General features: G+C 37.7%; 1 protein-coding gene and 1 pseudogene across 1 annotated transcript; both read left to right on the top strand.

Annotated features, from left to right (window-relative positions):
• Positions 1-35,275: 35,275 nt before the first annotated feature.
• On the top strand, positions 35,276-36,630 carry LOC149194721 (uncharacterized; annotated as a pseudogene).
• Positions 36,631-40,644: 4,014 nt separating this feature from the next.
• Positions 40,645-42,363, top strand: LOC149194720 (U3 small nucleolar RNA-associated protein 22-like). The gene is made up of 2 exons (XM_089407772.1): positions 40,645-41,071; positions 41,102-42,363. Exons 1-2 carry the CDS (start codon positions 40,645-40,647, stop codon positions 42,361-42,363), a joined length of 1,689 nt encoding a protein of 562 aa, XP_089263898.1.
• Positions 42,364-72,089: the final 29,726 nt, after the last annotated feature.

Raw genomic sequence — 72,089 nt, 5'->3', positions numbered from 1 at the left:
TTTCATACCCTTCACACACAGTTGGGTATCAAATATTATGAGCTGCATCTAGTACTCAAATACCATGGATGCATACATAGGTACATCCAGGAAGAGATGGAGTTTGTGAACATCTCCTCGCTCGGCATGATGTACCAATATGCTCTCAAAATTGAGCAGAAGTTGAAACAAAATAAGCGAGACTTTGGATCTACAAATCCAAAGACCAAAGGAAAAAGCCAAGGCGAGGTGACCCAAGACAATCCGTTGAAGCCACAAAAAAAGAACAACACCACAAAGTCAAAGAAGGACACTAGAAAGTGGTGCGAGTTCCATAAGAGCCCCACTCACAACACAAGTGAGTGTTGGACCAGGCAGTCGCTGGTGGCTGAGTTGAAGGCTTCAGAATCAGATACATGTTCTGACCCTGAGTCAGAACCCGACAAGGGGAATGCCAAAGGGAAGCAGATCATTAATGTAGAGCCTAGTGCCACTGTTGCCACCGCCAAGATCAACAAGAATGAGCCCGAAGATCCATAGGATGGGGACTGTCTTTTCCACTCACAGATGTGGATGAAGGGTTCGCCACTACAATTCATTCTTGATAGTGGCAGCCAAAATAGCCTCATTTCAGCAGAGGTCATGAAGCAGTTGGGCCTACCGACTATACCACACCCACAACCATATAGTATCTGGTGGCTTCACCAAGGACGATATCTTCAATTTCACCAGCAGTGCCGCCTTCCTACAACATCAAACCCTTCACAGATGAGGTATTGTGTGATGTTACACCTCTGGATGTTTGTGATGTATTAATAGGCCAACCATACTTGTGGAGGCAACATATTGTGTATGAGTCAAGGCCTTGCTCTGTCATTATTTCTTTGGGTAATTCCTTATACAGGATACTAGAGATAGCCCCACCTACCGCCACCTCTTTGATAACTCCTAAGAAAAGTAGCAAGCTCATCTCCCAGATTAGCAAATTCATTTTCTGTTTGATCCACTCCCAAAGTAAGGGGAAGATCATCACCACATCGATGACCCCCACAAAGGGTTCCTCCACGCAGCAGCAACAACAGAAGGATACGGTCAAGAAAGAACACAGGAACAACTTCTCCTCACCCACAGGGGTACCACACAAGTTTAAGGTGGGCAACAAAGTCTGGTTGCATCTATAGAAAGAAAGCTTGACAAGAGCCCAGCAGAAGCTCAGACCACTCTGACATGGTCTTTACACCATTACCAAGGCCGTGGGAAATAATGCTTTGGAGCACAACATTCCTCCATTCCTTCGCCTACACCAAGTGTTCAATGTGTACCACCCTCGACCATGCTTCCCACCATTATTAGACACATCCGAGATTGCAGAACAGCTCACCATGGACCAAGTTTAGCAGATGGAGGAACTCAATGCAATGGGGACCATTGATTCCTAAGGGGGGAGGAATGATCCAGGTGGATGTTGGTGGCCACCCACCTATCCCACTTGGGCCCCCACAACTGTCTCTTTCAGTTTTTCAGTTTTCGCAATTGTAGCACAATTTACTATTTTTAGCAGTTTTTTGGGTCCTAAACATCTAGATCCGTTTTGAGGCCCTAAACAACGTTTTTTGGGAAATTTGGGAGAGACATGGAACTTTGGATTGATGTTTCTCTCCCCAAAGTTATATTTCTCGGATAGATCTTTCTAACAAGCTATTGTACATGTCAAACCAAGATCGGGTGCCAAAGTTACAACCCTGGGAAGTTGATGTACCAACTTACCCAAAACGGGGCCCACAATTTGGTGTTTCATCTTCTAGGGTTAGGTTTTGGGATGTTAAGGGTTTTCCATTGTTTCTTAACAACAAATAGGTCTTCGAGCGTCATTGTAACATAGTTTAGAGGCATGTAACCGCCACATCTCTTCTCAAAGATAAGCTACCATCGCCCTACCTGGTTTATTTCCATTTCTATTTGTAAGAATATTTCAGTATTTTACATTAATGAAATGAAGTATTATTCCAGCCGAATCTCTGTGTTTATGGTTATCTTTGTAATTTGTTGCGTTCCTATTTAAATATGGATCAACATCACTTGAAACTTGCAAATAAAATGTCGCCCACCAGATAAGACCCTCAAAACTGACTCTATTTTTTTTAAAGGCATGCAACAAGGGCTAGGGTGGCTAGTGTTCCAGCATTCCCAACCCCCAATCCAATGGAGGAGGCAGGAAAACTTATGGAAAACCAACAATGGAGGTGTTGGACTACAAAGCAAGGCCAGGGTTCTATGATCCTACGCTGCCTAATATATCAAACTATATCATTGTCATGTATCACATTTTTATATTGAGAAATATTTTTTTTTATAGTGATATGCTTAGGATAGCCACTCAACCATTTCCATTTCATAACCTTTTTATATTATCCAATCTAAGGGACTAGTGCTTCATTAATTTTTATTTTATATTATCAAAAGTTTCCATTGATTTTCCCCATTGGAAACTCTTGATAGTAGTTATTATGACATGGAGTGATGTATCCATAATTAAGAAGGATGCTATAAACATTGCTAGGTATTATGCTACCCAGACAAAGCTCATAAATTAAATGAAATTAGTAGGAGTTGGCCATGTTGGATTGATGGGCCCTGACCCAGGTTCAGCGTTAATTAGCCAAGCAAATCCATACACTACTGGCCCTTTTGGCATCAATCTGCAGAGCACAAACTAAACTCTCACCCAAAGCACTATGGACGGGGGTGCAAGAACCAAGTTTCTGCACCCTGAGATAGTTGTGATGTCGTTTTATACCCTAACCCTTCCTTCACAGAGACTGATAGGCCCTTTAGGGCTTATCAATATACTTCTCTTAGTTGGCTTCGAGACCTTTGTGAAGGTCTGCAATTGTCCTTTGCATACCCCGAAGAGGAAATTCAGACACTTACACACCTCTGTAATCACCCTTACTTCTGTCTCTACCCAAATTAGCTTAAGTATTAGATAACTTCAACATGCATTATGATTATCTTCACGTAAACATATATTCTTACTTGCATTCATATGACAAAGTAAAAACATAGATTCGTTCATCAATACAACATTAAATCATAAACCCAGTATACAACATAACATAACTACATACATTCATAACAGAAGTAAAATATCTCATACATAGGTATCTCTAGAATAATTCTCTTGATTGATGTTTCAGATCTTCAGTATAGACTCTAACTTCCATATGCACACAGCTGCAGGGGTCCGTGCACTCAGTTGCGGACTTCTACCCTAGGTCTCTGCGCACTCAGCTGCAGAGCCTCTTCCTATGCTAAGAATCTTCTCTCTTAGCCCTCACAGACCCAATACATCCATTAATTGCCCAAAAACTTAGTAAGAACTGTTTAGACTCTTCTAATGCTCTCCCTTTTTATACATTCCCATGGTCCGCGGACCAAGGGTGGATCTCATTAAGCCGACACAGTTACCTAAACTAAAGGGGGAAACCCTTTTTGAATCTTTACATCTTCACGCTCCGCGACCACAAAATGCGGAGACTTTACATTCTTTATACAAAACTTGGGCCTTTAGCCCCAAAGTTTGGACTTTTAACCCCAAAATTGATCCTAGGGGACCCGTTCCCAACAGGCCCCCAACACAAATATGGTGACTCGCCCCAAATCACTCAGCCGATGCAGAGATCTTGTCGTGAAGACCTCCCAGCTCTGCATGAACTACCGCAACCTCAGCGGTACACTGTCCACCTATATTTTATGTTGTGTTTGCTGCAGACTAGCCAATTTGCCTTGAATGGTGGTTGTGAGCACATATTATTCATCTAGCCAAGGCCCCAACCTTGCCTTCAATATTGTCTCCTTGCGATGTGTTGTGTCCACCTGTTCCTTGAGTGCCTTTGCTTCCTACAGCTTCTCCAACCTTTGCATGATGGCGATGGTGCACGCCGTCTCTTTAACCTTGTCGTACCTCTACTGTAGTTCTCGTGCCTCAGTTTCTAGCCTTTGCAGGTTGTGATCTTCCTACAGACTGGTAACTACTTTGAGCGCCTGTTTGAAGAGCGCAGTACAATCCTCCACTGCAGTATTGACAGCTGCAAAAACATCTTTGACAAAGGCCTCGTGCTGCTCTCTGACTTTTGGTGGAGTCAAAGGCTGGGCCCTCAACTCAAGTTCTGTGATCTTAAGGTTCAACTCAAACTGAACCTTAGCCAGCTCTGTCTGTGCGTTGCATACACCTGCAACGAGCTTCTAAATTCTTGTGTCAACTGGCGCATCTTCTAGGACGTTCAGCTCTGGAACAGTTCGACATGCCTCCGACACCACAGTTGTTGTGTGCTCGTTCTTATCTATGATCTTCTCAATCACGGACATCTTTTCTTCAAACATATGGGAATTGTTCACCTTTTCCTGGTTGATAACATTCAAGGCGCGATGTTCCCAAGCCCGAAGTTCCGCGATCACACCGTCTTGCAAGGTTTGAAGGCTTCACTTGGAAGCATGACCAAGTTTAACCTAAATTTTTTGAGAACGGTTACAGTGGCCATGTCAGCTTCTATTTCTGTGGTCAACGCTCCATCTGGCAGCGCGATGACCTGAGGATCCATTGAGTGGACCATCTCTACTGCATCTGAGGTTCCAGGCGCCAAACTGCTCGATGCCACGCTGCCTCGCCCTACACTGGTCTGCACCTGAATAGCCTAGATCTATAGCTTGGGTAGACCCGTTTGAATGGCTACTAAGCCTATTTCTGTTGCTGCTCGAAATATTGTAGTAGTTCCACGGTCACGTCCCTCACTATATCGCCAATTTCATTAAAATCACTCTCTGTCATGGTGATTGGGTCAAGGAATGATTTGTTGGCCTTGGACTTCTTTTGCAGCCCTACTTTCTCCTGATCCCTTGTGCACTTAACCCAGAATGCAGTAGTCTCCAATCTAGTCCTCCTCCTCTATTTACGAAAGTGACTTCTAACTCCTATTCAAGTCACGCTCTTCCTCTTATTCCTCCCATTGTGTGTGCTTTTTGGTAGTGTGCTCTGCTTTGGCTTTGTCCTCTGCTTCCTTCCTCCTTCTTTTGGCCAACTGCTCCATATTTAACCTGGCCTCTTCCTTCTTTTGCTCCATGGCAGACTTACTAGACCCAGCTAATAAGTCTGACGTCATGCACCACTCTGCTAGCCAACTCTCCAGAACCATGGTGATTGCATCATCCATTGCCAGGTATGGAAAATCATGACATTTTTTTCTAGGGTCCTTCCACGCTTTGATGGAAACACAGTCCACATATTCGGACAATTACCATGGCTTATAGTTGATTGCAGCACAGATGCTTGATTCCATGAGGATCCAAAATATCTTATTGTCCTTGACCCTTTGGGGGTCCTTTGTGGCCTAGAGCGAAGCGAACTTCGCTGCTTCTGGCAGCTCTGTTGGAATTGGAGGAAACTGATTGTCCTCCGATAAATCCCACACAACCAGTACAATTGATAGCAGCAACCATGTATAATGGAAGTTCTTTCTTTGGTCTTGCAATTCTCTACCTTTCGAGAGTAAATCACTACAAAGGTAGTGCACCCAGTTAAATTTTACGCCCTCCGCACACTAGACCGCTAAAGACACAATCGGTGTCATCACTTCATCTTCGCGACACTTCCTCATTATTTTCCCCGGAAGGATCGGGGTGGCTACCTTAACCGTGGGGCCAGCTATTTTGGAAATGGAGTATCTATGCGGCTTCTTGGCAAGCTTGAACTTGTCCTTCATTCGTTCGATGAGGTCATGCTCACCTGTCTTTCCGCCAAATTCCGTGGCTGGATTCAAGCCTGAGTGCGGGAGCAAAGTGATCCTATGGATCATCATGTCAGTGATTGGTATCAGTTCTCCTAACCACAGGCACCCATCGTGCACCAAGCACAACAACTGTTTGATCACTATTAAAGTTAAGGGCGCGCGGTTGTAATGCGACACTCATAGTAGGTTCAACAGTGCTGCCTTGTCCACCCCTTTTATCCACTGTCTCGGCTCCAGCGTAGTCACACCAAAGTCTTTATAGAAGACGCGGTGCACGAATGTATCGGTCACCAAGTGGGGAAAGAACTCTCTATAATCCAAATCCCAATCCTCCAGCTTTAAATGGGGGACACATGCCAGGCGCTGGCCTTCAAAAGTGATCTTGTTTGGCAGCAACAGTGTGTTAGGTGTGATTTTGCTCTCATCAAGGTCTTTTGGGACCTTCACCTTGCCTCGACATGGAGGGATGTATTATGGTAGCTTGGAGATAGGGTCTGCCCCCTCAACTTCAATGTCTTCTGCTCCCATATCAACGTCTTCCATGCTAATATCAACTTCTTCTATGTTCCCTTCAGGTTCTAGGTCTACTACCTTGCCCTTCTCCTGTGCAGTGGGATTTTCTTTCTGCTAGTGCTTTCTAAGCGACACATGCACCAGCTATGCCGCTTTCTGCTTATCCTTCTTTGGCTTTGGACACTCTCTGGTCGGTGTAGGCCTTGGCTTGGTACTTCTGCAGGTACCTCTACACTCGCTCCCTCCGGGGTAGCTCCCTCAACTACCATCGCTTCTCCAACACTTGCAATCTCCATAGGTGTCGATATGATGCTAGCTAAGAGCTCTTGAGTTTTCTTCGGCAATTTCTCAGACACTGAACTCACTACTAAACCCTCAAAATAGTCAAGGTTCATGCGCGCCTGATAACTCAACACCTCAATTCTCAAAACGCCAAATGTTTTTCATTGGGCGGCCATCTATAATTTATAGGCAATTTTGAATTTGAATCCGATTGTTCCTCCCAAAATCTATTCATAAATGCTAGATCGACGATATATTTTCCAAGATTTTTCTCTTAAATTTCGACTTAAATGTTGGCCCTCCACTCCATTTAGCTATTTTCCCATCATTAAATCATGAAAGATGACCATAACGGTCAATTTTTGGCTGTCCTGCGTGGTCTCTCCTTCAATAGCATAGCTCCCCTTGTGCTTCTGCTGACATTATGACAATCCTCCATTCCACACAATTCCCCAATCGCGCAGCTTTACAACCCAGGTCATGTAGTTTATAGTCCCACGCCTCCTTTCAATTGCGTGGAGCGCTAAGACTGTGCTTCCACCATATAGTCATTTGGCCAGATCCTCGGTGTATGGCTTCAATTGGCTACCATTCACCTTTCCTAGAAATGGATCTCCATTCAACTTCATCAACTGAACTGCTCCACCATTAGTAATCTCCTTGATGACATAGGGCCCCAGCCAATGCATTTGAAATTTTCCACGAAATTTATCAAACATGTTGTCATATAATAACACTAAATCATTTACCTTGAAGGTACACAGTTTGATATGTCGATCATGCCATGCCTTTTTTTTTGAACTTGCTGATGGAATCCTGCCAAAAACCTATCTTCTTCCAATTCTGTCAGTTGTGCAAGCCTTTCTTCTAGGGCTCGGTGATCCACCATTCCTGTAAATTCCACTATGCGCAGACTAGGTACAATGTACTCCATTGGCATCAAAACTTCTACGCCATAAACTAGCCTGAAAGGCATTTGTCCAGTCAACTTCTTACAAGTTCTGTAAGCCCATAGCACCACGGGTACACGCACATCCTAGTCATTTCTTTGTGCATTGTAAACCTTCATGAGCGCGCATTCCCATATCTTATTAAATGCTTCTACCATTTAGCCTGCAGATGATATGGCGTACTCTTCTGATGGTAAACCTGAAATTCCTCCATCGACATGCCAATCGTTTCATTAAGAAAATGCATACTGTGATCGATCATCAAAATTTTCAGAGAACCAAACCTTGTTAGCACATACTCAAAGATGAATTTGGCTAATGTTGCACTTGTATAGTCCTTCATAGGCTACGCCTCTACCCATCTGGTTAAATACTCAGTCATGGTGATGATCTACCACACACCCGTCTTCTTTCTTGGAGGCTGAATTGGTCCTACAATGTCAATCGCCTACTTCTTGAATGGTTGTAACGATATCTATGGTTTCAGAGGAATTTCATCCCTCTGCGATGATCTGCCAGTCCTTTGGCACGCATCGCATGCCCTACAATATGCTTTTGAATCCTTATGCAGTGTCGGCCACCACAACCCATCCCGTAGAATTTTTTGCGATGTTTCTTTTCCCGCATAATTTCCTCTTGCGGATCCTTCATGAGCCTTAATGAGGATGTTGTTTCGTTCAAATTTTGGCACAAAACATCACAGTATTTCATCTAATCCCATTTTATATAAGTACCCTGCAATGACAGAAAAGTCCATCATGCGCACCACCAATTCCTTCTTTTGTTGGCTAGTATATCCTTCTAGAGTCAATCATGTCGTCAGGAAGTGTATAATATCTTCAAAGTGATTGTTTACAATGCACACCACAAAAAGATGCACTTCAGGTAGTCCTTCCTCCAAATTAGTAGGCTCCTCTCCTGTTTCAATGCGCGACAGATGATCCAGTCTGGAATTCAGTCCTCCTAGTTTCACAATAACCTCAAAATCATATTCTTGAAACAACAAGAGCTATCTGCATATTGTCCCCTCCCAAAACACTGGCCTGTTCACCAAGTACTTCAATGCAGAATGGTCTGTATACATCTTAAAATTTCCACCTAGCAAGTAGTGCCTAAACTTTTGGAGCACGTATACCATAGCCAGACCTTCGCGCTCTATCCTTGAATAATTATTCTCAGGTTTAGATAACTTCCTACTTGTGCATGCTAGAGGATGATCCAATTCTCCCTCACCGGCCTGTGTCAGTACTGCTCCTAGTGCAATACATGACATGTCCACATGCACATGAAATTCCATCTTCCAATCTGGGATGACTAGGATTGGCGCGGTGACCATTTTCTCTTTTAGCACATCTAAGCTCCTCTGATAGCATTCATTCCAGCAGAATGTAGCATCCTTTTTTAACAGTTTCTCCATCGCTGCGGTAATTTGGGCATAGCTTTTGATGAACTTTCTATAGTACCCTGTATGCCCCAAAGTTGCGTGTAACTATTTCACACTTCTTGGTGCCTCCAAATTGATTATAATCGCGATCTTTGTAGGGTCTACCATCAAGCTTTGTTTGCATACCATATGACTCAACAAGATCCCAAAAGGGACACAGAACAAACATTTCTTCAGATTGAGTGCGATCCGGTACCTCCGGCATGTATCCAGCATCAAACGTAGACTTGCTACATGGTGCTTTACTAGCCACAACACTGTCTAATCATCAAAGTATACCTTCATAAATTTGTGAATGAAATCTTTGAACGTTGCGATGACTATGTGCAAGAAGATCGCTGGTGTGTTCTTCAGCCCAAAAGGCATCACAATATACTAGAAGCATCCCAATTTAGTCGTGACGGTTGTCTTAATTCTATCTTCCAGCGTGATCTTGATCTGATGGTACCCCGAAAACCCATCAGTAAATGAATATGCTTCCTGGATGCCAACATTATACAACACCTCATCGGTGAACAGAGTTAGAAAAGTATCATGCACACAAGCGTCATTCAACTTCCTGAGATCTACGCATATTTGTATCTCATCCTTTGATTTCTTTTCCTGGATGACTATTGGGCTTACCCAATTAGATTCTTCTACTATCTCAATAATGACCGCTGCAAGAATTTTATCCAACTCCAAGCAAACCCTTTCTTTATACTTCGGGTTGAGGCGATAAGGCCTTTGCTTAACTAGCTTCGTGTCTGGTTTTAGAGTGATCTTCATGACACCCGAGTCCCCTATAATCCCTTTCAGATATGAAAACTTTGTAGGGAACAGATCCTGATATTCGTGGAGAAATTCGGTGACCTTATCTATTGTTGCATCATCTCAGTAGTCCCTGGTTTTTGCAAATTTCATCTCTGCTTCCATGCCAATGTTCACCTGTCTAGTTTAGAGCTGCGCGGTGATGTCTAGATTCTCTAGTTGTGGTCCTTCAACTTCGCAGTGACCTTCGGTCTCTAGAATATTAATCTTCCTCAGGTCTTCGTCTTCTTCTTTCGTTGTCACATTGTAGCACACCAACATGTGGCTTAGTTGGGTAGTCCAATCTGGTTGAATGAAATCTAGAAGATCCTATGATATCCTGAAGATCATTGCCTTGACCTCCTACAAAGCTTCATTAATACATTCAAATCCATCCTCAAAGTTGAACGTCATCAAAAATCCTTGGTGGAAAACATCCCATTATTTAGTGCCATGTCGGAGCTCTGTCTCCAAGTACCAATTCATTGATATAACATCCAAGGTATGACATAAAAGATGTACCCACTTTGGCTGAGGCTTCGCTCCATACACTTCAGTCCATTTGTCCAAATGGTCGCATGGGTCATTCCTCCCATCATATTTTTCTATTAGCCGCACTTGTGTGTGACCAAACCGTACTCTCATCATCTTTTTGTATATGTGTCAATCATAAAAAATGTCCTTGTGCGTGCCCCACCATCTCGTAGGTGTAGCTCGCAACACTCGATCCAAGGCCTGGAAGCGATGCTTCTCTGGAGCTTCTCTCTCGAATGCATCCAAAAAGTTATTAATATCAGTTTAACCATCATAGTAAGGCAAATTTCTTACCTTTGACGATATATAGCGCAACGACTTGGTCATCATATTACAGCACAGCGTAGATAATTCATGCAGTCGATTCCGCCAGTGCTCCAACTCTTCTTCTGAATCTGATGTGCAAGAACTTTCGTGGTCCCATGGAATACACCCATCTATTGTTGGATTCAGCCAATCCTAATCTCGCGTCATTATCTTGTAAATCTGGTCCAAATTGTCATCACTTTCATAATCGTGGACTGATTCAGTATAGCGCGGTCCTTCTGTAGGGTCCAAGGGCACCACTACGCGGAGCGATTTCTTCTCAAATATCATCTTTCGCTTCTTCAAATTGATTACCCCATTAATGTCAGTGGACCAATTGATCCCAAGGAGCACGGGGTAGGGATTTTTTTCATCCACAATCTCTATTACTTCAAAATCAACTAACGTGCTCATGCCATCAATGTCAACTATTACTCCCTACAATCTTCCCATAGGGATGATTTTCTATTGATTTTCCATTCTTAAGTGAATCGGAGACCATTTTAGTGCAGGTCTTCCAATCCTCTCCCATGTCTATTTCAACAGAACATTTGTGTCTGATCCCATATCTAAAATAACTTGATCCATCTCATATTCTCCTATCTGTGCCGTGAGCCTCATCTCATGCCATGTTCTCGCCTTATGCCTGCTAATATTCCTGACTACGCGCAGTCCGTCAGTAGCGTTTTCCTTCACAGTGCAACTATTGATCAATTATTGTAGTCCCTTCACAACCTTGCTAGCATGCAATAGCTTCATACAGGTCTCTAAGAAAGTAGTAATCATGGAGGGGTCCATTTCTTCAGCTGGCTTCTCTTGAATTCATAAGGTAGAGGCCTCAGCGAAGCTTTTCTTCACTTCCATAAATGTTTCTCTTGCATATTCTAGATCAAAACCAGTCTCTTTTTCTGGCACTTTGTGGACCCACTCACCCTCTTTAGGCTTCTTCCCCTTATCTTCACCAGTCGTCGTTCCACTCTGCAGCACAATATTTACCTTAGGATCTTCCTCGCGAGGCTCAACCCTCATCATCTGCAGGTTCTGATTCGATTGCTTAGGCTATGCCCCCTTTTCACGTATATTAGCTAGCAATACTAAACAATCTTCCGTTGCGTGGTCAAACTGAGTATAATAGCGACATGACAGACAAGTTGGATTCGGGCAGTCTCACACATAGTGTCCTGGTCCCCCACATTTGTAACAAATGACCTACCCCCGACCTCTACCAGGGCCTCCTCCACCTCACCCTCATTCGCAACCCTGATACTCGCTTCGCACTCCCCTACAGCCTTGGTCTAGAGGTATAGTTTTTGCTTGCACCCTATATGTAGGTGTTTTATCCATCATTAGTTCGTAACTATGGTAATTGCGCTCATCATGACCCATCGATTGATAGAAGTTTTAGAAGAGTTGTTGCAATGTTTGTACGAATTTCTGCAGTAAATGGCCATTGTTTATTGCATGTTTTCTAGCTACTTGATAGATAGCACACCATAGCATGGGCCTTGTACTTGGCCCTATTGGTGCTTCCGACCTCAGAGGCATTGATCCCCCTACTACAACATAATTTGTGAAAACTGGATAGTGATCTCTGTCATGCCCCTGGCCTTTGCACTTCAGGCACCAAACTTCTTCGCGCACCTCAGGTCGAGTTGTTCTATATTTCTTTAGACTATGCATTTCTAGGCAAAAATTATGCAACTACGCATGAATCTACTGAACCCCCAGATTAACATCTTGCATTGGTGTCTCATGTAGTCTCATCGCAATTTCTAGGGCTTCCATCTAGGTCCCAATCTTTTGCTACGATAACGCAACCCTTAGATGAGGCAAGAGTGAAGCCACAAACCATTCATGATGCTACCCATCATTCATATTCATGTTAGCTTCACGGATTGTACACTTCAATCTCTAATCCAGATCCTAGGGTTTCTCACCAGGCTTCATCATGATCTATTTGAATCCCACATTTGATTGTTCTTCATACTTACGTCAACTAAATTCCTTATTCAGCGTGGTCTAGATATCTGCCAACGCGAATGTCGGGTTATCAGTGCAATACTTAATGTACCACGTTAGCACGCGATCCTGCAAAGCACTAACCAACATTGATTTCTTCATTTGATCATCCATGATATGAGCTTCCCATACAGCCTTTGCGACGAACAAAAACTGGTCCGGATCTTCATTTCCCAAGCCCTTGAACACTGGTAGCTTTACTAAGTTTGCCATATTGAAAAATGGCGGAAGTGGAAGTTTCGGAGGCAAAGGTGTATGTGGCAGAGGTGAAGATGGAGGCAGTGTGGGTGGATGAGGTATTCACGGGAACCCTTGCTTTATCAATTGAACAACGCTCAGGGTCAATGCAGGAAGATCTTGTTGTCATCTCGATTGATGATGAGGGTCATTTGTAGCCAGGTTAACACATATATATTTTATTAAAAAAACAAATTAAGTGATATTTATTATAGTCTCGGTGATAACATACGAACACCTAAAAATAGAAAATAAATACTCTAACAGTCAATCAGCAAGCAGTCAAGGGATATATATATGTCTAATGACCACCATTTGTTGGAGATGAAACCCAGTATCATGGTGGCTAAAAGAGGGATTCAGAAAAATGTACAGTTACGATTACTCTTAAGCTTCCCCCAAACCTCAGATTAAGGGGAAAATTACTCTTGTGAAGATGAGCACCCTCCCAAAAATTGAAGACGAAGTAGGTTAATTTGTTCAGGTATGAGGGCATCCCACCCCATTCACCTTGTGTTTGTCCCTAAAAAGTCTAGCGACTAAGGTTACCTCAAACCACAGACACCACCAAGGGGGACATGGTCGTAGACAGTACGTTGTGTGGGCAGGATACCTGATTCCCTGACTCAGATTTGATATCCCTGAGGGGATCCCCAGTACACATATTACCTAATGAAAATGAAATCGAAGGTGGGACACCTCCTCTCACACTCCAATGTTGTCTCATATTTAACTATTTTTTAAGGGGAATGGTCCCAGATGATATGAGTGCAGCAAGAGTTTACTCTCATTAATGACACTAATCTCAATTCTGTGATCTTAGGTAGTTTACTCACCTTTGTTTAACCTAAGATCCTAGACTAGACTAATCTATGTGTATGCTTAAAAAAGGGTTTTTGATTACTTTTATTAAGCATTGATTTTATGTGAACTTGTATTAAAGTCTTCATAGGGGTGTTGATGTATGGATTTAAGTGTGACTCTGACACAAACCATGCAAGAAAAATTCTTTCATACTTTCATTCGATGAAAAAGAGCTCTTACAAGGAGATGTTATCTATACATTGTTTCAGTAACAAACATCTGAATGCAGTAAACACAAACACAAAATGTAGACATACAATTCTCTTTAACAACTAATTCAATATATACAGAATCAAACCAGTTAAAACATAAAGCTAAACAAATTTTTATTTTTTCTTTTCTTTCTGAAAATAAACACACTTAATATATTTTCCTAAAAAGAAAAATCATCATAGAAGCAGCCAACCAAACACAGTGCACAGTTGCAGATCCCTAAGAAAGACTACAAAAAACTTCTCAACCCAAGAATCCATAGAATAGGATGGATGTCAAGATATTGGTTGACTAAGGCTTCTCAGAAGAGGAAGTAGAGCATTAATAGCAGGACTAATGCTCTATCTAAGAGCGTGGAAAACATTCTAACTCACTATATTGCACAGCCAGGGTGAATTACAGAGACAGAATTTGTAAAAAGGGTCAGCCGTGGTCTAATCAAAGGCTATGCATAGCAAAGAAGGTTGGGAATCATACTGCATGGTCAAACTAGGAACTAAGAAGAATAGGAAGGCCTAGAAAGAAAGAGAGATATGGGAACCCAAATATCAAAACCAGGAACTAAGTAGTAGTCCCCATCGGAGTCACAAATTCTGCTATAGGGTTTATTGCATGGATGGTTGTAGATAAAATACCCTCTCGGGTCTTCCTGGGACCCAGGGCATATTGTTTAATATTAGCTATAAATGTCACAAAGAAACACACATATATTCATATTAATCCATGATTGAGAAAGGAAATGGATAAGGATTATCTCAGTCCTTGGTGTAGTCCTATTAGAGATGTCAATGTGGAAAAGTGGAAAACCTCTTTGCGAGCTCCTAGATCAGAACCTGTAGATAAACAAGACAAAGTGTAATATCCATAGCATATGAACCTTGACAATCAAAACATCAATATAATAGAATATAAGCTAGCATGCATCTATTCTACTTATCAATCACAGAATCGAACCAACATGTAAAGAAATACAATATCGACACCATTAAGAAGACAAAACAAAAAAAAATCTATATTATTATATATAAGAAGAATTATTACAATCATCTTGGCTAGATAAAGCCTCCTTGTCCTTCAAATTCACTCTCTCTCTTTCTCTCAACTTCTTAGCATCATAACAATACTTAATCTTATCAAACTTTCGAAAACCATTCAATCTCCTTTACAATGACCGAGCCTCCAATTTATAGATGGAGAGAGGCTCATCCTTGCCAATTCTTTCATGATTTCCAATGAGGAAAAAGCTTGGATGTTTCGTCACTTGATTTCTATTTCCCTTCGCAGGAGACTCCATTAGGAATAAAAATTTCCTTAGTTAGGCCTGAGGCCGATGTTTCCTACTTTTCGAGCTGACATTTGAGTGAAAAGTGGAGTGTTAGTCAGTCAACTCATGTTTTGACCTCCGAAATCTCATAAATATCTAGTAACGATTCCCTTTAGGAAAAACATACCATTAACCGAGGTATTAATGCTTTTGTATGAGAGTTAGAAAGTGTTATAACTCCTTATTTTTGTTTTTGGGGTGCATTACCCTAGAAAATAGGTCTGTAACTTAGGTCTTTCTTCCAACCAATGTGTCTTTCTCCTCTGAGCTAATTAGGAGGTCATTTTCCTATATAACACCTATATTTTTCAACATATGGGTAATAATAAAGGAAAACCAAGTTGTTCCAACTAAATTGTCTCCAAGATACTTCTAAGTGTTGAGATTGCAACAAGATGATGGAGCTTAGTGAAAAGAGTCGCCTTCACTAAGTGGGCTCGCAGGCTATTTTTGGCGCAAGTCTATTTTTAGACTATGTCTATTTTTAGACATATGGATCATGTCTATGGATTGCAGGTTGTTGTTTATGGATGATTGATCAAGTTGGGAAAAAATAGATGGACTTCTATTTTTTATGAAAGTGTGAGTGATCACAGTGTGAGTGATCAAAGTCTATTTTTAGACTGGCTGTCAAAAATAGAAAAGTCAAATATTATTATCTCACAATAATATTTGGACTATAAACTTAATCTTATTCTCTTGGAGCACTTCAGTTTGAGCTACAGAGGTGGCACATGCAGCTGTCAGAAGGAAATACACTTTTCTTATAAGTCAGTTGAGTTGTTGCATGCATGACTTCAATTAGAACTCAATCAGTTGAGTTTGGTGGAGTTGATTGTGGAGTTGATGGAGTTGTGTTCAGTTTAGCTTTGTTAAACTGGTTGTATTTAGTCTAATTGGCAAAATAGACTAGAGATGAGTTGGGTGAATTAGTTATTAATTAATTCACAAGTTATTAACTCGTAATACAACTAATGAATACATCAGTTAACTCAGTTGCATGTCAGTGCATGTTTAGTTCAACAGGGACAGGTGGTAGAGAATCAGATTGCTATTAATTGTGACTATAGTTGTGCACCAGATCTTGCACAATCAAGGGATTGAGTATGCCAATGAGTTTGCTCACGTATTTTCCCACATTATAGCTTGTTCTCACGTCCAACAAAGTGTGAGTGACTATTTTTCAGGTGAAAAACGAGTTTGGTGAGCCATTCTCATCAGTTCTTGAGCAGGTATTGAGCAGTGGAGGCAGGCAAGCAGTGGAAGAGATTTGGAGATCAGATCTGAACTGTATTGTGTGTAACAGAGGTGGAGAAACTTGTGAGAAGTATTATGTTGTGTAATGTTACATGACTTAATCATTAATATACAGATAGTTGGGGTTTTTAGCGAGATGCTTTCCCCGGGATACATACTGTGTTAATGTGTGAATGCTCTTGATGTTTTATTATTATTGATGCTGCTATATTGATGATCAACATAGAGGAGCTTATGTATTGTGTATGTTTTCCGCAATAGTACATGATCAGGATAATCTCCATTGAATATGTGTTAAATTATTCAAAATTTCTACATGGTATCGGAGCTGTTGATCATTAGATCTACTATTCAGGAAGTGTTTACATTCTATTTCTTCAGGCAGAGTCTGTAATCGGGCCAGGTAGCCTCTGGATTTATCCTTCCTTTGGAAGGTGAGATATCTGGTGAATGCCCATACAGTCAATCTCTGTACGAGAAATATTGTGTTCTCACGAATTCTAGATCGGAAGCGGTTGAGTTGGAGCTGGTTGAAATTCGAATTTGCAGCAGTATTGTTGAAAATGTCTTTCAATGGATTGCAAATGTTATTCCAAAGCAAGAGCGACCTGGCGCTCAAGGATAAACTCAATAACAGTAAAGGTGAGAATGGATCTTCAGCAAAGGTATATGATGAAGAGAATTGTGCTTTGGCTACCAAAGCAAAGAAAGGGAAGAGCAAGAAAGCTTCTCAGTCTGGTGCGAAAGGCAAGAAGCAGGATATGTCCAAGGTGAAGTGTTTTCACTGTCACCAGCACAGACACTATGCCACAAATTGTCCGCAGAAGAAGAAGAACAAGCAAGCTACTGGATCTGCAGGGGGAGAGGCCTTAGCTTCTAAGTTTGAGCTTGATTTTTCATTGATCGTGTGCTTGGTTTCAAGTGTGATGGGATCAGCGTGGTTCTTGGACAGTGGTGCGTCTTTTCACATGACGGGAGATAGAGATTTGTTCTCTGATCTAGAGGACAAAGATCTTGGAGTGCACATCGAGATGGGCGATGATGGTAGATACAGTGCGACCGGTATCGGTACCATTTCCTTTGAGAGGGAGTCTGGTAAACCCTTTGTATTGAAGGAAGTCATGCATGTTCCAAGACTGAAGAAGAATCTCATCTCAGTGGCGATGTTAGAAGACAAGGGGTATGATGTTGTTTTCAGCGAGGGAAAGGCCTTCCTGCGCAACAAGACAACTGGTGAGACCTGGAAGATAGGGGTTCGAGTGAGGAACCTTTAACAGTTGCATGTAGATGGATGCGCAGCAATGGTAGGCAAGGAAGAAAGATTGGTGACCCGGGATGATGGCGAGTTGTGGCACAGGAGGTTGGGTCACCTTCACCATGGAGCCTTGAAGATACTGCAGCAGATCACTACAGGGCTTCCTAAAGGCACACTTGTGCAGTCAGATCAGTGCAAGGGGTGTACTTTGGGGAAGTTTGTGAAAGCCACCTTTCACGAGAAGGATAGTCGCGCCACGACGATCCTTGAGAGAATTCACACAGACGTGTGTGGACCTTTCTCAGTTGCTTCGACAGCAAAACACAGGTATTATGTGATTTTTGTTGATGATTTCTCTCGTAAGTGTTGGATATTCTTCATGTAGAAGAAGAGCGAGACTTATTCAAAGTTCTGTGAATTCAAAGCACTAGTCGAGAAGGAGTCGGGGAAGAAGGTGAAGGCTCTTAGGAGCAATAATGGTGGTGAATACATCTCGGACGAGTTCAAGGATTTCTGCAAGACAGAAGGGATTCGTAGAGAGCTCATAGCTCCCCATAACCCACAGCAGAATGGGGTAGCTAAGCAGAAGACCAGAACGATTGTGGGTGTTGCACGGGCAATGTTGCATGATTAGGGCCTACCCCTTCACTTGTGGGCGGAAGCATGCAATACAACAGTTTATGTGCAGAACCGTTGTCCTCATAGGATACTTGGCATGAGTACACCTGAGGAGACTTATTCTGGTAAGAAGCCTGATCTTTCTCATTTGAGGATTTTTGGTGCTAACGTTTACATGCATGTGACGAAGGATGCCAGGAAGAAGTTGGAGCCGACCGCAGAGGTTGGGATATTTTTGGGGTACACTGATACGCCCCATAACTATCGTGTCTATTTGCCATATAGTGGTAAAACTATTGTGCGACGGGATATAAAATTTCAGGAGGAGAAAGCCATGAAGTGTTCGCTTGAGAGGGAGCTACACTTGCATGCAGATGAGGAGCTATTAGTTCCTAAGGATGAGCTTCAGGACGTGGATCAGCCACAGGACGAGGTTCATGGAGTGGAAGAGACCACTCATGCAGCGCCAACCATCAGACGGTGAAAGCGCTTGACAGAAGCTGAGCGACTGGCTCAAGATGCAGAGAAAGTTGTAGGACTACCTACAGCCCAATGCAGGCAGAGACAGTCACTTGATCGGTACACTGGATACATGGCTCTTATGAGCAAGTGTGTTGTGACTGAGCCATCCTCTTTCGAGGAAGCTGTGGAGGATCCCGCATGGGTAGACACCATGGTGGAAGAGTATGATTCTATTGTCAGAAACAGTGCATGGGAGATTGTTCCTAGACCAGAAGGGAAATCAGTGGTGGGTTCGAGATGGATCTACAAAGTTAAGCAGGCAGCTGACGAGAGTGTGGAGAAGTACAAGGCAAGATTTGTTGCCCGAGGCTTTTCACAGATTGAGGGGATCGATTATGAGGAGACCTTTGCACCTGTCGCAATGTATTCTTCCATACGGACAATTCTTTCTCTCTCAGCACAGATGGGATGGCACATTCATCAGATGGATGTGAAGACTGTGTTCCTCAACGGAGTCATTGAGGAGGAGGTGTACATTTAGCAACCCGAAGGCTTTGAAGTCTTCAGCAGCGAGTCGCATGTGTGCAGGCTCAAGAGAGCGCTGTATGGGTTGAAGCAAGCACCACATGCTTGGTACACACAGATAGACAACTATTTCACAGGACTTGGATTCTCCAAGAGCGAGGCGGATCCGATCCTATACCAGATTGTGGTGGAGGGTAAGTTGCTTATCATTGTACTGTATGTTGATGATTTGATTCTAACGGGTGATGAGCTGTTGATACTGTCATGCAAGAAGGATCTTGCTACAGATTTTGAGATGAAGGATTTGGGCCTCCTTCACTATCTCCTGGGATTGGAAATATGGCAGCGCAGTGATGGACTGTTTGTTTCTCAGGGCAAGTATGCTCGGGAGATATTGGAGAAGTTCAACATGCATGGCTGCAAGCTTGTTGATACTCCTCTTCCTGGAGGTTGGAGGAAGGAGGATGCCATTGTTTATCGACAGTTGGTGGGGTCGCTGATGTATTTGGTCAATACACGACCTGATATATGCTATGCAGTTAACCAACTTTCACAAGCTATGGTTAAGCCTACCAAGCTCTTCTGGAAGGCGGGCAAGCATGTATTGCGCTACTTGAGAGGCACATCGGGATATGGTTTGTGGTACAGACAGGAGGATGAGGTGAAGCTATGTGGCTTCATGGATGCAGATTGGGCAGGGAGCCCAACAGACAGAAAGAGCACATCAAGAGGGGTTTTCAGTATTGGATCGTCAACAATTTCTTGGTACAACAGGAAACAGAGATCCGTGGCACTCAGTTCAGCGGAGGCCGAGTATATGGCGGCAAGTTTGGCTGCATGCGAGGCTATATGGATGAGGAAGATCCTAGTTGGTTTGTTCGGTTCTCATTTGGATCCTACTGTGATTTACTATGATAACCAGAGTTGCATTAAGCTCTTGGCTAATCCTATATTTCATGATAGATATAAACATATTGACATCAGCTACCATCATATCAGAGATTGTGTGTAGCGGAGGATCATGTTACTTTCATACATTCCAACGGAGGATCAGGATGCTGATATTCTGACGAAGGCTCTCACCAGGAGCAAATTCGAGTACCACCGAGGCAGGATAGGGGTTGCTGATAATCCATATCTTGTCGAGAGGGAGTGTTGAGATTGCAACAAGATGATGGAGCTTAGTGAAAAGAGTCGCCTTCACTAAGTGGGCCCGCAGGCTATTTTTGGCGCAAGCCTATTTTTATACTATGTCTATTTTTAGACATATGGATCATGTCTATGGATTGCAGGTTGTTGTTTATGGATGATTGATCAAGTTGGGAAAAAATAGATGGACTTCTATTTTTGATGAAAGTGTGAGTGATCACAGTGTGAGTGATCAAAGTCTATTTTTAGACTGGATGTCAAAAATAGAAAAGTCAAATATTATTATCTCACAATAATATTTGGACTATCAACTTAATCTTATTCTCTTGGAGCACTTCAATTTGAGCTACAGAGGTGGCACATGCAGCTATAAGAAGGAAATACGCTTTTCTTATGAGTCAATTGATTTTTTGCATGCATGACTTCAGTTAGAACTCAATCAGTTGAGTTTGGTGGAGTTGATTGTGGAGTTGATGGAGTTGTGTTTAGTTTAGCTTTGTTAAACTGGTTGTATTTAGTCTAACTGGCAAATAGACTAGAGATGAGTTGGGTGAATTAGTTATTAATTAATTCACAAGTTATTAACTCATAATACAACTAATGAATACATCAGTTAACTCAGTTGCATGTCAGTGAATGTTCAGTTCAACAGGGACAGGTGGTAGAGAATCATATTGCTATCAGTTGTGACTATAGTTGTGCACCATATCTTGCACAATCAAGGGATTGAGTATGCCAATGAGTTTGCTCACGTATTTGCCCACATTATAGCTTGTGCTCACGTCCAAAAAAGTGTGAGTGACTAGTTTGCAGGTGAAATACGAGTTTGGTGAGCCATTCTCATCAGTTCTTGAGCAGGTATTGAGCAGTGGAGGCAGGCAAGCAGTGGAAGAGATTTGGAGATCAGATCTGAACTGTATTGTGTGTAACAGAGGTGGAGATACTTGTGAGAAGTATTATGTCGTGTAATGTTACATGACTCAATCATTAATATACAGATAGTTGGGGTTTTTAGCGAGATGCTTTCCCCGGGATACATACTGTGTTAATGTGTGAATGCTCTTGATGTTTTATTATTATTGATGCTTCTATATTGATGATCAACGTAGAGGAGCTTATGTATTGTGTATGTTTTCCGCAATAGTACATGATCAGGATAATCTCCATTGAATATGTGTTAAATTATTCAAAGTTTCTACACTAAGAAGGACAAGAAAAAATGGGAAGGAAAGGGAAAGAATATGACAACCGTTGCACATTAGTACAAAGATCCAAACAACTAATATAATCATTACAAAATTGGCAATCACAATGAAGCTAAGTGTTGGAAGCTACATCTAGAGCTAAATCCATATAATTTCGAGAATAAGTCCAATAAGAAGACATGTGAGGCATGGATTCAAGTAATTACATAGAGATAAGCTTAGATGTAGATAAAATATTATTTTGTTCATAGAGCATAAGTAGGTGTATCCAAGTATCCTCCATCCCAAGGAAGAGAAGGAAATGGCTAAACTCTTCTATATTGAAACATATATAAAAAGGTCAAAGGTGGATGTTGTATTCAATTCCAATATCATAGTAGAAGATATAGTCACCACACTTGAATTGGAAATTCATGAACATCCTCACCCATATCCATCGAGATGAGTAAATAAGGATACAAAGCTCAATGTCATGAAGAAGTGTAATATCACATTTTTATTAAGTGCAAAACTATATTGATGAAGTGGAAGTATAAATAGTACCACTTCATGTGTGAGGTGTAGTGTTTGGAAGCCCCTACATGTATTTAAGGGATGCAATATTCACAAGGAGAGAAAACCAATATTGCCTCATCAAGGATGGGAATTCATTCATATAAATCCTCACAAAGATAATTATAATATTACTTTGGTAAGTGCTAACCAATCCATGAAATTTATTAGTTATAATAGGAACTTTGTATTACTTTTCTTAACTGAGAATTAGCTAGGAAATGAATTGGCAGAAAAAAAGGCATCCCTAAAGAGATGCACTAAAGAGCACAAGAAATAGTTACATGACCATTTAAAATCATACAAATATTTTTTCCGAGATATTAAAGGGGTAACACCTAACATGGAAGTGGAACATGAGACATAGTTGTTTCATGATTCCCCATTGCAAAGTATTAGGTTGTACAAACAATCCATCCTAGAAGTAAAGAAGTGGAGAAATAATTTCCATAATTAGTGGAGTAAGTAGTGATTTGACCAAGTACCCCACCTTGTGGGTCACCTATTATCATATTACCCAAGAAATATGGGACTCAAAGAATGTGTATCAAACATAACACACATAATATAGTTGTCCATACTTCCATTAGTAAGTTTCCTTTTGAAATTTGTTTTGGGTAATTTTCACCTTCTCCCTTAGATGTTGTATATGTATAACAAGGAGAAGTGACGGAAGGCACTACAAGAGAAGAATTAAAGGTGTAAAATATTTTTGAAGAGATTAGGAAAATTTTGAACAAGTATCCTACCTAAATGGAGAGGTATGATATAAATCAATCGTATATAATTTGTCATCTATTTTGGTACTTTTTGTGTCACAAAATTGGAGTTGCTAAATTCTAGGACCCATTTGAAGGGCAACCACTTTTTATGATAAAAAATTTTAGCATAGCTCCCAACCTCTCAATGTTTCTCTACACTTAAATATTTTTCTAATCACATGAACATCACTTAAATCAATGTCTGTATGTGGAATTTGTGCCTCATGTAAGCTAATCTATCTAGTTGCTCAACATGCTAGTAATTGGATGTCATGTTATCTTTCGTTTCTCACACATGTGGAGTTAGTATCTGTGCACGTTAAAGGTCATTGTAAAGGGTCTAATATAGTAAAAATAATTAAGGTTTAGGCATGCAAAATTACTAATCATAAACCGTAAATGGATATTAAGAAATTTTAAATACTCAACCGCTTGGAAAGGCAGGGATTCTATTCTTATTGTATTAAGTACTATTCCATAGGAGATCATAGCATTCATAGTGGGATATTAAGGGAGAATAGAGGAAGAAGGAGATCCTATAGTAGCCATATTGGAAAAAGTTTCCATTTCATATCCATAGTGGGTAACCCTTTCTTTGTACTCACATTTCATAATTAAGAAGAAAAGTTGAGCATAGGTCTCACCTTCTAGCTAATTTTTTCTTGTATTAAGCTTTATAAACAACCATGGATATTCCACTAGAATAATTCTTCACAAAAAATATGATAACTTAACGAAATATTTAATATGAATGCTAACTCCCTTTAGATATCATATTATTTATTTATTATTTTTATTCTCAAATGAATATATTAGTTAAAATGTGAGAAACATGGAACATAAAAAATACACACATCATCCATTATAGAAACAATTTTTTCGTTGGGAAACCCTTATAGGAGAAAACCTAGTTAGAAGGTGAGGTTACTATGCTCACTTTTCTTTGGTATGGAAATATGCATGTACAAAGGAAGAGGTTATATCTATATATTTACTTCATATTTATGGCCTATAAGGCTGCTATAGAAATTTATCCTCCTCTGTTCTACTCTACAACTTCCCACTCCTAGTTGTTTTTCTTAACCATGGAACAAAATACAATATCATAGAATAAAAACTATGCTCCTCCTAGAAGCCCATATTTAACATAACCTGATAACCAACTATGGGTAAAGCTTGACTCCCTCAACCCTCAACTAGTGTTACAAGTTTAAACCTTCTATAGCATTCTTCAAAGTCCACATGTGGCTAGCCCTATTTTCATGAATACTGAGATGTTGATATGGTATCCTCTCATACCATGGTGGTCAATGTGGTAAGGAAACTTATGTGATGCATAACTTTTGCATACAAACTACTATTTATGTGATTCTTACATCATATAAAAATCTCTTTGAGTGTAGAACAATGTCAGAGGGGTTGGCACAAGCGAGAAAATTTTGAACCCAAAAAACATCATTTAATGCCTCAAAATGGATTATAGAATATTTTCAATCTCAATTCTACAAATTGGGAACCACCTTTAAAATGAACACAAAAGATGATTCATCCATTTTTTTCCAGTTTGAAAGTATTGAGATAGATGAAAAATAATATAATGATCCAATCTAGATCATATCAGGTTTTCCCATGGTACACCTTGTATTCATTGTGTGAATGGTTTGTCATTTCTTGTCTCTTTAATTTTAGTTTTTCAACATTTTTTTTTTGTTAAGTTATAAATATTAAGTTTGTAACTTTTATAAAAATATTGCATGTTTAAAAACATTGTAGAACATTATAAGATCTATTGTGAAGAAATGTTACTATGGAATGTTCCTTTTGTTTTGGAGATCACTAGTGAATTAAGGGCTTTGAGTAGCCCTATTCTTAATGTAGTCCTTTGGAAAATGTTTTTCCTTCCTCTAAGCCTCCTTCTGTGGCCAAATTTTTAGAAAGAAAGAATGAGCATAATTCTCTAATACAACATGAATATAAGTATGGTAGTGACACATCTAAATTGAATGCGCATGCAGTAAAAAATTTAGGTGAATACTTTTCCGTCAATAATTATCTCAGAAACTTAGAAACCCGCTTTGATAAATCAACTTCCACTAGAAAATTTTCAACCCCTATGATTACATTGAATTTGAAACAATGGTCTACCTACACATTTTTTCCTTATATTGTTCTAATCTATGTAGGGTGATTTATTCAACCACATTTCAATAGGTAAGTCTAGGCGCTTATGCCAAATAGATTGTCTAAGAGTGACCATATTTCTAGGATTAAAAGAAGCACTCAATTGTTATAGAGAAAAATATGAAAATCCCTAGAACTAAGCACCACTTATGTAGTTTTTGCATATTGCATAGACCTAAAAATAAAGTTCAACAACCCTCTGACCATTACATTTAACCTAGGATCATACCCAAATATAAGATTTCAGGTTTGTTGAATCCAATCATTTAAGGAAAGCTCCAAAATACTCCACCCATGAAAGTTCCTAGTTAGTGCTTTCCCTTCATATTCTAATTTTTAGTCCACCTAAATGGTGGCTCCAAAATTTGTCCTTTTTGGGACCCCCTTTTATGTGCACTTTTTCCTTTTATTTCCCTCCTCCTCAATCAATCCCCATAATCTAGATCAAAGAAACCCCACAATCAGTCAACCCTTTTGACACAATGACCTTCCCTATAAATCCCTCTCTCATCTCTAATAAATTTGTTTGAAAAAGGATATGTTGCTCTTTTTTATTTTAGGTTTTCTTTCCCTTGGGACAATTCTTATGAGATTGAAAACTTTAAATTATTTTTCGACCTACTTCTTGTTGTACAATGGTGTCCAAGCTATTCTCCATTATTTCCACAATTAATTCATGATCATAAGTATTGACATGTAAGCTCGACCTTGTACCTATAACTTCACGAGGATTAACATGCCCTTTAATTATTCAACCAACCACATTTGTATCTATTTTGGAACCTTTTTTTATAATTCTCCTTTGTCATGTTGACATGCACAAGGACCATTCAACAATAAATATCTTTTATATTGACCCCGATTAGAGACAAAACTTTCTCATTCTTAGAGGGCCCTCTAAATAATAGTCAAAAAATTGGATCTTCTTTGACTCCATGACAAAAACTCTACTTGTAACATCAATTAATATAGTCATTTAAGAGCTTTGTCATCAATTCATTAGTTTAAGATGAAGGAGATGTGTAATTCATGATTTTTACACATGGCATTCATGTGGTCATGTGTCCACACACACATATAACCAACATAGATCCATATTAAATCTAGATCTATCAAGTGCCGAGATGGATCAAAATTCTCAAGGTGCAAACATTTCTTCAAGCCTTACAATCAATAAGATGTTTACACCTTAAGAGATTTGATCCCTCTTGACACTTGACATATCTGTGGTTAAGATGGATTTATGTTGGTTTTATAATATTTGCAAATACAACAATACCATACAAAATTATTTTATAATATTTGCTAATATCATGTGCTACCAAATACTATACAAAATTATTTTATAATATTTGCAAATGCCATGGGCTATACAAAATTAGTGTTCCAAGAGGTGCTCTATAGCCCATAATGAGGGAGATGTTGTTGTGTTTGTAAATAAGTGTAAACATTTAAATATTGGATTAATTTTTAAAATAAAAGAAAATCATAATTGCACCGAAGGTGCCCTTTTGACATTTGACATTTTCCTTTCTATTGTTTTGACATGGGCCAACTTTAAATTAAGAAAAAAAAAATTACACATCTTATTGTAAAATGAACTATTTTTCTAAATAAAATTAAAATTTGTTTATATATAAATGAATGTTATAAATAATAATGAGCAAATTATCATGGAGGAACTTATTAGAATTGGAATAATCTCAAATCCCAAGAAAATTGGTGGGCGGGGAGCCATGTGGTACAAATCTAATTTTTTAAATTGATTAAAAGTCAACGTAACCTAACAAACATTGTAATACACTACAATCCTGGATAAGAATTAAGGCTAAGCATATGGTGAGCATACTCCTTTGAGAATCAATCTAGGCACAAATTTAATTTTTTAAATTTATTAAAAGTAATGGACCATTTTGCTAAATAAAATTGCTTATATATAAATGAATGTTATAAATAATAATGGAGAAGTTATCATGGAGGAACTTATTATAATTGGAATCAACTCAAATCCCTATGAAAATGAAATTTTTGAAATTGGTCACTCAAGGCATTGTCTACCTTTTTCATCTCCATTTGACATTTGTCCATTGTTATTCTCACATGGGTCAACGTTAACTTAAGAAAAAAAAATTACACATCTTAATAATGAGGAACTTATCATGGAGGAACTTATTAGAATTTGAATAGTCTCAAATCCCTAGGAAATCGATGGCTGGGAGCAACATAATTTTTTTTAATTTATTAAAAGTATTGGACCATTTTTCTAAGTAAAATTTGCTTATATATAAATGAATGTTATAAATAATAATGATGAAATTATCATGGAGGAACTTGTTAGAATTGGAATAATCTCAAATCCCAAGGAAATTGGTGGGCGGGGAGCCATGTGGTACCAATCTATTTTTTTAAATTGATTAAAAGTAAACGTAACCTAACAAACATTGTAATACACTACAGTCCTGGATAAGCATTAAGGCTAAGAATATGGTGAGCATACTCCTTTGAGAATCAATCTAGGCCCTCAATTAAAAAAATAAAAATAAAAAAGTCAAAAGATCCTCATCCACCTTAAGTTGAAATAAAAAGCCTTCGAAATTAAATTAAATTAATATATTTTTAAAAAATAGACATTTTATTACATTATCAGAAATTCAACAAAATTTTCATTAATTTTAAAAATAGAAAAATTATTTATTTAGATAAGCATGTGTATCAAAATTTTCATTAATTTTAAAAATTAAAAAATTATTTATTTAGATAAGCATGTGTATTTTGGAATGGTTTTCAGAATTTTAATTTAATTATCAATAATTATTAGGTGGATGGTAAGGATTTAACCTGGATGAAATATTATATAATTTTCATAGTAGTATACATAAATCAATGATTGAGATTTATCTCCAAAGTAGTTGTTATCACTGGCAAAATTTCAATGCTAAATGTCTGCAAATAAGAACATGAAGCCTTTTAGCGGTTTCACAGTGCTACATGTTTAGGTGGTTTTGTAGCGCGCTACGAAATTGGGGATTTGTCCTAATCCATAGCGGCCCTTTCACAGCTGTCATCTTTATCAAAATCCATTGGGCTTTGCATCAACAGTTGTCAGCTTATAAGGTTTTTAGTATCCTGGCGGATGGTGTTTCATTAGGTTTATCTGGAGCATTCTTTCTTTGGAAGAAGCCTTCTGTGGTAATCAGCGCTGTAAACAAAGTGAATGCATCAAACATTGAAAACATTATTCCAGAGCTCTTTGCAGAGAACCTTATCCGGGGAAGAGGTCTATTTTGTAGGTCATGTATGAAATCCCAGATGGCATCACCTGGGCATACTGTATGTAGCTGCTGAAGATGCTGTAGATTTACTGATGGCTGGGTTTGCATTCCGTCTCAGGATTTTGTATGCGAAGGACAAAAGTCTGATAAAGAAACAAGGTATTTTTGGTGTCCTACCAGTTGGAAATCTACAAAATACCAATTGTGTTCCTTTGGAGAAAGAGTTTCTACTTCGTAGCCAGCATTCGAGCATGTTAAATGGATTGCAGGGGTTTGCATCCAGTTTATGGGCCAATTGTGCGGCTTGCCAAAAGATGGATTTGTTCGCATATGTTTTCTGGAATTTTGGCAGATGAAGCGGTGGAGCTATTGGTTGCATATCTATTTGTCAGGCCATTCCCATTCTCTGTTCCTTGTTCACGAGTGACAGGCCTCTTAAGGTTTTTGCGCCCTGTTGCTTATCATGACTGGGCCTTATCTCCTTTAGTTGTTGATGTCAACGGAGACTTAACAATTGGAGGTTGCCAATGCGGGTACTGGTTTTGTTAAGACTGTTCATCTTCTGAAATCCCCAAAGCTTGTTTTCATGAAAAAGATTTTTTGAATCATCGCTATCATGCCAAGAGGTGTCTGTATCTCGTAGTGATTAAAAAGCATCTGAGCTCGGGTTCTGTTGTTAAGAACATTGGTTGGTCAACTTTTCAAGATGATGCCAGAAAACCAATTTTGATTATACATCCAGGAGAGATGGACAATGACACTGCAAATGAATTTGTGATACGGATCATTCCAACAGTATTAGCTGGAGTATTTGACATTTCGAAGCTGGCCCTTGGTCGCAATAATGTTCACGATTTCCAGCAGGGAGGCATGGCACAACCTACACCTGATTACAATGCGAGTATCTTGGAAGATATGTTCATCGAGGATCATAGTGCATTCCTCAAAAAGAACATTTCTGGATCAAAAACTTTTGTGGAAGCATTATTATTACTTACAGTTTGGGCTAGACAGAGAAATTCTATCAATGGACCTGATTGTTTGAATGGATTCATTATATCTATAATTTTAGCATACTTAACAACAGAAGGAGGTGGAAAGCGCATCACAGGCCAAATGACAGGGTTTCAGGCCTTTCGTGTTGTCATAGACTTCATTGCAATTTCCAGTACTTTAGAGAAGGGTATTTTCATGCAATCTCAGTCTGTTGGCAATGTGTCATTGGAGCTAAAGAGAAGGCTTCTACAATTCTTTGACGTTGTAATATGCGTTTCAATTGGATATCTTAACCTGGCATTTCGAATGACCAAGAGTGGACTGGTTGAGCTTGTGGATGAGGCAGCACGTACCCTGAGATACATGAACAAATGCAAGGACAAAGGATTTGAAGAGGTGTTCATGACTAGAGTAGACTTCCCTGCAAAGTTTGACTACCACGCGAGAATCATTCCAGTGGATAAAGATCATATGAAGGCACCAAATATATGCATGGACAAGGAACACTCGAGAGTCTATGAAAAACAAGTTGAATTATTACTCTCCAAGTGCTTGGGTGATAGGGCACGTCTTGTTCGAGTTCTTCATAGAATCATTCCTAAAAATTGGCATATAGATGAGGGACTTGCATGTTTAGGAAAAGTTCCCCTTCTTGTTGGCATATTGATAAGTGATTTTGAGAAAGTTGTTCGAATGATTGATGTGGGTCCAAGCGCAGACAATAAAATTGAGTCTGCCAAGTTCAGGAGTCTTGGAGAGGTGCAGAAGCAATTGCAGTGGCCAATCCTCCAACATGTGAGGACTTCAGGTATTTGAAATCATCTGCTCTGCAAACTTGGCTGCTTGGGTACGAATTTCCAGAGAGAATTATGGTGTTTATGGAAGAAAGAATTCATTTCTTGTGTAGTCAAGAGATTGCATCCTTGCTTGAAGATTTGAAAAACCTCTCTTCAAAGTCCTTTGGTATTGATATCTTTTTCCATATAAAGCCAAAGAATAATGATGGAAATTCCCAGATGTAGGAAATATTCCAAACAGTTAAGACACAGTGCATTGTGGATCCTCCGGTTGTTGGTTAGATTGCAAAAGAGGCTCCAGAAGGACCACTTTTGTAAAAGTGGGAAGAAGCATTGAAGGATACAGGATTTCATCTAAGTTGACATTGGTGGTGGCTTTTCAGAGCTGTTTGCAGAGAAGTGATGAGACTGTGTAGGTTGAAATTACACAGCAGTTTTGTAGCGCGCTACGAAATTGTTGTAGCTGCATGTTTTAGTTAAGCCAATCAATTATGATTGACAAATCATCATATCTTTCTGAAAGGTGTTGTCTTCACACATGAAAAATGGCCAGCGCATCGAAGACGTGGTAGCCTGTTCTATTTTGAGTAATCAGAGATTAAAGGCATGCTTCGTTGGATTCGAATAATGTGAAGCACATCAAAGACCGACAAATAGGGGCCTATGTTTCAGGGTAACAGAAAAGATGTGTTATTGAAGACAAACATGGAGCATTAAAGGTTCATCACAACCACCGCCAGAAAGAGAGCAGATGTCAAAGAATGAAGTTCATTGTAATTAAAGCCATCAAAGCTACCGCTGTAGTAATCCACTTGGCAGAGAATGAATTTTGATTGTAATAAATGATGTGTCCAGCATGATGTAGAATTAGAATCTTATTTGTTTTAGGTTTCTAGAGCTGTAAATTAGTAGTAAGTGGCTTTTATTAGTTAGTTTAAAGGTGAATAGGTGTCATTAGAAAGGGACTTCGAGTTCCCCTCAGATGAATCGGAGTCAGGTAGAAGAACTTTATAAATAGCTGAAACAGAAATAAACAAAGGATTGGATATTTTGAAGACTGTTTTGGCTTGTGTGTAAATAGAGTTTTAGTAATACAGAGGACTGTTTTTCTTCTCAGGATTCACAATGGATCTTCTTGTTCAAATGTGTGATGGTATAGTTTCTTTAATGTTCTTTTACAGTTTGGTAAATGCATAATCACTCAGAACTCATGGATCATGCTCTGACTTCCTGTATGCCTTTGCAAACTGTGGTTTCATGTAAGTTATGTTTGAACATTTAGATGTAAAGTGCCCTGACTTCTATGAAAGATAGTGTTGTTGTTTACTGAGATATTAGTGACTCCATAAGCCCAATGGGAAGCAATTCTGTCCAGCCAGTATACTTGTTTATGTGTCTTATAAGAGTTAGCCATCTTGTCATTAGTCTACGTTCATAACCTTTGAGAGAGCCCTCTCAGACTAAGGAGGCTAAGCCTTAGTCAAAATCCTGGTTTGAAATAGTTACACAAAGTCTTGCTGATTGGCAGCCTTCAGTGCTTGATTTTGTGATAACATTTTGGTGCGTCTGCCGGGAGACTGAAGATTATTCATTCCCGAAATTATGAAGCTGAACTTCTGAAGGTAGCAGGAGCTCAGAAGGTTTTTGAGGCTGCAAAACTACCTTGGCAACTCCATTGATGAAGAATTCGAAATTCATAGGTTCATGGTGATTCCACTGGAGTTATGAAGGACCCAGATGCTACCATTATTATTTCAAGGTATGCATGCATAGATTTTTCAGGAATTCATGGTTTCCCAAATCATTTTCCCAAGGATGCATATTTTCTAAGCAATGGTCCAAAATTCAACGGAGAAGATTTGAGTTTAACTTTGAAGCATATATCAGATTTTTGTGAATTTTCACAACTTCTTAGAGTTAAACATGAGGATGTTTGCATTATGTTATTCTATGATTCACTTCAAGGGAAATGTAAACAATGGATTGAAAGCTTTCCTATCAAATCCATTAATTCATTTCAAGACTTATGGCTTATGTTTTTGGAGGAATGGATAGATAGGTCAGAGGTGGTGGCAAACTCTCTTTCAATTCAAGGTTTCAAACAATGGAATAATGATCATAGTAATGGAGAAACAAATAAATATTTTTCTTTGTCCTTGTCCTCATATCTAAAATCCTTTGACTGCAAGGCAGAGGATAAGATGAGATTTTTGGATGAATTTGCTGAGGACATTGAGAAAGAAATTGAAGGTTTAGAAGGTCAAATTCAGGCATATAGTTTTCATAATCATGATCATTATTTTTAGCAGCTTTCTATGGCAGAACATAAGGAGAGAGTATTGTTTCCTTTCTCTTTTACGCTTGAGGAAATACACACTGCTGTTGAAGACCAGTTTGCACAGCCGGAAAGTTACAAGAAAAATAAAACTGATCATGTATTCTGGGATCCTATAGCTGATCACATGAAAGAGTTTTACTCTCTAGTGTTTCAGTTTTCCTATAAAGATCAGAGACAATTTCAGTGGCAGCGGTTATCATACTATCATATTGGCTCTGAACTCCGATGCAGACAAAGAAAACAAATATCAGATAAAACAGAGGATTGGCTACATTGGAAATTTCATATTGTTTGAGCAGAAAGAAGTTGAAATTGTTAGGGTAGGTAGGTAGGTAAATGCAAATAAGCTCAAGGTTGACTGAGCATTTTTTTTAGTAGATGTAGATTTCTTTTTCCTAATAGCGGTCAGCAAGCTTAGGCCCAAGAAGCTGGAAGAAGATGTTTGTCAAATAAATTTTATAAGGCACTGGAACTGCAGGTTCTTAGTGTACCACAAGGGCACACTATCCCAAGTGGAGCCACTATTATCACTGGCAAAATTTCAATGCTAAATGTCTGCAAATAAGCACATGAATCCTTTTAGCGGTTTCGGAGCGCTACATGTTTAGGTGGTTTCGTAGCGCGCTACGAAATTGGGGATTTGTCCTAATCCATAGCGACCCTTTCACAGCTGTCATGTTTATCAAAATCCATTGGGCTTTGCATCAACAGTTGTCAACTTATAAGGTTTTTAGTATCCTGGCGGATGGTGCATCTTCCGGGAGACTGAAGATTATTCATTCCCGAAATTATGAAGCTGAACTTCTGAAGGTAGCAGGAGCTCAGAAGGTTTTTGAGGCTGCAAAACTACCTTGGCGACTCCATTGATGAAGAATTCGAAATTCATAGGTTCATTGTGATTCCACTGGAGTTATGAAGGAACCATATGCTACCATTCTTATTTCAAGGTATGCATGCATAGATTTTTCAGGAATTCATGGTTTCCCAAATCATTTTCCCAAGGATGCATATTTTCTAAGGAATGGTCCAAAATTCAACGGAGAGGATTTGAGTTTAACTTTGAAGCATATATCAGATTTTTGTGAATTTTCACAGCTTCTTAGAGTTAAACATGAGGATGTTTGCATTATGTTATTCTATGATTCACTTCAAGGGAAATGTAAACAATGGATTGAAAGCTTTCCTATCAAATCCATTAAGTCATTTCAAGACTTATGGCTTATGTTTTTGGAGGAATGGATAGATAGGTCAGAGGTGGTGGTAAACTCTCTTTCAGTTCAAGGTTTCAAACAATGGAATAATGATCATAGTAATGGAGAAACAAATAAATATTTTTCTTTGTCCTTGTCCTCATATCTAAAATCCTTTGACTGCAAGGCAGAGGATAAGATGAGATTTTTGGATGAATTTGCTGAGGACATTGAGAAAGAAATTGAAGGTTTAGAAGGTCAAATTCAGGCATATAGTTTTCATAATCATGATCATTATTTTCAGCAGCTTTCTATGGCAGAACATAAGGAGAGAGTATTGTTTCCTTTCTCTTTTACGCTTGAGGAAATACACACTGCTGTTGAAGACCAGTTTGCACAGCCGGAAAGTTACAAGAAAAATCAAACTGATCATGTATTCTGGGATCCTATAGCTGATTACATGAAAGAGTTTTACTCTCCACTGTTTCAGTTTTCCTATAAAGATCAGAGACAATTTCAGTGGCAGTGGTTATCGTACTATCATATTGGCTCTGAACTCCGATGCAGTCAAAGAAAACAAATATCAGATAAAACAGAGGATTGGCTACATTGGAAATTTCATATTGATTGAGCAGAAATAAGTTGAAATTGTTAGGGTAGGTAGGTAGGTAAATGCAAATAAGCTCAAGGTTGACTGAGCATTTTTTTAGTAGATGTAGATTTCTTTTTCCTAACAGCGTTCAGCAAGCTTAGGCCCAAGAAGTTGGAAGAAGATGTTTGTCAAATAAATTTTATAAGGCATTGGAACTGCAGGTTCTTGGTGTACCACAAGGGCACACTATCCCAAGTGGAGCCACTGTTATCACTGGCAAAATTTCAATGCTAAATGTCTGCAAATAAGCACATGAATCATTTTAGCGGTTTCGTAGCGCTACATGTTTAGGTGGTTTCGTAGCGCGCTACGAAATTGGGGATTTGTCCTAATCCATAGCGGCCCTTTCACAGCTGTCATGTTTATCAAAATCCATTGGGCTTTGCATCAACAGTTGTCAGCTTATAAGGTTTTTAGTATCCTGGCGGATGGTGTTTCATTAGGTTTATCTGGAGCATTCTTTCTTTGGAAGAAGCCTTTTGTGGTAATCAGTGCTGTAAACAAAGTGAACGCATCAAACATTGAAAACATTATTCCAGAGCTCTTTGCAGAGAACCTTATCCGAGGAAGAGGTCTATTTTGTAGGTCATGTATGAAATCCCAGATGGCATCACCTGGGCATACTGTATGTAGTTGCTGAATATGCTGTAGATTTACTGATGGTTGGGTTTGCATTCCGTCTCAGGATTTTGTATGCGAAGGACAAAAGTCTGATAAAGAAACAAGGTATTTTTGGTGTCCTACTAGTTGGAAATCTACAAAATACCAATTGTGTTCCTTTGGAGAAAGAGTTTCTACTTCGTAGCCAGCATTCGAGCATGTTAAATGGATTGCAGGGGTTTGCATCCAGTTTATGGGCCAATTGTGCGGCTTGCCAAAAGATGGATTTGTTCGCATATGTTTTCTGGAATTTTGGCAGATGAAGCGGTGGAGCTATTGGTTGCATATCTGTTTGTCAGGCCATTCCCATTATCTGTTCCTTGTTCACGAGTGACAGGCTTCTTAAGGTTTTTGCGCCCTGTTGCTTATCATGACTGGGCCTTATCTCCTTTAGTTGTTGATGTCAACGGAGACTTAACAATTGGAGGTTGCTAATGCGGGTACTGGTCTTGTTAAGACTATTCATCTTCTGAAATCCCCAAAGCTTGTTTTCATGAAAAAGATTTTTTGAATCATCGCTATCATGCCAAGAGGTGTCTGTATCTCGTAGTGATTAAAAAGCATCTGAGCTCGGGTTCTGTTGTTAAGAACATTGGCTGGTCAACTTTTCAAGATGATGCCAGAAAACCAATTTTGATTATACATCCAGGAGAGATGGAAAATGACACTGCAAATGACTTTGTGATATGGATCATTCCAACAGTATTAGCTAGAGTATTTGACATTTCGAAGCTGGCCCTTGGTCGCAATAATGTTCGCGATTTCAGCAGGGAGGCATGGCACAACCTACACCTGATTACAATGCGAGTATCTTGGAAGATATGTTCATCGAGGATCATAGTGCATTCCTTAAAAAGAACATTTCTGGATCAAAAACTTTTGTGGAAGCATTATTATTACTTACAGTTTGGGCTAGACAGAGAAATTCTATCAATGGACCTGATTGTTTGAATGGATTCATTATATCTATAATTTTAGCATACTTAACAATAGAAGGAGGTGGAAAGCGCATCACAGGCCAAATGACAGGGTTTCAGGCCTTTCGTGTTGTCATAGACTTCATTGCAATTTCCAGTACTTTAGAGAAGGGTATTTTCATGCAATCTCAGTCTGTTAGCAAAGTGTCATTGGAGCTAAAGAGAAGGCTTCTACAATTCTTTGACGTTGTAATATGCGTTTCAATTGGATATCTTAACCTGGCATTTCGAATGACCAAGAGTGGACTGGTTTAGCTTGTGGATGAGGCAGCACGTACCCTGAGATACATGAACAAATGCAAGGACAAAGGATTTGAAGAGGTGTTCATGACTAGAGTAGACTTCCCTGCAAAGTTTGACTACCACGCGAGAATCATTCCAGTGGATAAAGATCATATGAAGGCACCAAATATATGCATGGACAAGGAACACTCGAGAGTCTATGAAAAACAAGTTGAATTATTACTCTCCAAGTGCTTGGCTTTATTTACAAAATTGACCAAAACTAAGAATGGCACCTTTTTCTTCAAATCAGTGAGCTAGTTGACCTAGTTGTATCTTCAAATTTGCAACCTCCTTCTTTAAGGCTTTGTTTTCAGCTCTCAGGCTCATGTTCATTTTTCTGATGAGTTTAGCTTGCTTGAGGGCTGGAACCGTCCATGTATACACATCAGCCACTGAATCTACCTGACCCACTAGGTTTTTGCTACCTTTTAACACAGCTCTTCGATAGTTGACATATCTAACTGCAAGCTCCTTAGTAACATTCTTCACCTGGGCAACTTCATCTTTTGCTGCTCCCGCTTGGTTCTTTATGGCTATAACATTTCCTCCTTGGGTAATAATAACCTTTCTGTTCTTGTCTTTATGCTTGACTGCCTCCACTATTTTGGTCAATACTTCAATTACCTCTGTTCTAGGCATCTTTATAGCTATCTCTCCTTTATGCACTTTCTCAGCTTCTCTAACTTGTTTCCTTGTAACCGGCCTTCGTGGTTTGAACATAAACTCCTCACTAGGTTCATCAAACCTTAGTCTCTTCGAAGCTTTTGATTTCTTAGTGCTCTCAGGTGATGATTGAGTCAAATCAATATGCATAGGTTCAATATACTCTGTTTTAGCAAATCACTTAAGCTGGCCTTAATGTAAATATACTCTGTTTTAGCAAAAACAGCAGTTTCGTAGCGCGCTACGAAACTGCTGTAGGTGCTGTTTTATGATGAAAACAAACAATTTAATGATGAGATCAGCAAATTTTTGAAGGAAACGCCTAAGGAACATAAGGGAGACCACTTGAGGCTATCCTAGCTATTCAGAGAATGACAAGTGTGACTTTTTGAAAAGGTGAAATATTTTGTCTTTAGTGAAAGCTTTGATAAAGGTACTTTATTACCGGTTGTTAGGGTTCTGATAGGAAATGCATACGGAGATTTTGGTTTATACACCTATTCAATCAACAAGGCTTCCAGCACATTGGGGAATATGGTGATGCTTGTAGTTTTTGAGGAATTAAAGGGCTGGGAACATGTTACTTAATTTGTGAAGAATGATAGGAGACAAGGACCGGGAAAACAGGGGACTTATCTTGATGATTAATGAACCATCAACGTATCCAGTATCCAAAGCCAGCTTGTTCATTGCATTCTCCTCTAAGCTATCTTGGCCAAAACAGAAAGAAGACAGGTGTCAAGAATCAAGAAGGAATCATGCTACGAGGAGGACAGAATTTGAGTTTTGATTAAATTAGGACTCTTTGTAATTACAGTTCAACACTTAATGTATTTAATGAATTAGTTAAACAATAGATAGGAGTAGTTAATAGCAGTCTTCGAGCTCCCCTCATGCTGGAGGAGGAAGCTCAAGGTGGTTAAGAATGTATCCCTATATATAGATCAGACTTGGATGTAATGGGGGTTGGATGTTTTTGGAGAAGACTGTTTTGGTTTATGTATAGCAGATTTCAGTAATGCAAATGACTATTGTTTCTTCTCAGGATTCACAATAGATCTTATTGTTCAAATGTATGATGGTTTATTCTCTTTAATGTTCTTTTACAGTTTGGTTAATGCATAATCACTCAGAACTCATAAATCATGCTCTGACTTCCTGTATGCCTAGGCAAACTGTGTTTCATGTAAGTTATGTTTGAACATTAGATGTAAAGTGCCCTGATTTCTATGAAAGGATAGTGTTATTGTTTACTGAGATATTAGTGACTCCATAAGCCCAATGGGAAGCAATTCTGTCCAGCCAGTACATTTTTCATGTGTCTTGTAAGAGTTAGCCATCTTGTTCAATATCAATAACCTATGAGAGAGCCCTCTCAGACTAAGGAGGCTAAGCCTTAGTTAAAAGCTTGGTTTGAAACAGTTACACAGAGTCTTGCTGATTGGCAGCCTTCAGTACCTGATTTTGTGATAACATTTTGGTGCGTCTGTCGGGAGCCTGAAGTCTATTCATTCCCGAAATTTAGAGGCTGAACTTCTGAAGGTAGCAGGAGCTCAGACATATTTTTGAGGCTGCAAAACTACCTTGGCGACTCCACACATCAAATAATAAATCGGAAGGTGACTCCACTGCTAGAAGATCAGTAGCTTGATGAAGTTTCAAGATGAATTCCATTGCAAGAATGAATGCCAGGTATGCTCCTATGAATCGGTCTCATATCCCTGGTTTTCCAAATCCTATGCCAAAGGTTGATTGGTTAGATGATCTTCCAATATTCAAAGATGAAAAGAAAGACAATGCTGCTCTTCATTTGGTTAGGTTTCATATGCATGTACGCAATCTTAAGGTTCAGTTTCCTGAGGATTGTCTCATGAGGATGTTTATGACCACTTTAGAAGGAAAAGCATGGTCTTGGTATAAAAGTTTGGAAAATGGTTCATTATATTCTCTTGCTGATTTCCATGATGTATTCTATGAAATGTATAAAGAGTGTCATCCCTCCTTATTGCTGGTCAAAGATTGTTGTAAAAATTCTACGAGTTTTATTCAATATTTGGAGGATTGTTATGATGATGATGAATTTATGGATGAAGAAATTTTAGAGGCTCTTCATAACAATGCATTTCAGCACCAAGAAGAAAGTATAACATCTCATGAAATGCAGCATGAAGATCAGCAGGGGTTTACTTATGAAAATCATATTACATCCTCTGAGATTGATGTAGAGATGCAGCGGATTTGTCAGGCTTCAGATCATTATGAGTATGAAATTGATTGCAAAAAGCAAGAAGAAGTACTGGAAAATAGCTTTTATAGCCCTCAGGCAGAGGAAAAGGTTGTTCAATTTTGTAATTCCTTGCAGCAGCTTACTTCAAATAATGATCACAATAGTGAGGAAAATTACATTGTCTATGAGAATCATGCAGAAAGGCAGTTGGATAGCACATCAAAGGAATTTTGTGTGGCTGAGGATCAGTTGTCTGAAGAGATAGAATGTTATGATGATTATCAAAATAACCATGTTTTCTTTGACCCTATAAATGAATACATGGCAAAGTTTTGCACATCAGTATTTCATTTTCATTTGCATTATGAAGATCATATACATTATAAGTTGATTTGGTCATCTCACTATCATGGTTATTTTGAGGTTGAATGCAATCAAGAGCCTCCCATATCAGAAAGGACAATTGATTGGCTTTATTGGAAATATCATGTTTCTTGAGCTACAAGTGGAGCTTGTAGCTGATAGGGTAGGTAGGAATGTGCAAATAAGCTCAGGGTAGGTTGACTGAGCATCTGTTTCAGTAGGTGCAGTTGGAATTCTTCATTCAGAAATAATTAAAGGCTTGAGGAGCAAATTGGGCAGAAGTTCAAAGTTTTCTTCTAAAGGATGGATAGCGGCACTGGAGCTGCAGGTTCTTAATGTACCACAAGGGCACACTATCCCTAGTGGAGCCACTGTTATCACTGTAAAACTTCCTTAAAAAGTTTGGACAACTTACATGGTTTCTCAATTCTTGTATCAGTCATTGTCAAGTCATGGTCAAGTCATTTTTATGTTTTAAAGTCTAAGTCATAGGGTTAGAGTCTCATGTCCATCTTCAAATAAAGTGCCTTCAGTACCTGATTTTGTGATAACATTTTGGAGCCACTGTTATCACTGGAAAAATTTCAATGCTAAATGTCTGCAAATAAGCACATGAATCCTTTTAGCGGTTTCGCAGCGCTACATGTTTAGGTGGTTTCGTAGCGCGCTACGAAATTGGGGATTTGTCCTAATCCATAGCGGCCCTTTCACAGCTGTCATGTTTATCAAAATCCATTGGGCTTTGCATCAACAGTTGTCAGCTTATAAGGTTTTTAGTATCCTGGCGGATGGTGTTTCATTAGGTTTATCTGGAGCATTCTTTCTTTGGAAGAAGCCTTCTGTGGTAATCAGCGTTGTAAACAAAGTGAACGCATCAAACATTGAAAACATTATTCCAGAGCTCTTTGCAGAGAACCTTATCCAGGGAAGAGGTCTATTTTGTAGGTCATGTATGAAATCCCAGATGGCATCACCTGGGCATACTGTATGTAGCTGCTGAAGATGCTGTAGATTTACTGATGGCTGGGTTTGCATTCCGTCTCAGGATTTTGTATGCGAAGGACAAAAGTCTGATAAAGAAACAAGGTATTTTTGGTGTCCTACCAGATGGAAATCTACAAAATACCAATTGTGTTCCTTTGGAGAAAGAGTTTCTACTTCGTAGCCAGCATTCGAGCATGTTAAATGGATTGCAGGGTTTGCATCCAGTTTATGGGCCAATTGTGCGGCTTGCCAAAAGATGGATTTGTTCGCATATGTTTTCTGGAATTTTGTCAGATGAAGCAAGGGAGCTATTGGTTGCATATATGTTTGTCAGGCCATTCCCATTCTCTGTTCCTTATTCACGAGTGATAGGCTTCTTAAGGTTTTTGCGCCCTGTTGCTTATCATGACTGGGCCTTATCTCCTTTAGTTGTTGATGTCAACGGAGACTTAACAATTGGAGGTTGCCAATGCGGGTACTAGTCTTGTTAAGACTGTTCATCTTCTGAAATCCCCAAAGCTTGTTTTCATGAAAAAGATTTTTTTAATCATCGCTATCATGCCAAGAGGTGTTTGTATCTCGTAGTGATTAAAAAGCATCTGAGCTCGCGTTATGTTGTTAAGAACATTGGCTGGTCAACTTTTCAAGATGATGCCAGAAAACCAATTTTGATTATACATCAAGGAGAGATGGACAATGACACTGCAAATGACTTTGTGATACGGATCATTCCAACAATATTAGCTGGAGTATTTGACATTTCGAAGCTGGCCCTTGGTCGCAATAATGTTCGCGATTTCCAGCAGGGAGGCATGGCACAACCTACACCTGATTACAATGCGAGTATCTTGGAAGATATGTTCATCAAGGATCATAGTGCATTCCTTAAAAAGAACATTTCTGGATCAAAAACTTTTGTTGAAGCATTATTATTACTTACAGTTTGGGCTAGACAGAGAAATTCTATCAATGGACCTGATTGTTTGAATGGACTCATTATATCTATAATTTTAGCATACTTAACAACAGAAGGAGGTGGAAAGCGCATCACAGGCCAAATGACAGGGTTTCAAGCCTTTCGTGTTGTCATAGACTTCATTGCAATTTCCAGTACTTTAGAGAAGGGTATTTTCATGCAATCTCAGTCTGTTGGCAATGTGTCATTGGAGCTAAAGAGAAGGCTTCTACAATTCTTTGACGTTGTAATATGCGTTTCAATTGGATATCTTAACCTGGCATTTCGAATGACCAAGAGTGGACTGGTTGAGCTTGTGGATGAGGCAGCACGTACCCTGAGATACATGAACAAATGCAAGGACAAAGGATTTGAAGAGGTGTTCATGACTAGAGTAGACTTCCCTGCAAAGTTTGACTACCACGCGAGAATCATTCCAGTGGATAAAGATCATATGAAGGCACCAAATATATGCATGGACAAGGAACACTCGAGAGTCTATGAAAAACAAGTTGAATTATTACTCTCCAAGTGCTTGGGTGATAGGGCACATCTTGTTCGAGTTCTTCATAGAAGCATACCTGAAAATTGGCATATAGATGAGGGACTTGCATGTTTAGGAAAAGTTCCCCTTCTTGTTGGCATATTGATAAGTGATTTTGAGAAAGCTGTTCGAATGATTGATGTGGGTCCAAGCGCAGACAATAAAATTGAGTCTGCCAAGTTCAGGAGCCTTGGGGAGGTGCAGAAGCAATTGCAGTGGCCAATCCTCCAACATGTGAGGACTTCAGGTATTTGAAATCATCTGCTCTGCAAACTTGGCTGCTTGGGTACGAATTTCCAGAGAGCATTATGGTGTTTATGGAAGAAAGAATTCATTTCTTGTGTAGTCAAGAGATTGCATCCTTGCTTGAAGATTTGAAAAACCTCTCTTCAAAGTCCTTTGGTATTGATATCTTTTTCCATATAAAGCCAAAGAATAATGATGGAAATTCCCAGATGCAGGAAATATTCCAAACAGTTAAGACACAGTGCATTGTGGATCCTCCGGTTGTTGGTTAGATTGCAAAAGAGGCTCCAGAAGGACCACTTTTGGAAAAGTGGGAAGAAGCATTGAAGGATACAGGATTTCATCTAAGTTGACATTGGTGGTGGCTTTTCAGAGCTGTTTGCAGAGAAGTGATGAGACTGTGTAGGTTGAAATTACACAGCAGTTTCGTAGCGCGCTACGAAACTGCTGTAGCTGCATGTTTTAGTTAAGCCAATCAATTATGATTGACAAATCAGCAAATCTTTCTGAAAGGTGTTGTCTTCACACATGAAAAATGGCCAGCGCATCGAAGACGTGGCAGCCTGTTCTATTTTGAGTAATCAGAGATTAAAGGCATGCTTCGTTGGATTCGAATAATGTGAAGCACATCAAAGACCGACAAACAGGGGCCTATGTTTCAGGGTAACAAAAAAGATGTGTTATTGAAGACAAACATGGAGCATTAAAGGTTCATCACAGCCACCGCCAGAAAGAGAGCAGATGTCAAAGAATGAAGTTCATTGTAATTAAAGCCATCAAAGCTACCGCTGTAGTAATCCACTTGGCAGAGAATGAATTTTGATTGTAATAAATGTTGTGTCCAGCATGATGTAGAATTAGAATCTTATTTGTTTTAGGTTTTTAGAGCTGTAAATTAGTAGTAAGTGGCTTTTATTAGTTAGTTTAAAGGTGAATAGGTGTCATTAGAAAGGGACTTCGAGTTCCCCTCAGATGAATCGGAGTCAGGTAGAAGAACTTTATAAATAGCTGAAACAGAAATAAACAAAGGGTTGGATATTTTGAAGACTGTTTTGGCTTGTGTGTAAACAGAGTTTTAGTAATACAGAGGACTGTTTTTCTTCTCAGGATTCACAATGGATCTTCTTGTTCAAATGTGTGATGGTATAGTTTCTTTAATGTTCTTTTACAGTTTGGTAAATGCATAATCACTCAGAACTCATGGATCATGCTCTGACTTCCTGTATGCCTTTGCAAACTGTGGTTTCATGTAAGTTATGTTTGAACATTTAGATGTAAAGTGCCCTGACTTCTATGAAAGATAGTGTTGTTGTTTACTGAGATATTAGTGACTCCATAATCCCAATGGGAAGCAATTCTGTCCAGCCAGTATACTTGTTTATGTGTCTTATAAGAGTTAGCCATCTTGTCATTAGTCTACATTCATAACCTTTGAGAGAGCCCTCTCAGACTAAGGAGGCTAAGCCTTAGTCAAAAGCCTGGTTTGAAATAGTTACACAGAGTCTTGCTGATTGGCAGCCTTCAGTGCTTGATTTTGTGATAACAATAGTTATGCCTTTTTTTATGATTTTAATTAAATTAATTAATTAAAAAATGATATATGAACAAGTGTCATATGAAATGAGTTATGATTTTTTTTTGGCATGTAGTATTGATAAACCATAATAATGACCCATGATATTATAACAAAACCTATTTGAAAATTAAGAATCTGCATGATAAAGTAGGGATAAATATATTTAATTAATTTTTAATATCTATCCCTTTTTGAATTTGGTCAGGTTAGGCATTGTTTGCCTTTTCATCTCCATTTGACATTTATGTGTCTTGTTTTGACCAAATTTAACTTAAGAAAAATAAAGAATTACATGTCTTATTGTAAAATGGACCATTTTGCTAAATAACATTTTCTTATATATAAATGAATGTTATAAATAATAATAGTAAACAAATCTTTACTAGACAAAATTTAAATTTAAATTTAAAACTAGCATTAATGTCTTGAGGAAAATGACTCCAAATGAATTTGAAATTTTAAAAATGAGATAGCTAAAATTCTAAAACAAGCCACCTTTATGTTGATTGCAAAATATCCTAGAATATGAATTTCACTAGATTGAAAGATGTTGTTTATTTAATATCAATATCAACACACACTAACTTTAGTCATTTTCTTTGTGTAATTACATTTTTATGTGACCTATGGTAATGTTTCTCCTCATTACTTTTCATGTTATAGCTTGGATATACTATATATATAAGATTTTGACATAGTGGTATAGCTTGGATATAGTATGTATATAAGATTTTGACATAGTGGTATGATTGGAAAAAAATGATTTAGCGAGGTGGTTCGAGCAACATCTGTGAGATAGGCATCGACACAAGTGAGACTATTGCAATCTTGAACACAGTTCCTCCCCTCCATCCTCCGCTCTTTATGTTGTTATCGTTCCTTTGCTGCAACATTTTTGCAGTAACATCATAGACATGTTCAATTCCTTCCATGTACATTTGCATCTTTAGGGGAAATTGATAGTATACATATCACATTAAAATATATAGCATATAAATAGTAGCTATAAATTAAGATCCACTTTACTATATAAATTAAAACAAGTGTTGCAAAGCAACTTAGTCCTTGCCCCTCAAGTTAAAAATTATGTTATGGTAAAAATTGCATAAAAAATTCTCTCCTTGTGGGATGACAGGGTGGTTGTCTCACTGGGATGTTATCCCATCCACCTAGTTTCAAATCACTGGGGGATACCATGGCCTATCATAGTAAGGTTTGAAGGAGCTAAACTATGTGTTTTTCATATATGTGGCTTTTCAGGAGGTTGCTAGTTCCCCATCAAACATTTTTCTTTGAAATAAAAATGCATAAAAAATTGTCAATGGTTCTTAGCATATGTGGCTTGCAGGCTATTACATATATCTCGGGACCCCATGAACCATTTTTCTTTGAAATAAAAATTCATAAAAAACTATCTTTGAAATAAAAATGCATAAAAAATTTCCAATGGTTTTTAGCATATGTGGCTTGCAGGCTATTGCATATATCTTGGGAGGTTGCTAGTTCCCCCTAAACAATTTTTCTTTGAAATAATAATGCTTAAAAAATTGTCAATGGTTCTTAGTTTGAGTGGTAGAGATGGTGGTTTTTCATAAAAAATTGTGAATGGTTCTTAGCATATGTGGTTTGCAGGCTATTGCATATATCTCAAGAGGTTACTAGTTCCCCATGAACCATTTTCCTTTGAAATAAAAATGCATAAAAAATTGTTAATGGTTTTTAGCGAGTGGTAGAGATGGTGGTTTTCCATCCCATCCACTTGTGTTCAAGTCTCCAACAACACCCATAGCTCATCATAGTAAGGTTAGAAGGATAGACATCCAGTTGGAGTTTAGGATTTGGGATTAACTTTGGTGGTCTCTAGATGCATCAGTCCTAGGCACCCATGGCTTTAATAGTAAGAATGGTGGGATTGAAACTTGGATGGTATCCAGATGTCTCAGTCCTAGGCACCCATGGCTCGCCATACTACCAATGGAAGGATAGGCATCCTGTTGCAATACGGGATTGCAACTTCGGTGTAGGCACCCATGGCTCGTCATAGTAAGAATGGAATCAGAGTTTGGGATTGAAACTTTGGCGGTCTCCAGATGTCTTGATCCTAGGCACCCATGGCTCGTCATAGTAAGAATGGAAGGATAGCCATCCTGTTGCAATCCGGGATTGCAACTCCAGTTTTCAATTTTTGGTGGTCTCCAGATGTTTGGGTCTTAGGATAAACTATGAGTTTCCAATATATGTGGCCAGCTGTCGCATATATCTTGGGAGGTTGGTAGTTCCCCATCTTTTTTTTCCTTAAAAAAAATCACAAAAAATTATAACCTTCATGGGTCAATGCTACCTACATTAACAATGGTTCATAGGCAATGGAATCCTATATTCATGTTTTGGAGGAAACTAATAAATTGAGATGTGAAATGGCCATGTTTGACACATGGAATTGCATAAATTTTGGTGGGTAGTAACCATTAGTAAGTCTACACATTTACAATTTTACTCCTACATAAGTAGCTAAGAAAACATAAATAACAGTGAGAAGTAATTTTTGATAAAAATATTTATTTACATCTTATTTCTATTCAGTTTTTATGCATAGACTTGCTTAAATTATTGTGGGAAATATGTTAAATATTTTATTTACTTCCTTCAAAGCTTAAGAATAAAAAATAACTATACAAATATCTATATACGATGCATGAGTATTGCAACTATATTCATAAATTATGGCATAAAATATGTGAGGAAATTCTCCACATGGCAACATCATGTAGAAAGGTTGCAATAAAACCCTTAAGTTATGGTCCAATCAAATGTTTGAAAATTAGTTTTTTAATAATATTGATTTTTTTTTCAAAGTTAAACATTATTAATTGTATTGGTCAATGCTAAACTAATAGTAGTCAACAAACAAATCTGGCTTTGGAAGAGACTAAAAATGATTCTATAATGATATTTAAATTTAATTAATAAGCATGTTAAAAACTAAATACTCACTATAAACTTACAATATAACAAGATTTTTAACCATGGATATTCACTGCACTTTATCAAAGATATTATTAACTTGTAAATAGATCTTCTTACAATACCATGGGCCAATACCATAGCTTATCAATACCACATGCCAAAAAACCATTATTTATTTCACAATCAAAATATTTTACAGATATTTTAATTTCATTTAATTTTATAATAATAATTTAATTAAACATAAAAGTAAAAAGGTTATAATTACTTTTCAAATATATCTAGATTCTTTATCCTCATTACTACTAAAAATATTATGTGGATATTCCATATAGATTAATTAAAAAGTTTTCAAAAAATTAAAAATGAGAATGCTCTTATAAATGTGAAATTTATATAATATAAATAATATTATTAAAAACCAATATATATCCATGTTAACTTAGGATTTACCTAGTGGTGAGATGAACAAATATCTAAAAGTGCAAATCTTTACTAATTTTGCATTCAAAACAAAGTTTTGCAGCCTGAAAGATTTGATACCTCTTGACTCTTGGTAACAAATTAATAAAAAGTGAATTGCTTATATTTTTACATTGAACTCAATTACTTTTTTACATTGAATTGGGTTATCTTTTCTATCATGTTTTGATTCTTTAGACATATATTAAATGAAACAATATTTTGTTTTGATATTAAAATTTACAAATAACCCCATAGTCCCTAATTATTTGTTTTTGAAAATGTATCATGATGTAGTAACTCCCTCCCTATTAATATTGAATTTTATTTATATTTCAACATGCATATTCATTTTAATGAATCTCAATTAGGGGTTACTTTGCTAAAGCATGCATTTTCAAAATGGATCATGGATGTGCAGAGATTATAACTTTGTCGTTACCCTTAAACTAGCCATTCAAACTGGCAATTTGATTAAAGGTTTTTTTTTGTTTTTCAATTGATTGGTGTGATGACCCCGTAAATGTAATTATCTAAAAAGTTTACTGCAGTAAAAACTGAATGATATTGAGAACTATTTTCTTTTGAAGAATAATCTGTTGATTTGAATTATGCATTAAAGTAATGTTTAAAGAATTACTCAAGAGCATTGAATTTCCCAAAAGGGGAAACAGTTACTGAAACTGAAAAAAACCACCTTCCTTAACTGGAAAGGTCTCCAGGAAAAAGGAAAGGGGGTGGATAGTTTCTCTTTGTGCTGTAGAGATAGACAAAAGAGAAAAAGAAAAGAAAAGGGTAATTGTTTTGAGGACTAAGTCTAGTAAGGACCAGATAGTCCAGCACACAGTGCTGGCTTACTGAGGATAGTGATCCGGTAAGCAGAAGCTTGGGGGGAGACTCAGGTCTTGAGAGACTGAGCTCACGGTTGGGTGGAAAACAAGCGGTACACAGCTATTCTGGCGGAAGAAGTGTTCCAGACTCAGCTTACCAGAGGGAATCAGGTAAGTGCCAGAACCTTCATATGCCTGGATATTTATAGTTAGATGTGATTATCTGAGCAATTGATTATAAAGATTAAGAAGTGACTTACAGAGTAAATAACCTAGCTGTAGAAGTAAGAGCTAGTATGTCTGAGAATCACTACCTGAGGTTAAACTATCAGTATTAAAGATACTGAGACTGTGTAGCTCAGAGGTATCAGATTAGAAAGTGGTCTACCTAAGTAAACCAGAAGACAGAATGCAAGTGTACCAGTATATGGCCAAGGCAGTTAGACCATAATATTCTGTGCAGGAAAGAAATGTAATCAGGGTAGCCTAAATTTCCAGAGTTGAGAATGCCTAAATCCTTTAAGGTGACAGGCGGACTATTATTAAATAAGTCTGTTAACCCATTGAATGATTACACGTTGAGAGAGAGACTGATCACAGAAAGAATTGAAACCCTCGTATCATTAGTAAAAACTGAGTTGCGTTGACAAGCAAGACCATCACGGTCGCTAACAGTAATACAAAGATTATAATATCTGTAGATGCTACGCTAGAGTAAGGCAAACAAGAAAATAGAGTTATGGTAGAGCATAGAGCTAACCGGTATAGCCGTGGCATGCAGGACTCATTCAAGTCCAAGTAATGAAAGGAAAGAAGTTAGCAATAGATTAAGAACCCCTGCCGCGGGTATTCAAGAAGTATTATATCACTGTGTGTGGTATTCAAGAAATTTTAACCACGATGTGAGGAAAACAAAGATATGAGACCACTGTGTAAACCATGCCGAGACGGCATAACCCATGCATTAAAATTACATAAAAATGCTTTAAGAACAGTAACCACTCGCATGCATTATGAGATTAGGGAAATATGTATCCCGCAAGGCCACAAGAGTGACGGCTGCTCAGAACAAGCTAGAATATCAAAACATCTGATGTCTAAATTAAATAGCTACCTAGATTATACATTGCAGAGCTCAGGGTTCGAATGGGTGAATCTTGAACCGTCGACCGATTCTCTATGGAGACAGAGAATGCTCAACGAGGAAACCCCATTCTATTCATTCAAACCCTTTACCTCGGCCGGCCAAACATCTACAGGATCCAGATGCTAGCCCGGTGGGGTATTTCACACATAAACAAAACAAAATATCGGCAAACAGAGATAGCTGTAAACGTGTCTGTATATATATATTTTCTCGGCTATGAGATTTAACCAGTGAGATATTAAAAAGGAAAACTTTATGCATATAGAACACGGCGAAACGGCACAGACATCCGTGACAGAGAATCAAGCCATTAATTGAGAAAATACATATATGCATTAAATCAAAAACTGAACCATAGGAATATACAAATAAGCCAGCCGCTGGTTCGAGCCAGGGTTGTAGATAATTTAAAGGAGATGAGTCCATAGTCAAGTCTTATACAGCAAATACAAATATGGAGAGCGGTATAGTAAATCCCCGCCTCGATAGTAACCATACGTCTATAAACAAAAAGAAACAAGTTCCAAATCTCGGAAGAGTTAACAGCGTAGGTTCATCAAGACCTGCGACCAACCAAGACAATGGGGTTGGGGTCTCTTCGCCAGTACCAAGGGCAAAACCCTGGTAAAATCTGAAAGCTATGACAGAAGGGAAACCACCATAACAAACTTCGCAGCCGGATAAATACCTGTGGTTGAGCTCGGCGGGCTTCAACTGGGTTGTCACCTCTCCACGTTGTTGAAACCTACAACCTGTCATAGCCATGACGAGAAATTAAACATTTATGAAGTAATGTTAAAGTAAATAAACTTGTAGAGCCTTTGAGAAAGAGTAGTATACCTCACAGCGTCGGCCATGGTGTCTTTGGAGCTGGAGCTCTTTCGGATGGCGCCAGAACCTGTAATCACGGAGGTCATGGCGCGGAGAAGAAGACCAATCCATACAGCAGGAAACAAGGAACGAAAGAATGGCAAGGAAAACCTCGATTAACCCGGAGGCACCAAATATAAACTATGCTGCCGGTAAAGAAACGTGGAACCCTTCCAGCCGTAGATTTCTTCAATCAAACGAGCACCGTCGATGATGGCACCCATACCCAAAAGCCAGGCACGGGAAGAGCCCAAGCACAGTATTCCAAGCCGTGTTCACGTGAAACGTCCGGCACATTTCAATACCCTTGCCAGATGTCCCGCGCAGGAGGCGCCAACAGTTGGGCAGAGTACAGCTATGCTCAGCTCGGACATTTAACATAAGGGCCTCAAACCATGAGACTGATAAATTAACATGCTTATGCATTAACTGCCGAGTAGGTAAGGTAACATCAAGCATAGCTGGTCTTAACTTTAGCGCCTGCCACATATATACGTTGCCTTGGTTAGGCATGTATATATTGGTGGAGGCCATAGGTTGAACATATATTATTATAAACAGCAGTTAACCATTATTGTATGCGTAATAGTAATATACTAAATAAAAAAAAAAAAAATTATGTGTATATGTAAAGTTGTGGGAACGTGACAAATTGGTATCAGAGCAGAGGTTACCATACTGTGGCCTCTGGGAAATGGATAAGTGTTAAAATGAGAAGGTCATTAAGACAATAATAATCTTGTTGAAATGACAGAATTGTCCAGTTAGCTCACAAGTTATATGTTGCATGATCAGACAATGGCAAGTAATATGCAAGGTTCGGGTAGCGCACCGCATAGGCCTGCAGCTAACCGGGGACCTGCAACAAATTTTGGAGATAATGCAGGATTGTGGGTACAGCTGGGTGAGGAGACCCGCAGCACAAATCTAGCCATACTAGAAACTGTCCAAGAACTGAAAAGGGAAATGGCCCGGCTCCGAGAGGATAACACACGACTGACAATGGAACAGGAAAGAATTTTGAAAAGTTTGTCTGATAGACAAAACCCGCCATTAGCTCATCCCAGCGCAGAACAACAGAAAATGACGGAGGAGGAACAATATCATGCAGAATCTGAAATTCCTGAGGAAGGAGAGGACCAATCTGATAATGCATCAGAACAGCAGACCTCAAAGCGTCAAAAGGTGGAACTACAAGGCGAATTCCGAAAGATTAAACCCCCGCATTATGATGGGGAACAAGAAGAAGCAGCAGAGGCTTGGCTAATCAACATGAATAAATATTTTCAGTTATATGAATATGACCATAATTTGAAGGCACGGTTGGCCATCTTCCAGTTACAAGGGAAGGCAACATTGTGGTGGGAGGAAGTAAAAATCGTTAAAGGTGTAACTGAACGAACCATAACATGGGAAAAGTTCCAGAGATATTTTAAAGAGAGATACTTGACGGAACGGTTTTATGATGAAAAGGCGAAGGAATTCCATGATCTGCGGTTGGGGCAGCAGACTATGGATGAGTTCATCAATCGTTTCACATCCTTGCTTCGCTATGTACCCTATCTTAAAGAAGAAAAAGCCAAGGTACAGCGATTTGTCAGTAGTCTACCTGTGTATATGAGGGAAAGGATTGAATTTGACAATCCTAGAACCATGGATGAGGCAATTCGTAAGGCCAGAATCTGCTATCAGCAGAGCAAACAGAAAGGAGACAATTCCAACAGAAAATGGAATGACAAGAAGAATAATAAAACTGTTGGAATTCATAAAGGGAATCGAAGCAGCGGAATCAAAGGAAACAGCAAAAATCAGAATAGTAGAGCAGCGCCAAGAAGTGCATTCAAATCCAGGTCCATCGGTGAAACCAGAATGAGTGAACAACCCGCTAAGATGGACACTGAGGGAGTAACCAGACCTCCAGTGCAGTGCTGGGGTTGTGGTGGACCGCACTATGTCAAGAATTGTCCGCAAAGGAAAGGAACTGACCAGATATCCCAGATTCACGAGGCATCCACCGTGGGTGACGTGGGACGAAGTATGCCAAGAATTAACGCAGCCTTGGATGATCGCCAGGCAGAATACCAGCCCACCATGATAGAGTTTGAAGGTAAAATTTTAAACCTTTCCATTTCTGTTCTAATAGATCCTGGAGCTACTTTAAGTTACATTAGTCCAAAGATAGTTGAACAATGTAAATTGCAGCCTGAAAAATTCAGGAATCCTTGGCTGGTACAGCTAGCTACAGGAACCAAAAGACGAGTAATGGCAAAGGTAAAAAGCTGCCCTATAGTGGTAGCAGGACAGCCAGTAGTGGCAGACCTGAATATACTTCCCCTCGGGTCCTATGATGTTCTAATTGGAATGGACTGGCTGGAAAAGCATTGGGCTTTAGTAAACTGCAAAACAAAAGCTATACGATACAAGGATGATGCTGGAATAGAACAAGAAATGCAGGGAATTAAACGACCAGTTCAAGTCCGACCAATCACTGCATCTCAGCTGGCAAAATGCATTCGAAATAGATGCCAAGTGTATGCAATTCAAGTGGGTTATGCAGAAACCAAGAATAAGGAGAATCCACTAGAACACCTTCCAGTTATAAAAGAGTTTGCAGACGTATTTCCAGAAGAAATTCCTGGATTACCTCCAAAGAGGGACATAGATTTCACCATTGAGTTAATACCAGGAGCTGCTCCAGTTTCACGGACACCCTATAGAATGAGTGTGCCAGAATTGACCGAATTGAAGATGCAACTACAAGAATTGCTGGATAAAAATTATATCCGCCCCAGTGTGTCTCCATGGGGAGCTCCGGTGCTATTCGTCAGGAAGAAGGATGGAACTCTTAGAATGTGCATTGATTACCGGCAATTAAACAAGCTTACTATTAAAAATAAATACCCATTACCGCGGATCGATGAATTATTTGATCAAGTCAAGGGAGCGACAGTATTTTCCAAAATCGATCTGCGATCAGGATACCATCAGATCCGAATTAAAGAAGAGGATATCGCTAAGACAGCCTTCCGAACTCGGTATGGGCATTACGAGTTTGTAGTGCTGCCTTTTGGATTGACTAATGCACCTGCCACATTCATGTGTTTGATGAATAGTGTGTTCCATCAATTCCTAGACAAATTTGTGTTAATATTTATTGATGATATTTTGATTTATTCTCGTTCTAAGGAGGAGCACGAGGAACATCTTCGGATGGTACTACAGACTTTGCGAGAACATCAGTTGTATGCCAAACTCAGTAAGTGTGATTTTTATAAAGAAGAAATCCAGTACTTGGGGCATGTAATTTCAAAGGAAGGAATTGCTGTTGATCCTGAGAAAATCAAAACTATACTGGATTGGCCAGTGCCAAAAGACGTAGCAGATATCAGATCCTTCATGGGATTGGCGGGATATTACAGAAGGTTCGTGGAAGGTTTTTCAAGGGTGGCATACCCTATCACATCTTTGCAAAAGAAAGGGAGGACATTCAGATGGAGTTCTGAATGTCAACAAAGTTTCGAGAAGCTTAAGCAATTACTCACATCTGCTCCTGTTTTAAGTATAGCTGATCCAAACAAGGACTATGTGGTATGTACCGATGCTAGTGGAGAAGGCGTTGGAGGTGTGCTAATGCAAGAAGGAAAAGTGATCGCCTATGAGTCAAGAAAATTGAAGGAACATGAGCAGAAGTATTCTGCCTATGATCTAGAATTAGCAGCTGTTATACATGCGCTTAAGATGTGGCGACACTACCTTCTCGGAAGGAAATTTTTGCTGCTCACAGATCATCACAGCTTAACAAATTATTTTAGCCAGCCCACACTAAACGCAAGGCAAGCTCGTTGGGCAGATTTCTTGAGTGGGTTTGACTTTGACATTCGACATCTGAAGGGTAAGGAAAATCGGGTAGCTGATGCCTTGAGCCGAAAAGTGCAATGCTTGTATGAAGTTACATTCAGTGGATGGGAAAATTCCTTGCTGGAAAGGATAAAAACTACAGCAAGCCAAGATACTGAATACCAACAGACGAAGCAGAATATGTCACTCTCCAGTGAGGGAAGTCCACAAGACTATGAGGTTAACAAGGACGGAATGCTGTTGTACAAGAAGAGATTGTTTGTACCAGATGACAACAACCTCAAAAATTTAATATTGAATGAGTTTCATACCAGCCACTACGCTGGTCATCCGGGATACCAGAAAATGCTGACGGCACTTCGGAAGGAGTATTACTGGCCAGGTATGAAAAAGCATGTGGCTGAATATTTAGCAAGATGTTTGGAATGTCAGCAAATCAAGACAGAACACCAGCACCCGGCAGGATTGTTGCAACCCCTGCCCATCCCTGAATGGAAATGGGAAATTATATCAATGGATTTTATAACTGGGCTGCCCAAAACAAAGAGGAACAATGATTCTATCATGGTAGTAGTGGACAAGCTCAGTAAGGCAGCACACTTCATTCCGGTGCAATCTACCTACCGAGCAGTGCAAATTGCACACGTCTTTATGCAAAATATATTCCGACTTCATGGACTACCAAAGACCATAATATCAGACCGGGATGTGAAGTTTACATCCGCATTCTGGAGAGCATTATTTGCAGAATTAGGTACACAGCTAAATTTTAGCACTGCTTACCATCCCCAGACTGATGGGCAGACGGAGAGAGTAAATCAGATGGTGGAAGACATGTTGAGAGCATGTGTTATGCAAAAACCGACGCAATGGGAAGACTATCTACACCTAGTGGAATTTGCTTACAACAATGGATATCATACATCCATTCAGATGTCTCCATTTGAAGTCTTGTATGGACGGAAATGTCGGACACCTTCAAATTGGAGTGGCCCGGAGGACAAGTTAAGGTTGGGACCAGAAATGCTCAGGGAGATGGAGGATATGGTCAAAAAGGTGCGAGCCAACCTGAAGGCCGCTCAAGATAGGCAGAAAAACTTTGCAGATCGAAAAAGAAGGTTTAAAGAGTATCAGGTGGGCGATCATGTTTATATCAGAATTCAGGCAAGGAAAAGTACCTTGCAGTGGAGCAGCTGCGCTAAACTTGCACCCCGATACTTCGGACCTTTTCAGGTCTTAGCAAGGGTTGGGCCAGTAGCTTATCAGCTAGCCCTACCAAGCCACATTAGAATACATAATGTCTTTCATGTATCCATGCTTAAGAAATATGTCTATGATCCTAAGCATGTGATCAAGTGGCAAGATATAAGGGTAAGGACTGTTTTTCTCTATAACTAATTGAAAATGTATCTGTAACAAAACACTGACATTGTTATTGATTGCAGGTCGAACCGGAAGGAGAAGTTCGGGTCGAGCCGCTGAGCATTCTCGACCGGAGAGAAGTGCAGTTGCGGAAGCGGGTTATTACCCAAATTAAAGTGCAATGGCAGCACTATGGGCCAGAAGAGGCCACTTGGGAGGACGAAGAGCTGTTTCGGAAAGCCTATCCAGAACTGTTTGGAGACACTAGACATCGGGACGATGTCCAATCTTAGGAGGGGGAGATGTGATGACCCCGTAAATGTAATTATCTAAAAAGTTTACTGCAGTAAAAACTGAATGATATTGAGAACTATTTTCTTTTGAAGAATAATCTGTTGATTTGAATTATGCATTAAAGTAATGTTTAAAGAATTACTCAAGAGCATTGAATTTCCCAAAAGGGGAAACAGTTACTGAAACTGAAAATAACCACCTTCCTTAACTGGAAAGGTCTCCAGGAAAAAGGAAAGGGGGTGGATAGTTTCTTTTTGTGCTGTAGAGACAGACAAAAGAGAAAAAAGAAAGAAAAGGGTAATTGTTTTGAGGACTAAGTCTGGTAAGGACCAGATAGTCCAGCACACAGTGCTGGCTTACTGAGGATAGTGATCCGGTAAGCAGAAGCTTGGGGGGAGACTCAGGTCTTGAGAGACTGAGCTCACGGTTGGGTGGAAAACAAGCGGTACACAGCTATTCTGGCGGAAGAAGTGTTCCAGACTCAGCTTACCAGAGGGAATCAGGTAAGTGCCAGAACCTTCATATGCCTGGATATTTATAGTTAGATGTGATTATCTGAGCAATTGATTATAAAGATTAAGAAGTGACTTACATAGTAAATAACCTAGCTGTAGAAGTAAGAGCTAGTATGTCTGAGAATCACTACCTGAGGTTAAACTGTCAGTATTAAAGATACTGAGACTGTGTAGCTCAGAGGTATCAGATTAGAAAGTGGTCTACCTAAGTAAACCAGAAGACAGAATGCAACTGTACCAGTATATGGCCAAGGCAGTTAGACCATAATATTCTGTGCAGGAAAGAAATGTAATCAGGGTAGCCTAAATTTCCAGAGTTGAGAATGGCTAAATCCTTTAAGGTGACAAGCGGACTATTATTAAATAAGTCTGTTAACCCATTGAATGATTACACGTTGAGAGAGAGACTGATCACAGAAAGAATTGAAACCCTCGTATCATTAGTAAAAACTGAGTTGCGTTGACAAGCAAGACCATCACAGTCGCTAACAGTAATACAAGATTATAATATCTGTAGACGCTACGCTAGAGTAAGGCAAACAAGAAAATAGAGTTATGGTAGAGCATAGAGCTAACCGGTATAGCCGTGGCATGCAGGACTCATTCAAGTCCAAGTAATGAGAGGAAAGAAGTTAGCAATAGATTAAGAACCCCTGCCGCGGGTATTCAAGAAGTATTATATCACTGTGTGTGGTATTCAAGAAATTTTAACCACAATGTGAGGAAAACAAAGATATGAGACCACTGTGTAAACCATGTCGAGACGGCATAACCCATGCATTAAAATTACATAAAAATGCTTTAAGAACAGTAACCACTCGCATGCATTATGAGATTAGGGAAATATGTATCCCGCAAGGCCACAAGAGTGACGGCTGCTCAGAACAAGCTAGAATATCAAAACATCTGATGTCTAAATTAAATGGCTACCTAGATTATACATTGCAGAGCTCAGGGTTCGAATGGGTGAATCTTGAACCGTCGACCGATTCTCTATGGAGACAGAGAATGCTCAACGAGGAAACCCCATTCTATTCATTCAAACCCTTTACCTCGGCTGGCCAAACATCTATAGGATACAGATGCTAGCCCGGTGGGGTATTTCACACATAAACAAAACAAAATATCGGCAAACAGAGATAGCTGTAAACGTGTCTGTATATATATATTTTCTCGGCTATGAGATTTAACCAGTGAGACATTAAAAAGGAAAACTTTATGCATATAGAACACAGCGAAACGGCACAGACATCCGTGACAGAGAATCAAGCCATTAATTGAGAAAATACATATATGCATTAAATCAAAAACTGAACCATAGGAATATACAAATAAGCCAGCCGCTGGTTCGAGCCAGGGTTGTAGATAATTTAAAGGAGATGAGTCCATAGTCAAGTCTTATACAGCAAATACAAATATGGAGAGCGGTATAGTAAATCCCCGCCTCGATAGTAACCATACGTCTATAAACAAAAAGAAACAAGTTCCAAATCTCGGAAGAGTTAACAACGTAGGTTCATCAAGACCTGCGACCAACCAAGACAATGGGGTTGGGGTCTCTTCGCCAGTACCAAGGGCAAAACCCTGGTAAAATCTGAAAGCTATGACAGAAGGGAAACCACCATAACAAACTTCGCAGTCGGATCAATACCTGTGGTTGAGCTCGACGAGCTTCAACTGGGTTGTCACCTCTCCACGTTGTTGAAACCTACAACTTGTCATAGCCATGATGAGAAATTAAACATTTATGAAGTAATGTTAAAGTAAATAAACTTGTAGAGCCTTTGAGAAAGAGTAGTATACCTCACAGCGTCGGCCATGGTGTCTTTGGAGCTGGAGCTCTTTCGGATGGCGCCAGAACCTGTAATCGCGGAGGTCATGGCGCGGAGCAGAAGACCAATCCATACAGCAGGAAACAAGGAACGAAAGAATGGCAAGGAAAACCTCGATTAACCCGGGAGGCACCAAATATAAACTATGCTGCCGGTAAAGAAACGTGGAACCCTTCCAGCCGTAGATTTCTTCAATCAAACGAGCACCGTCGATGATGGCACCCATACCCAAAAGCCAGGCGCGGGAAGAGTCCAAGCACAGTATTCCAAGCCGTGTTCACGTGAAACGTCCGGCACATTTCAATACCCTTGCCAGATGTCCCGCGCAGGAGGCGCCAACAGTTGGGCAGAGTACAGCTATGCTCAGCTCGGACATTTAACATAAGGGCCTCAAACCATGAGACTGATAAATTAACATGCTTATGCATTAACTGCCGAGTAGGTAAGGTAACATCAAGCATAGCTGGTCTTAACTTTAGCGCCTGCCACATATATACGTTGCCTTGGTTAGGCATGTATATATTGGTGGAGGCCATAGGTTGAACATATATTATTATAAACAACAGTTAACCATTATTGTATGCGTAATAGTAATATACTAAATAAAAAAAATAAAATTATGTGTATATGTAAAGTTGTGGGAACGTGACAATTGGCTTGACCTATGTGATGAAAATATTACATCATGCCCTTGTTTGTAAAATAACGTTATATTTTAATTATAAGGTATTCTTATTTTTAAATCTTCTGGAATTTCGTTGAAATGTTTTGATTTCTTGATGCAATTCTAGTTATCATGTGATTAAGTTTTTATGTATTTAAATGGGAATGGAGGAATCTCTACTTATGTGTATAGGACATAACTATTAACAAATCTACTACATCAATATTTTTAACACTTATTTTAAAACTTAGAATCTAGATTATCATATCTATTATTGTGTTGTTAAGTCCTTACATGTTCACTTCACTTTGTTATTACAAGATGCATTTTTTAATGATAGGTTAGAAATTGAATTAGGATAAAAGTTTTTTCTCTCAAATAAAATATATACATAATTTAACTTTATTTTAATGTGAGATGCACATTGTGATTATTAAAGAAAAAAATATTTATAATTTTATTAATAAAAGAAAAAATACAATGTAATAACATTTAATCTATTTTTTTAATTACTTTTTAAATTGAGGTTCTGTTATATTTTATTGTCATTATTTAATTTAATGCTTTATTTTACAAATAGTCCAATATTCTCTTCCATATTGAGCTAACATTTAAATATTTACACACATTTACAACTATTTCATCTCCCCAATATTACCAGTTTTTTAACACAATGAAATATTATATCAAAAAAATTACAATACAACAAATTTAATTGAATCAATTTATTATGTTTATTACATTTTTATTTGAGACTACATTAATTTTTTGTTTTTAAAGTTGTTTTTTAATTTAATACTTTATTTTATGAAAATTATAATATTTCTTTCCTATTAAGTTACAATTTAAATATTTACACTTCATTTACAATTACTACAAATTAGTTAAAGTGAATTTCTTATCGTTTTACATTTACAAGATTATGGTGGTTTCTTCATAGGTTAAGTAAGATACCATGGGCTTCCATCACAAAAAAATATAATATTTTGTTTAGAGATGTGATTATTTCATATAATGGTCATAGCACCCAAGATTCTAAAAAATTGTATTTGAAGCAGTATCATAAAGTAATGACCCCTTGCTAATATCGACTTTAAATTTAAACACGATTTATTTTATTTATATTCATTTTCATAAATCTTAATTTTGAGTTGCATTTGCATTGCATTAAACTAGTGATTTGATTAATGATTTTTTTGTGTTTCTAATTGATTAGGTTGATTTATATGATGAAAATATTGCATTTGTATTTTTCAATTGATTTGCGTTGACATATGTGATGAAAATATTGCATCATGTCTTTGTTTGCAAAATAAATTTGTGTTTTTATTATATAGTCTTATTATTTTTTTTAACAAATTTCTTTAATTATCTTATTTAAATTTAGTTAAAATTTCTTAATCTCTTGATACAATTCTAGCTCACTTGTCATTATGCTTTTGTGTATTTAAATAAACTTTAAAAAAATTCTACTGATCTATGTAGGAAATCACTATTAACAAACCTATTACTTCAATATTCCTAATACCTACTTTAAGTCTTAGAATCTAAAACACCATGTCTATGATTGTTTTGTCACATTGCACGACGCATCTTCTCTCTATCGTTACGAGATGCTTCCTTTTGATGATATGTGAGAAAAGTGTATTAGTATACAAGTTTGTTCGATAATTATAGATTTATTATTTTACTAATGATATATTAAAATGATTTTTTAAATAGATAAGTATGGACAGAAAATCTTATGGTTGATATGTGGTAAATTTATTTATAACGTAAGGTGGTAATCACTGAATTTTTTATTATTATTTTAAATAGAACCCTAATTTATTTATTTTAAATTAAAATAATAATCAATAATTCACATATTATTTTTTTATTTAAGAAAAGTGTGTACAATTTTCTTAATACAAATTAATAATAAATGATTGGTTTTTGTTGAGAGTGTAATATTATTTATTTATGTTTTTTGTTTTGTAATATTATTTATTTTTTTATTATTTTGAAATATAAAAGTTAAAAGATAAAATTAAATTTAAAATATGGTAGAAATGTGTAACATAATGTAATGTAAATATTTTAATTGGGTGAATATAAAATATAAATAACAAAATAAAAAGATGAAAATTATGGAAATTTTGGTAAAATTTTGATAAAATCTAGAGGGGATTTTTGTAAATCCAGGCTATAAACTTCAAGATTTTGGGTGCCTCAAAGGTTTCTGATAGTGCTGAATCCATTTCCACATCATGTTTAAGAAAAAAAATCTCCATGGTATTGACCCATGGGTTTAAGAATCCATGGTATTAACCCACGGTATTCATGTGGAATATAACTTATTTCAAGGGGAAATTAAACTAGCCTAGATCCATCTTCTTTTGATGTTATATTTAGATACATAATTAGTTGTAGAAAGTTACGACATTGAATCTATGTAGGCTATAAAGGTAAAAAATAAATATTGATAGCTAGGCATTTATCTGAGGTGGGGCAAATATTACGAAAAATATAATTATTGCATTTTATCCAATATTTTCCCTCAAACTCAATTATAAAATTAGAAAGGGTAAATTGTGATATTTAAATTGAGGTGTGACACAAAATATTAGGTAAAATGTAATAATATTACATTTTAATCAATATTTCCCTTCACTCCTCGCCACTTTTATTGGGCGGGGGTGGTAATAAATATTAGGTAACATATAATATTGTAATCTTACATTTTATCCAAGGTTTCCCCTCTCCCAATTCACTTTTTATTAAAAAAATTCTTTATATTTGAGGTTCCTAAGTAAACTTAACTCCTTTAGAAACATTTAATCCCAATATGGTAGAGATGTTATAATATTTCACATTTTGACTTGGTAAAAACAAAATAAGAAACATAAAATTAATAATTATATTTATATTAACCATAATTAATAATTTAACCAGCCTATATCCATATTAACTCTCGATCCATATTAACTCTCGATCTACCAAGCGCTAAGAGGGAACAAATCCCTTGATATGAAAACCTCTTTTAAATGAAGAGATTTGATCTCTCTGGGCGCTTGGTAGATCAAGAGTTAAGATGGATCTAGGCTGGTATAGATTTCACATTTATAAATAGAATATTCTTAGAAATTTTTTCGTTAACATGTTTTATAATTTTATAATTTAATTTTTAAATGTGATATACATAATATTGATGATAGATCATTATATATAAATATATAACTTACATTTTTTTTTAATTATAAATATTGAATTTGTATATGTTTATCAATTAAATTTAAGTATAAAATCATGAATTATAATCATTACGAATATGAATCATTATTTTAATTTATATGGTTGAAGGGATTACTCCCCTCTCTTCCATATATTTTATGGATGCTACAATATCTCTTCTTGAAAATTCAAATGTTTACACTCATTTATGACTATTATTTAGTAATTAAATTTAAATTTGAAATTTTGAAATATAATGATTACAAATATGAATTATTATTTTAATTTTTATGTTCAAATAAATCTTTATATATGTATTACATTTTTATTCCTTTTTCTTGAGAAAAAAACAGTAATTTCTATTAATGAAAATAAAAATTACATTCTTTAGACACACCGTGTGTGTATGCAATCTTGAACTAAGAAATGTTTGATACAAATATCACGGCACATGGTCTGAGTGAAAAAAACCCCATGAAAATGAACCCCAAGAAGCCCTTGATAGGCAACCATTACATACAAAAATCTATCAATAACACCCAACAAAATAAAGGGCCAATATACAATCTCAACTGAAACCTCAAAGGTGGAAATTTCCTAGGTATTATTCTACCCACACAAAGCTCCTAACTTCAATGAAATTAATAAGATTTGGCCACTTGATGATGACATCTATATTCATGGGGTCTATCTTTATTTTTCTTCCATGGATCACATAGCCCAAATATAACAGTAACTACTAAGAAAATTTACATTTCTTAAGATTTTCCAATAGTTCATCATTTTCCAAGGTCTCTAGTACCTATATAAGATGTCATATGTGGTATTCTTAGATAGAGATATAAACCCATATGTTATCCAAGTACATGAGGGCCCTTAGTATTACAACAACAATGCTATAGCTCCCAAGGGTCTCAACTTTAATTGTTAACACATGGTTTGTAAAAACATAAGAGGGTCTAGCACTGTATCCGCAATATGAACTATCTCTTCCTTTTGTTTATTTTTATGTAGGTCGAAATATTGAAATGAAAGCTATAAGTATAGAGACCATGCTGACTAATTTATGCTATAGGAAAATTATAATTGCATAAAATAACTTGTTGAAAGGAAAATGACACACAAACCTAGGATACTTGTAATAAAGGAGCACACACTTGCACACCTATACACTTTTTGCAATGAAATGAAAGCACAACTTACACACGTCTATGCTAACTTGCAAGGAAAGAGAAACATACTGCTGGAATGAAAGCCTGTAAATTGCAATCCCTAATTTGCAGAAAAGCATATTTTTAAAGAAAACCAATCAAAGGAATTACAAGATCTCTATACCTCCAAGTTTCATTATTAGGTTCTAGGAGTGTTGTAATATACCAAAGAAGATAAATCATAAATTATTTGCAAATCTATGAGAGTTTGGAAGGTGGGTTACAAATTGCTATAAGAGTCCCTATTTTTCTATTGGAGACAATCCAATGAGCAAGTAACCAAGAGAAATGTGAGTTGGAGAGGTAAGGAAGATATGGATAAATTGGAAAATGATAAAATAAACCTCTTAAAAGAATCACAACATTTCCAAGTTTAGCCTAGAAAAACACAAATCTATGGGTTCCCTATAGCTGCAAAACATGTTACAGTGCACGAAAACAACAAACAGTAAACAATGAACAATAAATGAGTCTTAATAAATGAAATGTGGCAAATGCAAAGTGAAAATGTCATTTAACTAATGTAACTACTACCAATATTATAACCAAGTGCTCAAATAAGAAGCAAGAAAATATTGTTCATGAAAACTTCCTAGTTAACCATGCATGAATTCTATAAATAGAAGTAACTATTATGAATGCTTTGTGAAAGTAGAAAAATGTTAAATATTAACATAAATAATACAATAGGGATATGGAGCACCTACGGTGGTCCCTAGCCCATGAAATCTCAAAACCCTTATAAGAAAGCCAAACTAGGATCTGAAATAGGATATCACTTCCACTGGCTAAAAGATTTCATGTACATTACAAAGTTACAAAATTCTCTTGGAAACAATAATATAGACTTTTATGTTATTCTTCACACACTTTTCTACATGTCTATTGGGCTATTCAAGCCTCCTATTTATACAATGAGTAGGGAGTAGCCTCCTTGAGAGTAGGACTACATTTCCATCGAAAAATCACTAGAAAAGGGGATATTTCTTCCTAGGCTACTTCACAACAACAATAAGAAGCATTAGATTCCCTCACCCATACAGGAATTAACACCTACCATATGGGGATTAACATTAAAAATTATATACGATTAGTAAAAGATGAAATTTAAAAGAAGTCTAAAACAACAGATGGGGATAGCACGAAATTTATTAGGTTGGACTAAAAGGACAACTTTCAAGAAAGGAAAAATCATAATCTTAAAAGAAGGGAGTGGAAACATTCCTCAACTCCTTTAAAAAATTCCTTTTGGGACTAAAATCCTATCTAAATGGAGAGGTATTATCCGAAATAGATCACATATAAATTTTCATATATTTTAGTACTTTTTGGGTCACGAAATTGGTGCTATTGACTTCTAGGACCCATTTTAAGGAAAATGATTTTTTTGGATAAAATTTGCTAATATAGCTCCCAACCTCTTGATGATTTGTCTACACTTCAATGATTTTCTAATAACACAAACATCACCTCAATTAGTTTTTATATGTCGAAGTTATGCCTCTTATAAGATGATCTATCTTTTTGGCCAACATGGTACTAACTAGATGCAATGTTAACTTCCATTACTCACACATGTGGAGCTAGTCATGTGTGCAATTTATAGATCATTCTAGGGGGTTTAGAACATTAACAATAATTAGAGTTTAGTCTTGCAAAAACCCTAATCCTAAACCCTAAATGTTGATGCAACAATGCTAAATGCTTAACTTCTGGAAAGGTAGGGTTTCATTCTTATTGCATTAAGTACTATTCCATAGGAGATCATAACATTCATAGTGGGATATTGAGGGAGACTATAGGAAGAAAGAGATCCTATAGTAGCCATATTGAACACAATATCCATTGCATATCCATGATGAGTTCTCCTTTTTTTTTAGTCACACTTCATAATTAAGAAGAAAAGAGTAGAGCGTAAGTCTCAACTTTTAGCTAAGTTTTTCTTGTATCATGCTTTATAGATTGCCATGGATATTCCAGTAGAAACGTTTTTCAAAACAATCTGATAAAATACTAAAATATTTATTATGAGTATTATTTCCATTTATATATCATATTCTTTATTTGTTTGTTTTATTCTTAAATGAATAAATTATTTCAAATATGAGAAAAATGGAATATAAAAAAATACACGCCATCCACAAAAAACACAATTTTTTCCCTACGAAACCCTTATAGGAGTAAACCTAGTTAGAAGGTGAGGCTACTATGCTCTCTTTTCTTTGATATGGAAATATGCATGTACGAAGGAAGAGGTACTCTCTATATATTTACTTGAGATTTATGGCTTGTATGGATGTTGTAGAACTTTAGCACCTTATGTTCTACTATCTAACTTCCCACTCCTAGTTTATTTTCTCAACCAAGGAAAAAAGTAAAATAACATAGAATAGAACCCCCATTACCCCTAGCAGCCCAATATTTAACATAGCTTGAAAGCCAATTTGGGGTGAAGCTTGACTCCCTCAACCCTAAATTACAATTACAAGTTTCGACCTTCTATCGAATTCTTCAAAGTCCACATGTGTCTAGCCCCATTTGCGTGAATAATGGGGGATGATGTGGCATCTTCTCAAACCATGGTGGTCAACACAGTATGTTAACTTGTGGGGGGCATAACTTTTTCATCCAAAGTACAATTGATGTGATTCTTCCATTATTCAAAAGTTGTTTGAGTGTTGAATAGTTCCATAGGGTCTAGCACAAGTGAGAGTTTTTTGAACCCAAAAAACATCATTTAATTCTTCAAAATGGATTTAGAATTTTCTCAATATGAATTTTCCAAACTAGGATCCACCTTTAAAATTACCATGCAAGCTTATTCCTCCAATTTTTTTCACTTTGAAATCGTTGAGATAGATGAAAAAATATATAATGATCCAATCTAGAGAAAAAGGATGAAGGCATCCCAAAGGAAATATGCTTGAACGATAGCAAATATTTCTCCCAATGAGGAAGTTTTTGATCATCAATCTAATGATGTTGAAGGAGAAGACCTAAATGAGAGGTCAAGAAGATTAGAAAGTAAGCTATTGTTCTATGATGAATGTAAAGAAATAGATCATTTATATCCTAGTTGTGCATGGATGTTATTAGAAGATGCCTCTCTAGAAGAGGGAAGAATGTCTCATGGTGAGAATGAAGAGAGATATCATGACTTGTCATCCATAGGATAAAATAATAATATCCCTGGTAGTGATGAAGAAAAGGATGAAAGTGAAATATATCTTGGTCATGGGTATGTTAGTAATTGTAGTAAAGAAGAAAAACATTTAGATCAGAAGATAGTAGCTGCAAGAATACAAGCTTCAGAATGATAGTTTGAGCAGAACAAATATTGATTTAAATGCTCAACAAGGAGAAGTTAGAAGGTTGAATGAGATGCTAACATTCATGGTAGGATATTTAATGAGACTAGAGGAAGAAGGAGATCCTATATTATCCATATTTAACACAATTTCTATTGCATTCATGGTGAGTATCCCTTTCTTTGTAGTCACATTTCATAGTTAAGAAGAAAAGATTAGAGCATAGGTCTCACCTTCTAGCTAAGTTGTTCTTGTATTGAGATTTATAGACTACCATGGATATTCCATTAGAATAATTCTTCAAAAAAACATATCTTAAAATATTGAAATATTTACTATGAGTATTAATTCCCTTTCGATCTCATATTAGATATTTATTTATTTTATGCTTAAATTAATAAATTATCTAAAATGTGAGAAAAATGGAACATAAAAAAAATAAGCATGTCATCCACAACAAACACAAAATTTTCCCCAGGAAACCCTTATAAGAAAAACCCAGTTAGAGGGTGAGGCTACTATGCTCTCTCTTCTTTTGTATGGAAATATGCATGTACAAAGGAAGAGGTATTATGCATATATATATATTTACTTGAGATTTATGGCTTGTATGGATGTTGTAGAACTTTAGCACATTATGCTCTACTATATAACTTCCTACGCCTAGTTGTTTTTCTCAACCATGGAACAAAATAAAATAGCATAGAATGGAACCCCCAATCCTCCTAGGAACTCGATATTTAACATAGCTTGAAATCCAATTAGGGGTAAAGCGTGACTCCCTCAACCCTGAATTACAATTATAGGTTTGTACCTTCCATAGAATTATTCAAAGTCCACATATGGCTAGCCCCATTTTCATGAATAATGGGGGTTGATGTGGCATCTTCTCATTCCATGGTGGCTAACATGGAATGATAACTTGTGGGGGGCATAGCTTTTGCATCCAAAGTAAAATTGATGTGATTCTTCCATTATTCAAAAATTGTTTGAGTGTTGAATAGTTCCATAGGGTCTAGAAAAAGTGAGAGTTTTTTTAACCCAAAAAACATCATTTAATTCTTCAAAATGGATTCAATATTTTCTCGATCTGAATTCTCCAAACTAAGACCCACCTTTAAAATCACCATGCAAGCTTATTCCTCTATTTTTTTACACTTCGAAATCATTGAGATAGATGAAAAACAATATAATGATCCAAACTAGAGAAAAAGGATCAAGGCATCCCAGACGAAAGATTGCTCAAAGGATAGAAGAACTTTCTCCCAATGAGGAAGCTATTGATCATCAATTCAATGATGTTGAAGGAGAAGACCTAAATGAGAGGCTAGGAAGCTTAGAAGGTATGTTATTTTTCTATGATGAATGTAAAGAAATATGTCATTTATCTCCCATTTGTGCAAGTATTATTAGAAAATATCTCTCAAGAAGAGGGAAGAATGTCTCATGGTGAGAACTAAAAAAGGTCTCATGATTTCTCACCATACAAGAAATTGAGAATATCCCTCTTAGTGATGGATAAAATGTTGAAAGTGAATTATATCTTAGTCATGGATCTGTTAATAATTACGATAAAGAAGAAAAATATTTAGATTGAAATATCTATTTCAGAAAGAAGCTCATCTCTTCTCTGAAATGATCAAGGAGTTTGTAGAGGCAAACCAAAAATAGGAGTATCTATAAGAATATGAGATTAAAAATGATGGTTTGATCAAAAAAATTATTGATCTAAATATCCAACAAAGAGGGGTTAGAAGACTGAAGTAGATGCGGACCAATCAACTCAATGAAAGAGAAGCCCACTATGATAAACTACAAGCTAAATTAGTCTCATTGAGACATGAATTAGAGGAGGCTAATCATCAACGGTCTCAATATCATAAGATTAAAAAGGGCTTCAATGAAGTTTTGAGTCTCAAGAAAGAAAAAATAGAAGGAGAAAGTAATCAGGCTGAGGGAACTACGAAATCCAACAAAAATAAAGGAAAATAAATTGTTGGATAGCAACGACAATGAGCAAAGTAGAAACAACGAGAAAAGAAAAAGAAACTATAGAATGTTTCTCAACAACAACGAGGAAAAGGGATGAACAACCATAATAAACAACAACATCAAAGGGAAGCTATAGGTAGCCATCCAAATGGCTAGGAGAGGAAACAACAAAAAAGAATTGCCTTTGGTGACAAATTAAAAAGTCATGGAAGACGCTTGAATAAACAACAAATATTATTTCCCCCTCAAGTACAAAGCCCTCAAAGAAAGGTATCGTCATATAATATGCATGTAAAAGAGGAAACTCAACCATTTGAGATGAAAAGATACAAAATAACACAATAAAGTGAGTTTTTATTCATCGCTTTGTGTAAAGGAATAAACATGCAAAGGAGTGAAGGGAATAAGCAAAGATATGATCCTTCCCTCAAAGAAAACCAGAGAAGAATTAAAAGGTACGATCCTCTTAATTTTGTAGTAAAATTCTCTGAGAATACCAATTGCATTAAGCGTACGATTCATGCCAACAAGGAAGCAAGAAGATAATTTGATTCTTCTTTGCAAAGGAACCAAAAATCCAACGAGAAGATTTGGGTGAAGAAATCTAAGATGAAGGAGAAGTGTCATCCATCCCTTTGTATCCAAGATAAATTCTAGGAAGGGATGTGTAAGAAGTTGGAAGGTAAATCTTTTGTCATGACTCAGACTATGAAGGTTTGGATGAAAAAGGAGGAAAATCTACTAAAGGGAAGTAAACCCCCCATTTCTCTTCATTAAAGAAGGGAATGGCTTCAAGTGAGAAGCCAAGACAATAAGATGTAGGTATCAAAAAAAAATCACATAGAGGTGCATCTAAATGAAAGAGGTAAGACATAGTGCCCTCGTTGATTACAACAATGAATTGTTTTATTTAAAATATACCAACATTACATGAGTGAAGAGGAGTTGCAGAAAAAGTCTAGAACGAAAAGAGGCCCAAAATTAAATCAGGTCCACAACATTAGTCTCCATGCGAGAGCAAGAGGTATAAATAAAGAGTAGGAAGGCATAAGAAAAGAGATCAGAAAAGGGAGAGAGATCATTGGCTTAGGGGGGTTTCTTTATTAGCAATAGCAGGAAACAATCTTTACTCTATAAAATATTCATTTCTGAGGAAATGAAATGTTTACATCTTGGGTGAAGTACCCTTATTTCATTTACGTTGTGAATTTGATTATGCCTAGCAATTTTGGGTTCATGAACATGATTGGTACAAGATTTGCATGTTCCTTAGTTGTCAATTAGTATTGTTATGTCAATTGGTAGTGTTTGGTTCAAGTGGGGTAACCTTTTGTATAAATGCATATCTCTTTTTGAGAAGAATTCATAAGTCTAATTTTCCTGATGCACTGTCCAATTTGTATCAATTTCTTGGTTTAATTGGTGTTGTGTAAGCAACAAACCCTACTTGTAGAAGCATGGTCTTATGGGGAGAAGAGTTTAACATGATCAAGTGAAGTGAGCACATATTTTGTAGTAGTAGAAAAAGTGAACAACAAGCCAAAATGAATTTGCATTAGTTGGTATTTGTAGCAACAACGCTATCATGTGCAGTTATGATGGATACTTAGATTCTTTGGCAAAAGAGAGGGCCACACAACCATAAGGTGTTCAAAATTGGATGAACAAACAAAGAATAGATAATATGTGTTGAGGTGCAGCATATCATATATGTCTAGTTCCCAAATTATCACCAACAAGTACAAGGAGGCACAAGCACATGCTTACTAATGCTTGGTTTTGTAGGTATATTTGCCCATGATGATGTGGCTGACCTTGAATAGCAGACTTAAAGTGCCTCATCAAAAATATTTCAACCCTTGAGAAGAGAAGTCTAGAAAGCAGAATGAACCTTGATAACTCGATCCTCTGAGTTTAATTAAAGAGGGGGAGAGAAAGCAATTTTTAGTCCTTTGCCATTGATGTCAAAGGGGGAGAGAAAGATATTGGTGCCTCATGAAGGGATAGAAAGATCAATGACAACCAGTCATGTAGGGAGTGAAATATCAATGAAAACCATTAAACAACCATTCATTGCATAACATTATGTTTGTTGAATGTAGCATGAGGAGTGGCCATCAATCTATAGAAGTGATGTGTTTCAATCAATGCCAAAGGGGGATATTTTTGGATAATTAGCATTGTTAGGATGGTAGGTGGCATTAAGTGTGTTGGCACTGATGTGAACCATGATATAATTGATGTTCAAGGCATAGTGTATTTGAAATTGATGTGCATGGAGTGTTTAGCTTAGGGGAAGTTTTGTGGTTACTATACTCTTTGTTGAAAATGCAACAAGATGATGGAGCTTAGTGGAGAGGAGTCGCCTTCACTAAGTGGGCCCACAGGCTATTTTTGGCGCAAAGTCTATTTTTAGACTATGTCTTTTTTTAGACATATGGATTATGGTCTATGAGTTGTAGGATGCTATTTGTGGATGATTGGTCATGTTGGTAAAAATAGATGGACTTATATTTTTAGACATATGGGTGGTTTCTATTTTTAGACTCCTAGGCTAAAAATAGAACAGTTGAATATTATTAGCTCATAATAATATTTGGACTATAAACCTTATCTTATCCTCTTGGAGCACTTCAGTTTGAGCTACAGATGTGGCACATGTAGCTGTCAGAAGTAAACATGCTTTTCTTGTGGGTTAGTTGAGCTATTGCATGCAGGACTTCAGTTAGAACTCATGTGGTTGAGTTTTGGTGGAGTTGATTGTGGAGTTGATGTAGTTGTGTTCAGTTTGACTTGGTTAAACTAGTTGTATTTAGTCTAACTACAGAATACACTAGTGATGAGTGATGTGAATTAGTTATTAATTAATTCAATAATTATTAACTCATAAAGCAACTAAAGAATACATCAGTTAACTCAGCGCATGGACAGTTCAGTGGAGATAGGTGTTAGAGGTTGAGATTGCTATTAGTTGTGACTATAGTTGTGCATGAGATCTTGCACAATCAATGGGATTGAGTAATGCCAATGAGGATTGCATGGTTCAGCCAAGGAAATATGAGTTTTCTTCAGCCATTCATCATTATTCTCATGCAGGATTACGCAGCGGAGGCAGACAAGCAACGGAGGAGATTTGAACCTGTGATTGATTCAGATCTGAGCTAGTTTGTGTGTAACAAGTAGAGATAGCACTGAGTACTTGTGAGGAGTATTGTGCTATGTATTGTTACATGTTCTCAATAATTATAATATACAGATAGTGTGGGGTTTTCAGCTGTATGCTTTCCCCGGGTTACATACTGTGTTAATGTGCGCATGCGATTGATGTTCCATTGTTTTTAATGCTACAAAATTGATGGTCAACGTAGAGGAGGTTATGTATTATGCATGTATTCAACAATAGCCTTGTATAATTGGGATAATCTCTGTGAATAAGTGTCATATTATTCAAAATTTCTACATGGTATCAGAGCTAGATGATTTGTAGAAAAAGTTTCTACATGGTATTGGAGCAGAGTTGATCATCGGATCTATTATTCAGAAAGTGTTTACATTTTATTTCTTCAGGATGGGTCTGTAACTGGGCCAGGTAGGCTCTGGATTCATCCTTCTTTTGGAAGGTGAGATATCTGAT

Source organism: Pinus tabuliformis, chromosome 2_2, assembly GCF_031772625.1.
Source record: "Pinus tabuliformis cultivar Carrire ecotype Pingquan chromosome 2_2, CPIR1, whole genome shotgun sequence".
Classification (NCBI taxonomy): Eukaryota; Viridiplantae; Streptophyta; class Pinopsida; order Pinales; family Pinaceae; genus Pinus; species Pinus tabuliformis.
This window is presented reverse-complemented; position numbering and strand designations above follow the sequence as displayed.

What these genes read in the sequence shown, in the direction of transcription:
- LOC149194720 (XM_089407772.1), top strand. Translation starts at nt 40,645, where the DNA reads ATGGCTGGGTTTGCATTCCGTCTCAGGATTTTGTATGCGAAGGACAAA. An exon ending in CGGAGACTTAACAATTGGAG is followed by an intron (nt 41,072 to 41,101) that starts GTTGCCAATGCG and finishes AGTCTTGTTAAG; the next exon opens with ACTGTTCATCTTCTGAAATC.